Source organism: Helicoverpa zea, chromosome 24 (genome assembly GCF_022581195.2).
Source record: "Helicoverpa zea isolate HzStark_Cry1AcR chromosome 24, ilHelZeax1.1, whole genome shotgun sequence".
Lineage (NCBI taxonomy): Eukaryota > Metazoa > Arthropoda > Insecta > Lepidoptera > Noctuidae > Helicoverpa > Helicoverpa zea.
Window position 1 is genome coordinate 7,304,572 of NC_061475.1, and position 72,089 is coordinate 7,376,660.

At 37.3% G+C, this 72,089-nt stretch overlaps 1 protein-coding gene across 1 annotated transcript; it reads left to right on the top strand.

Moving 5' to 3' along the window:
• Positions 1 to 16,066: 16,066 nt before the first annotated feature.
• On the top strand, positions 16,067 to 43,254 carry LOC124642184 (Down syndrome cell adhesion molecule-like protein Dscam2; the record flags this gene model as incomplete). Its single annotated transcript, XM_047180496.1, has 30 exons — positions 16,067 to 16,165; positions 16,586 to 16,677; positions 20,144 to 20,298; positions 21,226 to 21,316; positions 22,318 to 22,563; positions 22,979 to 23,147; positions 23,441 to 23,576; positions 23,770 to 23,889; positions 27,484 to 27,660; positions 28,679 to 28,823; positions 29,557 to 29,705; positions 30,326 to 30,491; positions 30,921 to 31,060; positions 31,533 to 31,685; positions 31,815 to 31,905; positions 31,981 to 32,063; positions 32,448 to 32,576; positions 33,037 to 33,189; positions 33,565 to 33,694; positions 33,959 to 34,137; positions 35,330 to 35,509; positions 36,380 to 36,571; positions 37,011 to 37,208; positions 37,641 to 37,801; positions 38,193 to 38,370; positions 39,258 to 39,375; positions 39,859 to 40,013; positions 40,407 to 40,532; positions 41,056 to 41,136; positions 41,760 to 43,254. Coding segments are annotated over 30 exons (4,221 nt in total), but the record flags the coding sequence as incomplete, so codon positions are not given.
• Between the last annotated feature and the right edge of the window lie 28,835 nt (positions 43,255 to 72,089).

The following is a 72,089-nucleotide window of genomic DNA, read 5'->3' on the forward strand; positions in this document are numbered from 1 at the left end:
AAAACTCTCAAGTTTCATTGACCCAAATAAGCTAAACGTATTCAAAGTGCAATTTGTTCGTACACTGCTATCAGAAGTTCGGGAACAGTTTGCCCGTATTTCGCTATCGGACATTAATTCCTAATTATCATGGAGAATAAAATCATTACCAGAGATGCCATAACAACATTTTTTTATTGATTTTTATCCCATATTGTAACAACATTTTTTTATTGATTTTTATCCCATATTGTTATAGTCCAAACTGTTAGTGGATTGAGGAGGTCAGATAGGCACTTGCTCCTTGTATAACACTGGTACTCAGATGCATCTGGTTAGACTGGAAGCCAACCCCAGCGTAGTTGGGAAAAGGCTCGGGAGATGATGATTGTTACAGTCCAAACCATATTTTATATTTTACGATAGACAAAACATAGCGCTCTGAAATAATTTTTAAGATCTAATTTTTTTTTATGTAACTAATGTTTTGCAAATAATAAATCATTTTGGAAAATCTGCTAAGAAGTTCGAGGGACTAGGGACGATAGTGTCTCCGCCCTTATACCTTATTCCCTTCATTGGAACCCACCCATTTTTGATAATACCAAAAAAATCCAGATATCTCAAAGAACCCGATCACCTCGTTAGTTAACCCGATTGTTTTAGTGACCTACCGTACGTTATTTGACCTACAAGAAGGCACCTGACCTACCTGCCTTATGGCAACTCCATTATCCCCTTTCTCCTTGTATCGGACATTAATTCGTAATTACACTGGGTTGCAAAAATATGGGGCGGTCATTATTGGTGTTGATTACAATTTTATTGATGGTAGAAATGAAGCAGATATTAAATGGACTAGATTGCTACTGGCTATTTCTAGCTCGACATTCTTTTGTTTGTGTGTTAGTGATTTTTTCTTTGCAAACATAGTTTGTTTACGTCAACATTTAGAAGAAAAGCATGTCTTATTATTTTTAACAGGATAAACAGAGGTATGCCTGCATTTTCCGTAACGAGACTCTACAGAATATTTTAACCAGACTCATGTCGAATAGAAACAGATTTTGATTTGAAAAAAAAAATGTATACCATTTTTATTCAGCGATTACATAAAAAACAGTTTAAAACTACAAACTATTGAACTGCTTTAAATGTAAATTTACCAACGCTAAAGTTCAGAGCAAAAATACACAATATCTATACACAGAAATAACTATAGCAATAATAATACAAGGTGTTGATTTGCATTTGTGCCATAGTTCAGGAGGAGGACATAAAGTACGTAAATAATCGATTGGAATTACAGTAGATGGGAAATAGCTAATATACACTGCTTTTTTTGTCATTGTAATGTCGTAGTATTTCAGAGGTAATCCAATTTTATGAATGAAATTTACGAATGATCGTTGCGTATTCTTTGTGTTTGCGTTTGTGTGAGGGCGCAGCACGGTTTTAAGGCCAGTAACACACACGCCAAGTTTAAATACGGCTAGATGACATAGACGGAATTCGGAAAAAAAATAATTAAAAAAAAATTACGTACCAATTTTTTGGTTGATTTGGGTCGAGAATCACTAGCATAATTACGTCCTTGACTATGGCACGGATGCAAATCAACAGCTTGTATATTAGACACAAGTAGACTAACATTTACCGACCAAGTTACGTTTGGTTAAGTTCGAGGGCGTCCGCTCGGTAGTACGTGCCATCGAACATTATATGTGCATTTGCTTGAAAGAAAATAGGCCACCTATTTTTAGATATTTTTTTTTGTGTTTTTAATAAAAATATTTGTCCAAATAGTAATAAAGCGTGACAGACACAAGCTATTTTTTTAATTTTATGCCTGTTACACAGGCTACTGATAAAATCTCTGATAGCCTATCATCTTATCTTACAGATAAACAAAAAACAGATAAATAAAATTTTTGGCAGATAGCATTAAATATCAGAAAACTAACTGACACTTTTCCGGTAACCTAACTATTTTAAGATGTCGATTTTTTATCACTAATTCTTATTTCTACCACCATGCAGTGTTTCCATGTACCAATTATTTATAGGCACAATATATATTTCAGCGATTTCTCTGGAAGCCTATTTTCATTGTTAATTGTGGTTACATAATTAATTATCAGACTGCTTTTATCTTACTTTTCCCTAAAGGAAAAGCTGGTTTCTTGTTTACATTGAATAAAAGAACTTTAGTAGGAATACAATAATAAATTCTTTGTACAAAGTGTATTGCTGAATGGAGCTTCGTCTTATTTAATTCGCTATTATATAATTATCAAGAGTATAAATAAAAGGAAAAAAAAATCTTAAATAATTTCAATAATTCTTAAAAAAATCAATAAAGGAAATAAATTCTTTTAAACTAATGTGTAAAATTTCATTTTTGGAACCGTTCAAATATGAAATAAAATATGTATATAGATCAAAAAGAAAAAGTAGAAAAAACTTGTACAATACGTGAAATGTCAGCAAGTAAGTACTTGTAGCAAATACAGACTTGTTTTTTTTTTTTCTATTTCGATGTTACATCTTATTGTAACTAATTTCGAATTTACATATTTATCCCACCTACTTCATGTGCAGGGTAGATTTTAATTAATTAACAATCATGTATGTTAGGGTGCGTCCACATCTGGCGAATGCGCCGCGAATGCGCAGCACGCGAGCCGATCGCGAGCTGTCCGCGAGCTGCGCGCGTGCAGTCACTGCAATAGTTCGGTGCGCCTCTTTAGCGCAACTCACGCAAGGCTCGTATAGAGCGCGCGAGCGGCGCGCGATCTGCGCGCAATCAGTTCTCGCCCTTACAGTTCCGTATATTGGCTCAGTACTATCGAAGATGGCAGACGTCGCGCGCCGCCTGCGCGCCGCTCGCGTGCGGCGCTTAGGTCGCGCGCGAGCTGCGCGCGGGCGGCGCAGAAGCGGCGCACGAACAAAAATGCACGCGCGCAGCTCGCGGACAGCTCGCGATCGGCTCGCGTGCTGCGCATTCGCGGCGCATTCGCCAGATGTGGACGCACCCTTACAAAAACTATGCTTGCTTTACTGACAAACATTATTTAAATAATAATACATAATTTTCACTGTGAAATGCTTTGTTCTCTACATCGTTATTTAAAATTATTAACGTATGTATTGTTATGTGGAAAACCAATTTAACAGCAGGTTTCTTTGTTATGATGTCAATACGTCAGTTATTAATATCTGTCTATCTGTTAATTTGCTTACTAAAGATATAATTTTGACATTTTGGAAAAAGAGCTTATAGGTAGAATATATAGGGTGTGTCATTCACAATCACATTAAATCCTATCGCTAATACTTTATGATATTCTATGGCGAATTGTAAAAAAAAATAACCTAATCCGTCAGGGAGTCATTTTTCGTTTTTATAATTTACAACATCATGTGTAAAGTAGAGGTAAAGTTAGGAGTATCGAATATTTTGATCAGTTGACAGCTGTCAGTTTTCAAGGGAGAATTTCAGTTGTTTGTAATGACTGACTTATAGATGGTGTTCTAATTTTCGCACATTTTTATTCTATTTACTTTGTTTGAAAAAAAAAAAAATAATTCTCTTTTTCTTTGTGTTAATCGACATATATTAACCAGTATATTAACGCATTTCATTTAATGTGATTATGAACGACACACCCGATATAGGTGTTTTTATTGCACCAACTTTTTTGCTGGTAAGTCATTAAATGACCATTCTCTTTGTCAAACACACCCATTAGGTTCTTTTCTTGATATTTGCACCTATCTTGTATATATGTCACCGTAAGATTACAAACATCGTTGGATTACAATCTATCTCGAGATTATTTTTCGCTATATTATAATCTATCAATGTAAAGCGGTCAAATTGTCAACTGGCGTAGAACGGAATGCATCTTGCGCCCTGATTGGTAGAACGTAATGTGCCCCCGCCGCTCCCGCCATTTTGTTTGTTTATTTCGTTTGTTGTCGATTGTGTAAACAACTGTGTTTTCGTGATTATAAATTGATTTCCTGTTGAAAATAACTTATATCTTTAGAATTAGTTATATAAAAGTATACGGGAACTCCATGGGAACAGAACGGCTGGTCGTGATTGGTCGATCTTACAAAAAGACTGACCAATCAGGGAGAGCTTTCGGACAGTTGACAATTTGACAATTTCTCATCGATAGATTATAATATAGCGAAAAATAATGCGTTAAATTGCTATCAGATGTTACGGTTCACAATAATTCGACAGTTTACAATCTCTCGAGATAGATTGTAATCTAACGATGTTTGTAATCTTACGGTGACATATACATATATTGCACTTATATTGTACGTTGTATTCCAGTTGTATTTATGTTTCAAATTAATAACCGTAGTCGGTGCACTATCGCAAATAGTGTATCGCTAGTTAAAGTTTGGAAACAGTTCGCTGGCCAGTTTCGAGCTACCAAATATTCAGTTTGTACACTTGCTTTCAAGGAAATTGGGATGGAAATGTAATGCTTGATATTGGCTTTTATTTAAGAACCCAATATAAATAGCAAAAGAGTTTTAATTTTGCGTTTTTACGCATAATTTTTTTTGATTCCTTTGTAATTAACAAGTTAAATTATTGTTTCAAATAAAATTGTACAAAAATTTGGTGTGATAAAAATAAAAGATTGTTAGGTCTCAAAAACATGAATCTTTAAATTAAAATGGAAATTAAATTATTTATACAAAATTTTACACAGCATTTTCGACATACCATTTTGGTAATATCATCATCCTCATTCTCCAAGCCTTTTCCCAATCATGTTGGGGTCGGCTTCCAGTCTAACCGGATTCAGCTGAGTACCAGTGCTTTACAAGAAGCGACTGCCTATCTGACCTCCTCAACCCAGTAACCCGGGCAACCCGATACCCCTTGGTTAGACTGGTGTCAGACTTACTGGCTTCTGACTACCCGTAACGACTGCCAAGGATGTTCACTGACAGCCGGGACCTACAGTTTAACGTGCCATCCGAAACACAGTCAATGGTGTCTAAGATATACTTAGAAAGTACATACAAACTTAGAAAATTTGCATTGGTACTTGCCTGACCTGGGATCGAACCCGCGCCCTCATACTTGAGAGGTTGGTTCTTTACCCACTAGGCCACCACGACTTTCATTTTGGTAATAAATGTAGCAAAATTTAAGATACTTAAACAAAATTATGTAATACAAAGCGATACAGCATATAAAATATCTTGGTAATAATTTACGGGCGATAGAAATTTCAACATTCAACTGTTGTAAATCAACCCTTAAGACCCGAGTAACCAACTCGGAGACAATAAATATTAAAATAATATATTGTAGTTAAGCTATATAAATTGAGAGAACTCTCTTAGTTTTGTGTTTATGTGTGAAATTTTAGGAGTTTTCGTGTATATGACTAAAAAGTTTGTTCGGTTAGCTACTGTTATTTTATAGATTGGAGATCACGTTACAATTGATATGACGTATGTTTATTGTCATCATCTATTTAGTAGCTTACAGCTTAAAAAGTGTTAGCTATTTACACATTTTTAAGCTGGCAAAAAAAAACATTTAAATTACCCATGCAATTAAAATCATGACGAGTACCTACGAATATCATGCAATATCGTTATTTTTACTTCGTACCCTGAAGCTTTAAAAGATTTTATATTCAGATTTTGATGAATCAAAAGTTAATCCAAAAAATATCCTAATTACAAAAACACATCATAAATTAAAAATGTTAAAATAAAAATTTTCAAACTGACCAAATTAACTTGTCCGCCAGTGTAACAAACTTATCCAGTCCGCCTACTTTTGCGGGGTAGATTGTCCGGAAACACTTCACAGTGAGCGAGTTCGCGATTTCCCCCCACTTTCCCTACTTTTTTTTGTTCTTAATTAATTGATTCACACGGGTATAGTCGGTTCTAATTGATGCATGGATCGCTCTGAATCAAATTGGATTTTTGCTATTGAATCATTCGAATTGTCTGGAGTTTGTCTGATTGGGTGATTATTGAAATGGTCGGAGTTGGAAAGTGGCTCTATTGGGACTTAATTTGAGAAAATTTATAGTAAAATACATAAAGGTTTTGCTATTCTTAGATTATTTTAATTTATAAAAATTGACTTGAAAACAATCATTTTTCAGAGGAATTACATGTTAGGTACTAGATTTTGTAAACATATTTGCGTAAGTTATAATTACTAGCCATTTTCCCGCGGTTTCACCCGAGTGCCGTAGAAAATAGTGTCTGTGCCGAATTAAAATATAGCCTATGTTTCTTATGGAAGACTTACCTATCCCCTACATACCTACTTACATATATATCAACAAAAATAACCTCTTTGGTATATTAGGTAATATAGATGAGTCCAAAAAAATCCTTTTTCGAAACGTTAAGCTACTTTCAGGAGCAAAAATTACCTTTTTGTAGAAACTCGCATTACTAAGCCGATATGATATGGATAAGGGTCAATCCCCACTGAAAGAGCAGCAGCCGGCAGCGGCCGTAAATGCAAGTGATTGAGCGCGAGCGCGGCGGGCCGCGTGGCGCCGCGCTGGGCCGCGCCGCGCCGCGCTCTTACATTGTCCGTACTCTTACGGCCGGTGCCGGCCGCTGCTCTTTCAGTGGGAATTGACCCTAAGCGTTTGGTCCTGAAAAGACGTATTTTAGTATCTGCAAAAAAAAGGTTCGATCGTAAATAAATCTTTCATCTGTTACAATGCGTTATCGGATGTGGAACTTCTAAGTAGTGTCCCGAATTCTGGATTAAGTGCATAGTTTATTACGACAGGCCTACTTTATGGGACAGTAACTTTTTCTCATAGTTTCAAATATTTCTACAATCCTACGTTTTAAGAAGTGTTTACTTTGATGACGATAGCTCAATGGGTACTTAGTTTGACTACCTCGTTGGCGCAATGGTCTCAATGCCAAATTGAAAATTGCGGGTTCGATTCTCGGTACGGTCAACATTTGTGGTCAACATTTGGTGTCAACATTTTGTGTCAAGAGAATGTTGTAGACCGGGTGTGTATTTATAAATAAATAATTATGCAGTTTATTGGTTGTGTTAACATCCATAGCACAAGGTAATAAAAAAGCATTCATTCAAAGTAGGCTGAAAAACAGCACTTTTCGAAAATCAAAATTACATGAGACAGAACCACAAAAACGTCCACTTTTCACCACTTTCTATGAAGAAGAAGTGGCACAACAAACTCTATTGTAACACATGTCTGAAAGTATTATAATGACTGCGCCTGATCTCTGTCCGGTCGTGTCGGATTGCCGTCAATTGGGTTATGATAGTGAAGGAATAGGGGGTGCACCGGTGTCTGCACAAATGCTCGTGCACTATAATATGTCCTGCGCAGCTGGCTGATCTCCTTAAATGAGAACAGCCGCCGTGGCCGAAATTGGCCGTGGACGCCATTATTAAGGACTGCGCTTCCAGACAGCGATTTCAAGCATCCGTTGTACATAAGTCGGACAATAGTCAGCTGTGCTGTGTCCCTTATATATTTACACAAACATTAAAATTATATGCATATAGTAACTGTCAAAACCCTCAGACAAACAGGTGTGATGTTCTATGTAAATTTCATAATAAAATTGTATGGACCGACTCAGTCTATGAGATTGTCAGGTACAGTCGGGCACAGTTAGTTGCAAACTCTGCGTGAATGGGGACAATGCATGCGAAACTTTTGTGCGCGACTGTCTGCTAGTGACGGTAAGAGTTATTGCTCAGTGTTGGGTGGGATGTCATTATTTTACATACTGGTGATATTATAAACTATGTGTGTATATATGGGTGTTTGTATAAGAATGACGAAAAAACCTGTTTTACAAAAAAAATAAATTGACTTCAATAATTATACCTAAAACTGCGCCTAAGTCTGACGAGTAATGGCCTATGAAAGCTATTTTGAAACGTCGAGCTAGTTGCACGGTTCAAAAGAGTGTGTCTCATGGAGAAGAACCGGCAAGAAACTCGATAGACACTTTTTTTCTAAAACGTGAGATACTACATACTATTTTTGAAGTGTGTTAATAATATAGGCTACTTTTTATCCCCGTCCGGGACGAGGATCTCTCGGGAGACGGGTGAAACCGCGGGAACTAGTTCGTTTGTAAATTGAATAGTTATAAGTATCGGGTGTACACTTGAGAAAAATGGAAATGGGTCGGTTTTTATAATGATGATATCACTTAAATTGTAAATATAGATTTGTGCTTATTTTGTACTTTTTTGGTCAGTGGGTCGTCTTAGGGGCGGTTACTTAATAGTTTGTAAGTGATACTATTCAATAGATAAAACGAGACTTAAAACTGTAAAATCAACCTTTTATGTGTGTTTTTCAAACAAAAAATTAAACCAGCATTTATTTACTATCCTAGATCAGTAGTAGCATTTGACCTAAAAATGGATTACCTAGCTAGGTACCAAAGTCCAACAAGTAGAACAGAATTTTCACTAACATTCCAGTATTATTCGAACACAAATATCATGAAAACCGACGGTAGGTAGATCCACTCAGTCAAAAAACTGCACAACTTCGGGCTAGAGCGACTTCAAAAACAATTTCATGGAAAAATAAAAAACCCTTTAAAAAATCACGTTTTTTCAGCAACAGAGAAAATAAAAATAAAAAAATCTGCTCAAAAAAACTCCGACTAAAAGCGAATTTGAAAATATTTAATCCCCACTTATTAAGGCACCGAACAATTCGTTTCGAACTTCAGCGAAACGCTACGACGAAACTTTTTTCACAATTTTTTGTTTTACTTACTGTTGCTGCCTTATTGCTATGTACATAGAGTCTAAATTGGCGTAGTTATTAACAAAGTTTAGTATGGATTAGTGGTCCGGAAGCGGGAAACTTTAACGGGAGGAAATAGTGTTGTGGACAGGAGAATCGAATATTTGATTTAGTCGAATAATTTATATCGCCGGCCTGTGATATATTTTGGCATGTTTATGACTTGCGAAATTGTATAAAAGGGAATACAATATTGTAATATTGAATATTAAATATTTTCAAATCTATGGTCACTATTCTAATGTACGACTTCCTACATACATAATGTTGAAGAAACTATCTGTTTTACTTGCGAATGGTAACTTATGACGTTTCTTGACTCTGAGGTTTATGACAAAAAACCTGTTGTACTAAAAACAAATCGATACAATTGTATCGTGGTATTTAAGTATATCTTTATTTTCTTGATTAAAAACTACCCATTTCTTCGACTTATTTTTAAAAGAACTTAATAATTTCAGTACACAACTCACGAGAAGAAAATTATACCAATTTTCCATTAAAACAAGTTTTTACCGTTCCACTTTTCCTTCAAAGTTAAAACTGTTTTACCAAAATCGAACGAACATCGACAAAAAATCAAATAACTCGACTAAAAATTATTCGAGTGATCACATCACTAGCTGGAACCGCAGGCAACGGAAAGTTTGTAGTGCATCGGGAGTTAGTTCACTAGTGGGTACTTTTAAACTAAACCGTTTGGAAATTGCAGGATCCTAGTTTTACCCTTTTTCATTTATTTTTTACTTTAAACTTGGTTACGGCGGTTTATGATGTGGACTTTGCGTTGAAAAGATATCTTGGCTTGGGCTATTTTTATGTGGTAGACAAGATTGAGTATTTTTATTACAAGTCTGACTGATTAAAATAAAATTTATTTTGATCTTCGTATTTAGGTTCTTTTAAACCGACTTCCCAAAAAGGAGGAGGTTCTTAATTCGTCCGGATCTTTCTTTTTTTAGATTGTTTTTTCTCAAGGCCTTTGTGTCATTTGTCTAGCCTTTTCTTAATTATATTGGCGATGGTTTACGGGATTGCTCGGGCAAGTGTGTAGGTATCATTTGCCTAGCCTTTTCCCAACTCTATTGGGGAGTGTTTATAGTATTGCCCGGGTGAGTGTGTTGAGAAGATCAGAGAGGTAGCCGCACCATGCAAAACACTGGTACTTAGATGCATCCGATTACACTGAAAGCAGATCCCTTTGGGAAAAGGCTAGGCAGATGATGATATTTAGTTCAAATAAAGTTTGCTTTTTTAATACCGCAAAAGATTCAACAATTTTAAAACGTTTTTCCTATCACTTGAATAAATTAAAATTCTAGTCGAAAGAGTAACTTATCTATTCAAACTAACTTGCATCGAGGGAGCAATGAAAAGTTTAAAGTTCTGTGCAAGTCGATCCTTTACTATGAATAGCCGTATGGTCTCCCTAGAGCTTAACCGATATGAATTTAAAAATGGTTTTCGAAAAAGGTATATTTTTTCTACTGTTTTAAAAATTGTTATTATTTATTCTCATCAAATAATTTTATCTTTGTTTTGAAATTGTCTACTAATTACGTTAAGCGCCCCATAAGTGACTGAAGTCCCGAGTCCACGGTTCGATCCCTGGGTCGAGATGAAATCGCTTTGTGAGTTTTATAAACTTTCACAAAGCGGTGTTACACACCTGTGCTTGAGTGCTTTTGGGTGCAATACTCCCCAATTTTGGTGTTGTAGTAATTTGTTGAGAGCTGTAAAATCCAGGATTAAAAATATTTTTTTTCGTTTTCAGGTATGGGAGAAATTGAACGAGTAGAACAAAATATACACAAGTCAAAGTAAGTAATTATGTTTCAATATTTTTCTGTTATATTTATGGTGTAGATACTTCAAGAAATACTGATAAAATACTTCGTTTCGCACTAAGTCTAATGACTACTTTCTGACTCTTTTAAATGAATCCTACAAATAAAATCCTGAATTTCGATATATACGATTACTCGCGGTGACCAACACACAATGTGAACACCGTAAAATAACACTTAATCTACTTATCATAAAGTACAAAATTGTCCACCCACTCTAATCAATACTTCAAAAAGCCGATGTACTGCGACAAACCTAGCTAATATAATATTCAAAAACTTTTCCATATTTCCACTACAGATGGAACATGTTGTACTAACATTCATTTCAATGTTCCTGAAACTGTTATTTGCGTTTCATTCAGTTATTACACGAACAAGTAACAAAGTGTACTCATCAAAATTTTGCATCGAGTAACTTAAACACATCAGTGAGAGTTAGAGTACTGTTCGTTGTTGTTCTAGGTTTGGGTAGACGGGATACTTTTTTATTTATGTCGAACATAAGTTACAACAATTTGTTTGTATTTGGCTGCAATGGAATGAAATGAAGACCAGGAGCATTCATGGAACTCATTTTGATTTCATTTCATTTACCAATACTAGTCATCGTGTCTTGCTCGATCTTCAGCAACCCACATCCACTGCTTCCCGGCGACCTTAGCCAGATCGTCCGTACACCTACTGGGAGACCTGGCCACAATTTAAAGTTAACAAATTGGGAACGAAATGAGTCATGCTCGTGAGACTTACAATAATGAACTAAAATGCAACATACTTTTTATTAAGGCTTCATTACTATCTACTTTCCATATACAAAGCTTACCTAAGTAACCAACAATTTTAATCACCAGCAGCATATCCATCGCCACACAGTTGCTTCCAAGTGTCCCGTCTGCACATACCATGTTAGTAGTGCAACTGCTCCACTAAAGTCTACATTACTATGCATTGGCACGGCCAGCCATATCAATATGAACTGAACGCCGTATATTAGAAAGATATTTCTATCGGAATTATATTTTGTTGTTGCAGCTTCTCTATATTTATTTATCTTTGTTGTTTTGTAATATTGTGGTGACTGGGAAAAATATTTTGTTTTGTTTTGTTCTTTGGTATATTAAAAGTGGAGGTTTTATGTGGAGAATTTTGATTTCTTCATGCTTTTTGGTTGATATTAAGAACATCATTAAAGCTATGGATTTTATTTATGACTATTAATTATCTTAAGAGTTATTCAAACTGTCGATATCTGACTAGCCTCAGTGTTAGAGCTTTCTCGAATCAGCCTGATGGCCACTAAAGTGGAATTGTAACTTCGCTGAATAGCATCTGCTGCTGAGTAGCATCCGGGGCACTTTGTGTGTTTCCAGGCTGGTTTTTATTTTGGTAAAAAATTAAGCATTGCCATCCAACGTGGCAATGCTGCCAGCCTCTTGGGTACACTCCCGGTGGGCAGCGATGAGGAGTTTTTTGATGCCATTTTATAATTGTTTTTTTTCCAGGCCTTGTGAAGCTACCAACTTCCAGACTCCGGGCTGTTTCCGACTTTGCCCAGAAGTAAAACAAACCAGGCTGAAAGAAAATGTACTTATATAGTGTTCGAATATCAAATCAAAACCTCCTAAGAATTTTCACCAACCGTTCTTACTCCTACATTAAAAATTACCCCCAAGCACCTTTCAAGTCGTAGAAGATGAGCCAGATACGCGCAATTCTCCACATTTTATTTCTGTTGGATTTAGAGCTGATTTCACCGGCGGTACGTAATCGAATGTCAGTTAAACTTGGTGAACGGTTGACAGTCGATTTATTCCTGTCCCTGCGTTTACTGTGAAAAATACCTGACTGATTAATATGGGGTGACTATGAGGCTTCTTTGGATAGATAGAAGGGAGACTAAAGAAAGGATGGATTGATTGTGTGAATTGAAGTAGCTGAGAATAATGTTACGACGTGTGACTTGTGACGACGTCAGATAGAGTATGGAAGTATAAAACTCTCTTATGTACTCCCCTTATGTACTCCCTTATGTACTCTCTTATGAACTCCCTTATGTACTCTCTTATGAACTCTCTTATGTACTCCTCTTATGTACTCTCTTATGTACTCTCTTATATACTCCTCTTATGTACTCCTCTTATATACTCTCTTATGTACTGCTGTTATGTACTCTCAAATGTACTCTCTTGTGTACTTCCCTTATGTACTCCTGTTTTGAACTCTCTTATGTACTCCCCTTATGTACTCTCTTGTGTACTTCCCTTATGTACTCCTGTTATGAACTCTCTTATGTAGTCCTGTTATGTACTCTCTTATGTACTCCTGTTATAAACTCTCTTATCTACTCTCTTGTGTACTTCCCTTATGTACTCCTGTTATGAACTCCCTTATGTACTCCCCTTATGTATTCTCTTATGTATTCTCTTATGTACTCTCTCATATACTCTCTTATGTACTCCTCTTATGTACTCTCTTATGTACTCTCTTATGGACTCTCTTATGTACTCCTTTTAAGTACTCTTCTTATGCACTTTCTTATGAACTCTCTTATTTGCTCCTCTTATGTACTATCCCTGTATGGGTTCTCTTATGCATTCAGCTTATGAACTCTGTTATGTACTCTCTTATGTACTTCCCTTACGTACTCCTCTTATGTACTTCCCTTATGTACTCTCTTATGTACTCTCTTATGTACTCCCCTTATGTACTCTCTTATGTACTCTCTTATGTACTCTCTTATGTACTCTCTTATGTACTCTCTTATGTACTCCTCATATGTACTCCTCTTATGTACTCAATAAAAGTGAGAAAAGCACCCAAAAATCTTCATGCATATGCCTAGCGACATCAATCCGAGCTGTCTAAAATCTGTCATGTGTCATGTTCTCAAGATGGCAACTTTGCATGTAGACCAAACTAAAATTTTTCGTACTTTTGTACAGGAATTTTGTATGAAAATAAAACCCTTTGTGGCAAGAAACTTAAACACAAGTGACATTATTGTGGGTGTTCAGGATTACGCCTTTGCATAACCTTTTGCAAAAACAATCACAAAGTATTAAAAAGTTTCGATTACATTTTATAAGGTTTAAAAACTTTTACATTAAACCCTTATCTCACCAACTTTACCTAAAAATTCAACCAACTATTTTTAACCCTCAAAACATGGCCTCATCATCCTCCGAGCCTTTTCCCAACTATGTTGGGGTCGGCTTCCAGTCTAACCGGATTCAGCTGAGTACCAGTGCTTTACAAGAAGCGACTGCCTATCTGACCTCCTCAACCCAGTTACCCGGGCAACCCGATACCCCTTGGTTAGACTGGTCAGACTTACTGGCTTCTGACTACCCATAACGACTGCCAAGGATGTTCCATGACAACCGGGAAGTACAGTTTAACGTGCCATCCGAAACAATCATTGGTGTCTAAGATATACTTGGAAAGTACATACAAACTTAGAAAAGTTGCATTGGTATTTACCTGACCTGGAATCGAACCCGCGTCCTAATACTTGAGAGGTTGGTTCTTTGACCACTAGGCCACCACGACTTTACCTACAAACATTTTACCAACTATTTTTAACCCTCAAAAACATGTTCTAAAAACCCAAAATTTTCTCCTACGGCAAACAAAATAAACCTTAACAAAGTACATATAATTACTAACGGACGCAGTTTAACAGCAGTTAAGTTAACTATGCATAAATTAAACTTAGATTAATGAAATTACCGTACATGGTCGGCCGTGCTGTTGCATAATTCGCTCTCAATTTGAATTTATAGTCAGGGGCTCGCAACATATTGTTTTGTTTGTTATTTCTGGGAGCTACTTGATTACTAGGCTTTTGGGTAGTGTGTTAACGTATTTTAGGTCATGTTGTGAAGGACCTACGATGGTAGTTTCTTGACAAAACTGTTTTCAATCCCTGTTGCTCGTAGGTGACACTCGCTCGATGCAGGAAACTTTTTTGGTATTATAGTAATGCTTATTTTCAAGCTAGCATGTAAAACGTACTCATGTAATTTGAGATATGAAAGCTATATTTACGCTATTTGTGACGTCTTGTTGTTATCAAAACAGACTATGACACAGCCTCAATGCACAAATATATTGGTAAAAACCGATCTACTTTATGATTTGTACCTATGTTGGTCTCCACTTATTTATTTACCTACCGACCTACGTGATTTCGTTTTCATATTTTCATTTCCATGAACCCGCAATATTGCTTTTCAAAATAATTTTGTACTTACTTAGTATTTTGTAAAATTCTATTTAAGTAACAATTCTGGCTAATCCTTCTGGAGAGGCTGTTCTATTTTTGTTTAAGTTTAATCTGGCTTTATAACTTGAAGTATTTATTACTTGTTCGGAAAATACATAATTTAGGATTAAAAACTAAAAATAGAAGCAGACATTACGGATTTCGTTCCGTTAGTTCCCAGATTTTCCCAAAATTGTTTTCCCAAAAATATGTGGTAATGCATTGGCGCGCATTTTGTATGTATTATATAGTAAAAATATGATTTTGACATATAGTACAAATAAAAACTTTATTTTACAGATCAAACAAGCATAGGAAAACTAATCTTCGACAAGAACGAATTGATGGTTTTGCAAGCTATCGTAAGTATTACTTATTACATTTACTTATACTCATATTAGGCATTGCAAGGAAATAAAAATGATAGTTCAGATATCAATAAACTGTTCTCGAGAGATAACTTCAACTGCCTGAAGTCAAATTTTTAACACCTTGCGCATTTGCAATAGTTTGTGCAAGTAATAATAGGTTTTTGTAGTGTTTTCTTTGTACATTATTACATACATACATAGAGTAATGTGATCTCACTAATAACTAACTTCAGAGCGCCTTAGTTATTTCACAACAAGAAAAGAGACCGGAGAAATCATGACAATGAAATATTCACTTACTATCTCTCACGAAAATATTACCAAAATCCACACAAAATCCATTGTTTCTCCATCTTTAATAGCGATACGAACTAAAAACTTTTTATTTATTTATTTATTTATTTATTTAATAGTTCATGTACACAGATACACACACAGAATACAGAAAAGAAGAAAGATAGAACATATAGTACATAGGCACAGCTTATTTCAAGAGAAATTTCTTCCAGCTGGCCCGTTATGGGAGAGTTAGAATAAGAAGAGATGCAGATAGTGTGTAAAAAAGAAAGAAGCTATAACTAAAAATAAATACTAACATTAACCTAATTACATATGTAATATATATATAAAATATATATATATATATATAAAAATACACTAAATACTATATGCGTCTATTTTAAGCGAAGAATCAACGGATTTTCAAACAATAGAGCATTCTCCACGAAAAACGGGGCTTAATTAATTTTGTTGTGTATTTCAGAAGTCCAGTTTATAAGACATAAAAGGGACCTAGGGACCGGGAATATTATCCTCACTCAACATTTTAGTGAAAAAGTTGTTACTCCCGGTGAAGAGGTAAGTTTCAATAGCTTTGTTGATAAAATACTATTAGGTTGAAAAGTTATACACATCAATGGTGCGTTCGTTTAATTATTACTTAAACAGTAGCATGTACCTATCCGTATTTTTATATCAATCAGAAATCAGAACCCTCATTCCTAAGGCTTCCTGCACCTGGACGGAGAGTAGAGTTTATGCCTTTTCAACGTCTAAATTATCTATGTAGCAAAGTTCATTTCTATCACTTCAGTAATTTTGGACAGAGCCAATAGACAGACACTGTTACTTATTGTATTGAAGTATAATCCAGTGAGAAGAGAAAATGGTAAAACACTGTCAATTATACTAACATACAAAAAAATATTTCGTCCTAGATAATGGTTGGAAGTAGATTATATAACAATTATTTTGAAATCAATAAATCCATGTTTTCAGATAAGTCTTCAATGTACGGCTACAGCTGACAGACCCCCAAGATTTATTTGGGAGAGGGATGGTGTCGTCATATCGTCTAACACAGATCAGAGGTAATTAACTATAACTTTCTAATACATACTTCATCCGCGTCTCTACTTCCAATACACAGGAATTGTGTAGCTACCCAAAAGTGAAAGAATTTTTCGAACCGGTTCAGTAGCGTCGGAGCCTTTACGGTACAAAGAAACCAAAAGTTTCCACTTTAGTATAATATGGAGTAAAGACATTATAAACTTTTTCCCGCCGTTTCATCAGCAGCGTCGGAAGATAACTCTTCAAACAGCTTCATAACAAGTGGCATATAATATTTATGTTTGCGTATCCGGAAGACCTCTGTAGAGTTACATCAAAATCCGTCTAGTAGCATTGCATCAAAGAGAAATAAACCTCCTTCTTTCCATCTGTAAAATATTAGAAACATACCTAATAATTAGTGTACGTCACTCCATCCACACATTTCTAAACCGACTGGCCAATAGCCATATCTTTGAAACGCCAATCATTCACCGTCTAGTGCGCTGGACGTAGGCATTGCTAAGGAGTGTCCAAGTCAAAAGGGCCCAAATCTCCTTCAATCTAGATGATTAAATCATCACCAAAGGATAACAAACTTACTTTTTTCCATCTTTAAAATATTCAAAAAAAAACATAGTTGTACATAACAAAAAGTTGCTAGGCTACTCAAATTAGTGACGTCACTCCATCCAGACATTTCTCAACCGACTGGCCAATAGCCATACCTTTGAAACGCCAATCATTCACCGTCTAGTGCGCTGGACGTAGGCATTGCTAAGGAATGTCCAAGTCAAAAGGGCTCAAATCTCCTTCAATCTAGATGATTAAATCATCACCAAAGGTTAACAAACTTACTTCTTTCCATCTTTAAAATATTAAAAAAAAAAACATAGTTATACATAACAAAAAGTTGCTAGACTACTCAAATTAGTGACGTCACTCCATCCAGACATTTCTCAACCGACTGGCCAATAGCCATACCTTTGAAACGCCAATCATTCACCGTCTAGTGCGCTGGACGTAGGCATTGCTAAGGAATGTCCAAGTCAAAAGGGCTCAAGTCCCCTTCGATCAAGTGTGTCGAAACCTGTGTTCATCTGGCTGGACATTTCAAGTGTATGGTTCTATGATTGTATATGGATTTCTGAGAGGCAACAACTTGCGGTTGGTCAAAATAAAACAATGTTTTTCTGAGTGGTTATTTATACTAATGTTATGAAAAGGCAGCTCTTATGAGATCGAGGTGCCGAAACGATTAAAAAAAATGTTTTTCCACTAAAAAAGTCAAGCTATTTGTAAGTTTCACAGATATAGAGGTACATAATATATATGTTGCTTTACTATTTTTGCAACAAAACACAAAATTTTTACTGCCCAAATATCGTACAGTGGAATAATTTCGTTTTATCAATGTTTGCGGGGATTTTTTTACACAAAAAGTAGTATTTTGTATCCAAATTATATTTCCCACAATAAAATATATCCGACTTTTGTATCGCCACAAATTGAATCGGCAATTCCCATAAAACTGTGAACGGATAACTTTTTTATTATTTAGTTTATAAAAAGTTCAAAACAATATATTTTGGTCAAACATATTGGCAATATAGAACATTGTAATTGGTATTCACTCTAGTGTAGGTACACAAATAGGGACCAATTTCAATACTGATATCACGGAGGAAGGAAAGATAGCGGAGATGCCAAGGAAGGTAGGTAGGCGCCTTCTTGTAGGTGAAGCAAGTAGGCAAGATCAGTTTACTAGAACTAATGGAACGTTGGGGTTCCTTGTTAAATTAAAACCAATTGGTCATTGATTGGACTTGATGGATTTTTTAGTTCCATGTATGTCGTGTTAGGGCTATAGTTCGGCCATTCAGAGAATGCGTTCCTGACACGTCGCGATTGAACTGACGACGTAACTTTGCAATGGCGTTGCAGTTACGATAAAAATATTTTTGCTGGTTGTTTACCGTTTTAACAATTGAGGAGCATTAAAACAACATTATTATATCAATAATCAATGAATGTAGTTACGTCGTCAGTTCAATCGCGACGTGTCAGGAACGCATTCTCTGAATGGCCGAACTATAGTAACGTTCCTCATCCCCCAAATACTCGCATTTTGACGCTTTACTTTCTTAGGAGATTTTGCGTTATGACATATCCGCTAGTCATTTTGTTCTCCATGACTGATACCCTTTTGTAGATAGTTTTTTGTTTTTGGTTATCTGTAGAAACATATTACAGAGTTTGAAGCGGTTATAAAATTTTACATATTATATTATTTTTTAATTCTATCCTAGAAATATCTAGATAATAGAATAATAATGGTTTCTTGGAAATACGTTTTAATATATGTCGGAGCGAACACATCAAGATGGCACTATCATCCGACATCAGTTAGGGTAATTGAGCAAAGAGATAACTCAAACAGAACTCAAAAGTCAAACGTTTATTCAAATTGGTCAGAACAAAAGACAGCCCCCAAAACGCCCGCCCTTCGCCACTTCCTATGTGTTTTGGCTGGGGAGAAGAAGTGGCGGAACAAACTCCCCAGCAACACATGTCTGTCTGTTAGGTTAGAAGAACCGTTACAATTTAAGTTCACAAGACACTTTTCATTTGGATCTACAACACTAGGCAATAACACTAGGTACACTACACGAAATCGAAAGGCAGTAACGCGACGACTCAACGAATACTGCACGAACACTCAATGAAGACTCGACCAAGACTGAACTAAGACTGCGCTAAGAATGAGCTCCGCGGACGCCACGCTGACCGCCACGACTCTGCCAAGCGCGCCAAAATGTTGTTTCACCGGATACGCCACGAGAGGGCGCGCTTGCGTCTCGTTCAGTGACCGTACTATTAACTATCTCCGACATATAATATTAATAGAAAGATTTTCTAATAACATTCCATAGCTGGAACTATTAATTCTGATACTTTACTGAAAATTAAATTTTGCAATTGAAAAGTGATTCATTCATTGGGATAAATTCAAATGAAACCATTTAACTTTAGAAAAAAAGCTAATCCTGTGATTGTGAATCATGAGACTCATTACAAAGAATTGAGATTTGCTAGAATTCATCTTCATCTCTTTAGCTTGAAAACGTATATCTTCGTATGAAATAGTTAATAAGGGTGGAGTGCACCATTTAACTGCAATAAGCCAAGTCGTGAAATTGTCGTCCATTGGGCGATTTTATAGCTTGTTTTAGTTGGTCATCGTTATAGTTAAATGGTGCAAATAATCCTTACTTAAACTTGTCACTCGTTACGGGTAGTCAGAAGCTAACAAGTCTGACAACCAGTTTTACCAAGAACTACCGGGTTGCCTGGGTAACTGTTTTGAGGAGGTCAGATAGGCAGTCGCTCCTTAAAACACCGGTACTCAGCCGCATCTGGTTAGACTTGAATCCGACCTCAACATAGTTGGGAAAAAGCTTGTGAGAAGATGGTGCAACTCACTGTTACTTTAATATTTTTCAGATACACCCTAGGGCAGATGATGTCGCCATCAGGAGTGGGAGTGGTCACCCAGTTGAACATATCACGTTCAAGAGTGGAAGATGGTGGTTTGTACGCATGTCTGGCCTTCGAAGGAGAATTCAGCACGGGTCATGCTGCTAGAGTTGATGTTTTTGGTGAGTTTGAAGATAATTTAAGTTTAAAGGTCGTAAAAACTTAAGCCTTTTGGATTAGTCCTGGTAGTGCTAAGTTTGAAGGAGTAATGGTTTTTGATTACGTATCCTTTGGGTAAATAAGTTAGCTTAACATTATTTTTGGGCAGTCAAACTTAATAGTAGCAATATATATCCGAGTGCTCCAGGGAGAGTATACTGTCCCCCATCTCCGGCCTACCGGAGTGAAGCATGACGGGGGATAGGTCTCCCGCCTCTTGGCTTGCCTTCATCGGCCGATCAGAGTGGAGTCGCTAGAGTAGGGTTAGCAGCCCGCTCGGAGGGTAGGTGCCTCGTGGTAACTGGCAAGTGGGCCGGTGATGCTGGACCCACAGGGAGCGCGTGATCTGCGTTTAAAGTCCGCCGAGGTATCCTCACCCTTCAGCCGCTCATATACCTGTTGCTCTCTTGTCGCGATTTAGCGACTGATTCCCGGAGGCCCAGTAAGTGAGGTGGCGAGTCTCCACCTGCCATTTTTACGTGTATTTATTACGTTGTTATCGGCAGGTGCCATAGTTCCCGTAGTTTCCCCATTCCTAGTCCATTAGCATCCCATCACAATAGCCCAAGTAGTTTTCATCCATAGTTAGCAATAGTTTAGCACAGAACTGGGGATTGGGTACATTTCTATAGTGTAAACAGGGATAATCGTCGGTTTTGTGTCACCATTTCATTAAAGTCGTCTCAAAAGGGCTTCAGCGTGTTGGCTTCGGCCCCACGTTCGCCTCCCAAAAATCCGGGACTCTGTAGTCACGAGGTCTAGAAGAGACATACATTTGCAATAATACTTCTAAAGAAATTAAAAAAAGGCTTTACTTTATTAAAATTACTATATTGCTTTCCTCAATTAAATATTTGACATTACATAAAAATAATACTATTTTGTTTAAGGTCCTCCTTACATCAGGACGTTACCACCGATAAAGGTGCAAAGTGGAGAACCATTGAAGCTTAGGTGTCCTTACTATGGATATCCTATCAGGTACGTCTTACTCCTATCAACTTACTTAATATGCATCTAAAATTCAATCTAACAATGGTTAAAGTGTAAACCTGGTAAGGTGTCATCATTAATCTCCTGCCCTTATCCCTATTTTAATTGCATTTGGTACAGCGTGTCTTATCCACCTTTCATTTATCTGATAAAAAAAAAATTATGAATTTATTATACGTATATCCAAATCATAGATTTAATATTATTTAGAAACATATTCACAAAAAATCAAACATTTAAATAAATTAATTACACCAACAAATCCAATGCAACGTTTTCAATTACGCAACTGCCAAATAGCTCGGTATTCGCCAACTCTATCATCAATGATCAAATTGTTATTTGCTTTGAGTTTCGCATTAAAAGCTTTATAATATGTACAGTTAAATGCATTTGTTTGATTAGTCCAATGAACAGTATAATCCCCTTTCAAATTGTTGGGCCCATTTGATAATAATTACAATTTCGTATCATTAAAATTTAGATCAACACACTAATTGCGTTGGGTTGGTCTAATGAATTTGTTTTTGTGTTTTGTATTTATATTTACATCATGCACGTTTCCATGTAAACGAAGTATTAAAAACTATCTCAGACCCTTGACAAAGCATCGGTAAGTTCCAAGTTCCAAACGTCGAACTTTAATTGTTTTACTAAGAGGCAACATAAAAAAAACTGCTGCCATCATAACTAAGAGGGCCTGAGTACTTTTTAACTAGTCCATGGTTACCTTGGTATGATGGTACTCTAAGTTGAATTCGTTCAAATACTTTCTAACTTGAACAGAGTAATCGAAGATCGATCGATCAGATGGCCAATTATGTCACAAACCTTATTGTCGACTCTAAGATTGAACTGTCATCATATGTGTGCACTGTGCCCAAATTGTGCCTCATAAAGACAATATGTACGTATGTGGTAGCATGTAACAAATTAGCATAGGTACTCATAAAATCCATCCATTCAGAAAAGAATAATATTCTTTCCAGCAAACTAGAATGGGAACATAAAGGCAAGAAAGTCATAAGTTCTGCTCTCCCCCAACACTCAAGATACAAACGAACATACGCCACAATGTCTAACAACAGTAAGAATACAAGAAGAAAACGTAAAAAACGACAACTCTTCGAATCTGGAGCCGATGGCGTGCTGAATATACCGAGGGTTGTTAAGGAAGAGAATGGAGATACTTATACTTGTATTGTGTTTAGTCCTTCTGGAGAAATGGCGAGGAGGTAAGGAGGATTTAGCTTACATAGAACGCCAGCTTTCATCACTGTGTATGATTTTTTGTGAGACCACTTAAATAAATATTATTCTGACCATATAACAGGACCTTGACATATTCGAAGCCCTCTGCAGTAAGCTTGAATCTAGATGGAAACAGATTCATGATATCTTAATGGTCTTTTCAGTCAGTCTCAACATAATTCTCTAAAAATCACTAAAATCACTCATTTAAGTTCCTGACGAGAATCCTAGGGCAGTAACGCCCTTCGTTTCATTTGGTTTCGACGCATGTTTTTCATAAGCATCAGCAATTTATTAACGGTTGCCAGAAATACTAATATTATGTTTAGTAATTTTAAGTTGCCTTGCCTGTCCTTTCAAATAAAAACAAACAGAGAATAAAATGTACATATTTTACAGGTCATTTGAAATCCAAGTTGTAGAAGCACCAGAGTTAGATGAACTGCGTGTTGGAACAGGTCTGAAAGAAGGCCAGATTGTTCAGATAACTTGCAACATTGTCGGTGGAGATCCACCTATTTATTTCTCATGGTTAAAGGATGGGAAAAAATTGCCTCCTAGTTTGAAAGTGAGTACCATTTTATTACTGAAGTGTTTAATCATCATCATGTCTTTATCACATTTTTATTTGAGGTAGACGCAGCTGTTTTCTTCTTCCATACCCCTTTATCTGCCATCATCTCACTGCTTCGTAACAGTGTTCACAATTAAAACGCCAGAATTTACTTAACATTATTTAAAAATACCTTAAGACTCGATTTATATACTGGTAGCTTATTTATGAAATGTTCTTGTCTTTTATTTTGGGCTGACTGTGCTATACTAACAGTTGAAAATTATGATGTTAATGTATATTTTCAGATAACAGAAAGAAGTTCAGAACTGTTCAGTGTTCTGATAATAAAGCGCGTGTCTTTGGAGCACTGTGGGAAGTACACCTGCATAGCAACCAACCACGTCGGCAAAGTTAACCAAACTGCAGATTTGTATATTAATGGTAAGAAGACTTTTGTGTACATTATTTGTTGCAATTAAAACATATTTAGACGATGTTTTGTGCGGTGTGATGTTGAAAAAATAAAATAGAAAACAGTTTTGTAATATAGTAAAACTGAATTATAAAGCCCATAAATTATTTAAAAAAGATGTAGGTATCGTATCTGATCTGTAACCCGACCTTCCTCCCACAGTGGCACCGAAGTGGATAGAAGAGCCAACAAACACTTCACTGCTATTAGGACAGCGGGGAGTGGTTTACTGCAACGCTAATGGATACCCGGCGCCGCAGATACACTGGATGAAGAGGGATGGTATGTATCCACTTATGTTCGAAATGGATAGAAGAGCCAACAAACACTTCACTACTGTTAGGACAGCGGGGAGTAGTGTACTGCAACGCTAACGGATACCCAGCGCCGCAGATACACTTGATGAAGAGGGATGGTATGTATTTAATTTGTTCGAAATGGATAGAAGAGCCAACAAACACTTCACTACTGTTGGGACAGCGGGGAGTGGTTTACTGCAACGCTAATGGATACCCGGCGCCGCAGATACACTGGATGAAGAGGGATGGTATGTATCCACTTATGTTCGAAATGGATAGAGGAGCCAACAAACACATCACTGCTATTAGGATAGCGGGGGGTGGTGTACTGCAACGCTAACGGATACCCGGCGCCACAGATACACTGGATGAAGAGGGATGGTATGTATTCACTTTGTTCGAAATGGATAGAAGAGCCAACAAACACTTCACTACTGTTGGGACAGCGGGGAGTGGTGTACTGCAACGCTAACGGATACCCCGCGCCGCAGATACACTGGATGAAGAGGGATGGTAGGTATTTACTCTGTTCTAGATGATAGTGAAGAGCAGATATCCAAGAGATGGTGGCCCGGGTAACTGGGTTGAGGAGGTCAGATAGGTAGTTCCTATATGTAAAACGCTGGAACTCAGTTGACATGGTTGTGAAAAGGCTAGGCAGATGAGATGGTTGGCAAGACAATCTGCTGATATGATGATGATGTGATGATCCAAGAGTGATAGAATGTGTAGGGTGGAACTCACTCTAGCTACATAGTTTTGTCCAACACAAATGACGGCCTTCCAATATTTGATTTCTCACCAAATTGGACACCTTTGACCTTTTGAACTTGCCTAACTGTGTTTTTAATTCACCTATGCTGTTAATAATACTATATTGTCGCTATCAATGCCAATGTCCAGTCTGACCTTACATTTGAATCATAATTTTGCGAATGTAAATAGGCTTAAGCAATTTAACAATGTATGTAACTCTTCTGACCGCATTTTGGATCTTGTGCTTTGTAACAATTCAATGTGTAGAGTGAGTCAAAGTGAGGATCCGATTAGTAACATTGACCAGCACCATCCTCCCCTTGATATTGTTATTTCTCTGAATAAGGAAGACAGACTACCATATAACACAACTGATGATAGACCTAATTTCCGGAAAACGAGTTACATACCGATCCGGAAGTACTTGAGTAGTATTGAATGGCATGAGTTATTTGATGCACAGGCGGATGTTAATGAGATGGTAGAGCTGTTTTATGGCGTTATTCGTGAAGGTATAGAGAAATTTATAACGAAGCGAGTCCCAAAAAAAAGTAAATTTCCACCATGGTTCAATCGAAGTCTGATCAAATTACTTAATCGCAAAAATAAGATCAGGAAACGCCACAATATTTACCACAACCCTTTAGATAAAATTGAACTGCAGATTTTAACAAAACGCTGTAATGACCTTGCAAAACTTTGTTACAACAATTATATAAAGCAGTTGCAAGACGAACTCAAAGGTAATCCGAAGTTATTCTGGAGTTATGTTAAAGCTAAAAGAGATGGGTCAAGTTCATATCCTATTTCAATGACAAATGGTTGCGATACATCGTCTGATCCCGCAACCATTTGTGAATACTTTGCATCTTACTTTTCCTCTGTTTATAGCCCTTCTCAAGATAATTGCAATAACGGCTACACAAAATGTTTGAATAATATTGAAATTAATAGCTTATGTCTATCAAACATATCTTTAAATAGTGAAAGTTTACACGAAAAGCTTAAGAAATTAGATATCAATAAGGGCGCTGGACCAGATGGGATACCCCCAATTTTTATCTCTGAGTGTGCTGCTGAGTTGGTCACCCCATTGTTGCTTATTTACAACAAATCCTTAGTCTCAGGTGTCTTTCCATCAGAATGGAAGGTAGCAAAAGTCGTACCCATACATAAAGCTGACGAGGACAATCTGATCTCTAATTACAGACCCATATCAATTCTATCCTGCTTTGCTAAAATTTTTGAGTCTCTAATTTGTCCATTTATTCAAAAGCACCTTAAACTGTACCTAAGCGACGAACAGCATGGGTTTGTAGAGGCAAAATCGACAAGTACAAATCTTTTTTTGTTTACCGAACTGATATCAGAGGCAATGGATTCAGGTCATCAAGCCGACGTCATTTATACGGATTTCAGCAAGGCTTTCGACAGAGTATCGCATGAGATACTGATACATAAGCTGCGAGCGTATGGTATCACTGGAATGTTGCTTTCTTGGTTAAATTCGTATCTTAGAGCCCGATCTTTTTATGTAGTAATTAACGGATTTCAATCCGACAACCGCTATATCTCTTCCGGAGTTCCACAAGGTTCCCATCTGGGCCCGGTATTATTTAATTTTTTCATAAATGACATTCCAAATTGTTTCCTACATTCTAAAGTATTTATGTATGCCGATGATCTGAAATTCGTCAAAATTATTAAATCTAAACATGATGCCACTCTCTTGCAGACTGATCTCAATAGGCTTGTTGAATGGTGTGAAGACAACTCAATGTTGTTAAATCCCAGTAAATGCTACCATGTCAAATTCACTAGAAAGTATGATTTGATAAGACAAGACTATTACATAAATGAAACTAAAATAGCAGAATTAAACACAATAAAAGACCTTGGTGTTACGTTTGATGCTAAATTAACTTTTATCCCACATATGGATTGCATAATAAAAAAGGCTTCGAAAATGCTTGGGTTCGTCTTAAGACATTGCAAACAGTTTCGGTGTCCAAAAACTAAAATTATGCTTTACAACAGTCTCATTCGGAGCGGGCTGGAATATTGCTGCGTGATCTGGCGTCCGCATTATGCTACACACTCGTTACGCCTGGAGAGAATCCAAAAGCGCTTTCTATTTCACCTGGCATTTGCTGGCGGAATAGCAAAAAAAAACGCGTTCATATAACAAGCGGTTAGAACATTTTAAAATGATTTCGCTGGAAAAGCGCCGTCGCCTTATGGACGTACTGTTCGTGGGTAAAGTAATGGCTAACAAAATTGTTTGCCCACAGATACTGAGTAGTTTTAGATTTCGTGTGCCTTCAAGGATTCCGCGTAAACCCATAACACCGCTCTGTCCACCGCTCCGACGAACGGTGCTAGGTGCTAACTCCCCTGTTGCGAGGTTAAGCAAGACCATTAATGACTGTAGCGATCTTATTGACCTACACTTTGACTCTCTGTGCACTCTAAAGTCAAAGACTTTGAAAAGTCTAGAAAAGGATTGATTATGCATACTTTATGTGTTTAAATTATTATCATTTTTTTTTTTTTTTATATATTGTTAAACTCGTACCTAGTTTTAGTATTCTTTTTTTTTATATAATATGTAACTTAGTAGTAGTTCCTATATAATGCATCGTTTTACTTTTTGCATACGTACAACTACCATATGAATGCTGAGTTTACCTGTAACTGGTTGTGCACTACTGTTTATCTGTTTTGATTGTTTTTTATGTCTATGTTAGTGTATTCAATTGTTGGTAAACCAATAAATAAATAAAAAAATAAAAAAAAAATAATTTTCTTACCACATTTTCAGCAACCCTCGGCATCTGGCGACCAGTCCTCGACTTAGCAGGAGGAGGTATTATGAGCTATCCTAACGGTACCCTCATCATTGAAGTGGTATCCCTCTCCGATGAAGGGATGTACGCTTGTAATGTGGAAAACGGGGTTGGTGATGCCTTGAACAAGAATTTGTGGATCAGTGTTAATAGTAAGTTTTATTGATATTTAAGAAACAATACTATGCTAATTATTAATACTATGCTGAAAACCGAATTAAAATGGGTTAGCCACACGTGAGATAATTGCGCAAAAGTATATATTCATAGAGTTCAAATTGAAAACCACATTTTTTGAAGTCGATTAATAATCTGTATCAATTTTAAAGACCTGAAGAGTTTGTTTGATTGGTTGGATAGTTAAATGCGATAATCTCATCTGCGGAACTTCTGATCCGATTTGAAAAATACGGTCAGTGTTTAGTTTTGAGAATGGCTACTGACAGCTAGTTTTCAAAACGTACTTTTAACTGTGTCAAAGATACTACAGCTTAAAGAGCCACGAAATGAGGACAATTTAGTACCAATGCTATCATAAATTACCCATGAAAGAAGAGAGAGGTATACACGTCTCATGTTTCAACTAACCCCTTGAGTGTATGAGTCGATCAATTTGATTGATCATGTCAATATTTTATCGACATGTATTTTTGTCAGCCCTAATAATATCATGAAAGTAGAAATCTGTTTGTTTACCACAGTTTGAAAAATGAGAGGAACAGCTAGTTGAGACAACAAGAGACTTAAGACTCGCAACGTATTTTGCTTATTTCGTATAACTCGCGTTGTGTATGAAAAAGCAATTAAACTTGTTAATCAATTGTAATTAAGTCGCCAACACTAGCTTCCGCCAGTGGTTTCACTGGAATTCCGTAGGAATAACACTCTGCAGAAGGTAAACTCAGGTAACCTAGGTAGGTTATACCTAGTTTTCCTCGATAACATTAAATGAGCTAACACTGGAAGATTTTTTAATCGGTCCTGTAATATTTGGTTAATTAAACAAATATTTAAACCAATTCTACAGCAATAGATTCGATTAATTCGTAACTCCCCCCCCCCCATGCCAAAAACAATACCTAGAATACCCATCAACTTGTCAGTCTACCCGCTTCATCAAATTTTAATACGCAACCGTCACAAACATTTCAACTCCCAAATTATTTCTAGAGCCGGTGCACTTTGAATCTGTCGGCGCTAATCTGACAACCAAGATGGGTCTACCTGTGACCTTGACCTGCAGACCTTTGGGGGACAACCCTATAAGGGTCAAGTGGTCCTTGGATGGGAAACCCGTTGATTTTACGTCCTCCAGGTAATTTATAACTTGTTTGTAGTACCTAAATAGTATCTAAAATTCAAATATGCTTGAAAAAGTATCTACTTACAAAAATCTGTATACTTGATGTTATTTGCTACTGTTAGCGCCATCTACATATTTTCAGCAGAATTAATATCCTTGCTCAGTTATGGAAAAACGAGCGCAACCTTCTAAATGTATGTACTTAACTTTGCGGATCATCCCTTCAGAGTAGTTTGTCAGCAAAATCATAGATGGCGCTTAATATTTAGTTATTCGTATTCAGTGTTCAGTATACTACAGTTTTAAGTTTTGAAGTGGGTAGATGTGTTATATAACTCATATCATTTTGTGTAATTACCTTGTAAATAAACCTATGTTAGTGTCTTTTTTTTAACTGGAACTACGTCTAGTAACGAAAAAATAATCCAAACACTTCTTATGTAATCTATGCGGATTTAGCCCGTTCACCCTGGAAACTATGTTTAGACGTAGAGCCTACTTACTTTAAAAGTACCATACTTGATGACTTGCTGACACTTCAAGTGACGAATGAAGATTTAGCATTGCCACCCAACGGGGCAATGCTGCCAGCCGATTGGGTACACTCCCGGTGGGCCGCTGCCCGCGATGAGGAGGAATTTTTTGATGCGATTTTGTAATTATTATTATTGTTTTAAGTTGTATATTACTTATAAGTTTTATGTAGATAATTGTCCATACTTACTTCCTTATTTTAATATCTCAGGCTCACAATATCAGAAACAATGACCCACAACGGACTAAACAGCGTGATTAACATCAACTACGTGGAGAGCAGAGATGGGGGCACGTACGAGTGTCGCGCCAGCAACCCTTATGGCGTGGCTGCTTATAATGTGCATTTGGATATATTGGGTAAGGTTTATTGCTTGGATTGGTTATGTAGTAGCTATTTTGTAGTGTGTGACATTGGTCCATTTTGGTCAATGACATTGGAACCGGGTGTGGAAATAGCAATAAAAATCGGGATTTAAACGCTATAATAAGTACTCACTACCTATGTAAAGGTCATCATCCTCACCTTTTTCCTCACCTTTTTCCCAACTATGTTGGGGTCGGCTTCCAGTCTAACCGGATGTAGCTGAGCACCAGTGCTTTACGAGGAGCGCCTGCCCTATCTGACCTCCTCAACCCAGTTACTTGGGTAATCCAATATTCCTTGGTAAGACTGGTTGTCAGACTTACTGGCTACACATTTAATAACGCGAGGACTTGTTATTGGCTGTCCGATTACCATTCAAAATTACAATGTGTTTTATCTTCGATAAGTCTTCCATGCTGTATAAATAAACAAATAAATAATGTACTATATTAACGATATATGATTTCAACCTGTGTGAAAATCTCCTCTGAAACCTGAGGAGGGAAAAAAACATAATAAACAATGCAAGAATTTATAACCATTTTTACGACCGGTCTAATTAAATCCTCAACCAAAACTCACAACTCCTCAAATCCTCAATCTCTCATTCCAGAACCACCAACGCCACCTCTAGACTTACAAGTGGACTCAGTCAGCAGCAACTCCGTCAAGCTATCCTGGAGAGACACCATCAGTACTCATGTGCAGTACTATACGATGCAGTATACGACTAATGACTTCATGATGTGGGATACTGCTAAGAGTATTAATATTACTAGGTGAGGACTTTGTTAGATTTCTTTTCGAAATATATTTTTAGGTAACTAGGTATTTCCTGTAATTTATAAGGGCTAAGATTGAAACCTTGACTTTTGAGAAACCTATTTCAATTGGTTGGACGCCATCGCGGTTCTCCGGGAGGTCGGGCTTATTTTCATGTGAAAAAAAAAATGCATGTGACGGAATCTTAAAGTAAAAGTCATTTTATTTTATTTCAAGGAATATAAGAGCTTTTTCGAAACGTCAAGCTAGTTGCACGATTCCAAAGAGTGGGTTTTATGGAGAAGTACCGGCAAGAAACTCCATAACTCCAAAATTCGTTTCAGTTAAATAGCGGTCTTATGAGTGTAGTCAAAGAACCGTTTTGTTACTGTTATTTTCATGTTTGAGAACAAACAAAATTAATAAGTGTTCTTCATATTTTTCAGACAAGAAAACGATGCTCGTCAAAGTATAGAGCTAAGGGATCTGCAACCAGCAATGGATTACAGAGTGAGGATCGCATCTGGCAACCAGGTGGACCTCAGTCCTTACACGCAACCTGTACATTTCAGCACACAACAAGAAGGTAAAATCTTTTTATTTCAAGATTAAGCTTTTGTAGGCTGTATACACTGGTAAACACTGGTACTTAGCTGCATCAGGTGAGACTGTAAGCGCATTCCAACATAGTTGGGAAAGGGCTCGGGAGATGATGATGCTTTTGTAGGCAAGCTGCCACTTTAATCGACTGTGACAGAAAGAGGGTTGTGTAAGTTGAACAAGTGTGTAAGCTATGGATCTAGAGAAGAACATATGCTTAGATTGAATAAGCAATAAGAAGTGGATGAAATTATTTAGAACCAGCGTGGAAAAATGGTTCTGATCTCCTAAACAACAGAAAACCAAGGTCTTGATGAAGACAAGAATTAGAATTGAAGATTATAGTTACATTTCAAAAGTGTGGTCTTTTATTTTTTCTGAGTCACATAACACCAAGATATTTATATACAGATAGATAGATACATACAGGCGTTGATGAATCAAATGTTTTTTTCCAGCGCCATCATCAACACCACTAGGCGTGCAAGTACAACAAACAGACAACCCAGGAGAGCTCGTCATATCCTGGCTTCCACCACCCAGAGAGAGCCACAATGGCCAGCTACAAGGATACCATGTGAAGGCAGTGCCGAGGATTAGTGGGGATCCAGGTAAATTAGACGACTTTTACACATCGATTAACTGAGTTGTTGTTGTAAGTGGTGGTTGCATGCGAGGATTGTATTACAGAAGTTATAATTTTTGCTTAGTCATTCTAATGGATAGTTTTTTTTTTTCAGTTCCCAACGATACCCAAACTAAGATAGTAAAAGTGATGTCAAGGAAAGGAAAACAAGAAACCACGCTCAGTGGACTGCTAAAAAATATGAGGTGAAACATTCACTTATGTTCATAGAATAAAACTCTTTAGAAAGCAGACTCAATAGTTTTTGGTAACATTTTCAGGTACGCTGTGTCAGTAAGTGCTTTCAACTCAGTTGGCAATGGACCATTCTCGTTACCAGTGTACCAAACCACGAGAGAAGGAGGTGAGAATAAAAAATATCTAATACGCTTGGGTGTTATAGTTTCTCTGCTATGTATATATCGCTATGAATGTTTGTGTTACTGTAGCCTATTTATTTAGGTTATAAATATTATTTATTTGTCCAAAACATGAGTTATACGATAGAAACAAATTTTTAAATCACGTTCTTCCCTGTTTTGCCCACAAGAGCCTACAAATTTTTTTAAAGTACTATTATATACGACCATCATCATCATCATCATCCTCCGAGCCTTTTCCCAACTATGTTGGGGTCGGCTTCCAGTCTAACCGGATTCAGCTGATATTATACGATTATATACGATATTCAAAGCGTGAATCAATTTGGTTGCAGTTTTCCTAAATTCCTTTTAATGTTAATTTCCAGCACCAGAAGTAGCCCCGTCAGGAGTGGAGTGTAGAGGAGTGTCATCCTCCTCCCTGCGTGTCGCGTGGCAGCCTGTCACGGCGCAGGGGACCTCACTGCTGGGGTACTCCGTGTATTATAGTACTGAGGGTAAGTGGTATATTTACGTTTTATATTTAATTTGTACTTCATCGTCACAGCTTGGAAATTACCAGTGCCAGACTGCTCCGGCCCCGCCCTGGGGGAATTCATCCTTACTCACCGCGAATAGTTGGTAAGGGCAGTGGGCTATTTAAAGTTACACAAATGCTGCTGCCATTTCTAAGCAAGGCATTTAATATCCCACTTAGTGCTGTGTGGTGGTTAAACTGCCAACGGTCGGTCGTCAATGTCAACCTACAAATCAGTAGTCTTATGTCTTATCTATGACAAAGAAATACTACAAGAGAAGAAATACGAGTTATAACTGCATATTTTATTCACCTTAAAATTATCACTTTTGCGATTGACCTCAAAAAATCACCGCTACCACCTATCAGATTGAAACCTAACAGAAAAATCTTACAGTAAATGGAAAGCTATTTGAGAACTTATTATATTTACGTTTCAGACGGACCCTGGCAGAATATCAGCTCGCCACACACAGAGCTATATCTACAAGCTCTGCTCAAGTACACTAACTACACGGTGAAAGTGACGGGGTTCTCTAACTATGGACAGGGACCTTTCTCGTATCCTATTGTTTGTACTACACTGCAAGATGGTAAGTTGATTGCATAGAACTTTATTATCTTTTTTTTCTGTAGGTACTGCAGTTTCAATTCACCAGCTAAAGGTTTTTGACAATATTATGTTTTAGGTAAATTAGGCAATCTTTTAGTTGGTCCTCCTACCTTTAGCTCCCTTATTAATTTGACAACTTCAGTTATACAATAATTATTATTTAACTATCAAAAAAAACGTAGAAACTTTCACTGTTATTTCTCCTACACATATAGGTGTACAATGTCCAATAAATAAAGTATTATACAATAACCTTATATAAAGTTAAATATTTTTTCCGGTTTTACAATTGTTTTGTTGGTCCTGATATTTTTCCTGTATCGAAAAGTCTAATATTTCATCTTTTTTATTCAAGTGCCCGGTCCACCTTCAGCTATAAAAGTGTTGGTATCATCGCCAACTTCTCTTCTCGTGAGTTGGAAGCGACCGGAACAGGCGAATGGAGATATTTCACATTACACTGTTTATGTAAAACCCGTGTCTAGGTAAGCATAGATATTTGTGTAAACTACCATCTACCAGGATTGGTTATGGAATTAGTACCAGTCGTTGATTGAACTAAACGAAAACTTAACCCAAATAAAGAGTGACGGCTATTCTAGGAAAACCCTGTAACTTAGAAATCGGTTTTCCACTAAAGCTTTGTGTACCATAAGACCTGCACTAGAAGTATGAGTGTGTAAATAAACCTAATAGAATAGACTAATTAAAAGACGAACTTCAACAGAATATCTACTTTCCCCTTTCAGCACGAGTTCTCCTCAAAGCTACAGAGTAGAAGCGACACAAGAGACAAGTCTGCGTCACCTCACGTTTCCTCTCTCAGGCCTGTCTACTGGGCGACAGTATGAAGTGTTCGTGCGAGCTCACACTGCTGTGGGAGAAAGCACTCCGAGTAACAGAGTGCATATTGATTTGAGTTCTAAAGGTTAGTTACCAATTCAATGTTGATAATAATGGTAATTATTCTAGTGATTGTGTGTGTAAACCATCGTTTGTACCTCTATTACTAACACTAGATATAAGTTATTGTACTACTAAAAAAAAAAACAGGATCTAAGTTATCTGAAATAAATGCTTTTATTATTATTATATTGTATGTCTCTACTCGACCACGGGACTACAGAGTCCCGGATTTTTGGAAGGCGAACGTGGGGCCGAAGCCAACACGCTGAAGCCCTTTTGAGACAACTTTAATGAAATGGCGACACAAAACCGACGATTATCCCTGTATACACTATAGAAATGTACCCAAGGACAATCCCCGGTCCTGTGCTAAACTATTGCTAACTGTAGATGAAAACTACTTGGGCTATTGTGATGGGATGCTAATGGACTAGGAATGGGGAAACTACGGGAACTATGGCACCTGCCGATGACAATGTATTAAATACATGTAAAAATGGCAGGTGGAGACTCGCCACCTCACTTACTGGGCCCCCAGGAATCAGTCGCTAAATCGCAATAAGGGGGCAACAGGTACATGAGCGGCTGAAGGGTGAGGATACCTCGGCGGATTTTAAATGCAGATCACGCGCTCCCTGTGGGTCCAGCATCACCGGCCCACTCGCCACTTACCACGAGGCACCTACCCTCCGAGCGGGCTGCTAACCCTGCTCTAGCGACTCCACTCTGACCGGCCGGTGAAGGCAAGCCAAGAGGCCAAGAGGAGACCTATCCCCCGTCATGCTTCACTCCGGCAGGCCGGAGATGGGGGACAGTATACTCTCCCTGGAGCATTCGGATATATAGCCCCGCGGGGTCGCTACTCCCCGTCATCCGCCTCAGATGCCCTGGGTCTTCCCCGCAAAGAGTCTAAATGTCAATCTGGAACTGGTTAATTCTTTTTCAAATCAATTTCAATCTATGTTCTAATAGGGACTTGAGTGGCCATATTTCAAAAGTATTGCTCTAGATTTATTTATGTTACTTCTTCGATTCATAAGATCTATTGTTCTTCATTACCTTCTTAATTTTATTCCTAAGTCAGTTTGGGTAAAAATGCTGTATTTTATAATCCAAGTCAATGCAAATCAGATTTTATGGTTGCACCCCGCCAACATATATTCTAATATTTCCTTTATGTCTCCCAAAGACTGACTATACTTTGTCATTTCCAGTGGTAGCCGGAGTAGCATCATTAGGAGGTCCGATGTCCGTAGGGGTCGGCAGTTCTCTCCTATTAGTATGTCAATGTGTGGGCTCCCCACCACCTCGCACCGTGTGGTACCACAAGCACAACATCATTACACACCATCCGAGGTTCACGAGGAACCATGATGATAGTCTGCTTATTAATAGTGAGTATTTTTCTAACATCTTTTTTCCTAAGTTCGATTTTGCCTCATAATCTTTCAAATACCTTTAGGCTGCCTGTCCACCGGAGCGGAGCTAGGCTTCGGAGTGGAGAAACTGAGAAATATTAACCAATAGGATTGAGGAGCGGAGATTTTGTGCAATCCTATCCTATTGGTTAATATTTCTCAGTTTCTCCACACCACAGCCTAGCTCCGCTCCGGTAGACACGCAGCCTCACACCTTTCACATTTATGAGAAAAACTTCCTAATACGATCCATTTCTGCAAAATTCACATATAAAAACCGATGCATAGAGTATATAAAGACCATAGAATATAAAGACCATCCGCTCGATCATGGGCTAATAACTACAACTAAAAATTTCTTACTATATGCCTTATCACTTTTCTGCAATTTTTAAACCTTATTCCACCATTACATCCATGTGCTTTAGACTATCAAAAGCCTTACTCAAATCCATTATCGTGGGTCAGCGCTGAAAACCAGCGCTGTTGTCTCGTGCCTGCGTGTGCGTGACACAGCATTTATGCTGAGCGCTGCCCCTTTTTCACGCATAAGTGACGCAGCTGCAGCGCTTTTATTTTTGTTTTACTGTTAGTTTTGTCCCTAGATTTATTTGTTTGTATTTGTGTGTGTTTCGTTTTCTGCGTCATTTGTGTGTAAAATAAATGGTTTTTCTTTCTTTCTTTCTTTCTTTCTTTCATTACCAAATCTTCTAACTCGGACAGACGCCAACTGGTAGACCGACCCGAATCTTACCAAACGAACATTAACCTACCACTGTTGTGATAAGGTTAAAAATCTATTGAAGACTGTATCAAAACTAACCAAACTTCTTACACATTCCACAGACATAGACCAATCCCTAAGCGGCAACTACACGTGCTTAGCAAAAAACCTGTACGGTTCTGACTCAGTATCGTACGAAGTGTCGGTACTACCTACTCCGGAGCCGCCGAGTCTACGCGTCACGTCACATAAGAATGCTATACATCTGCAGTGGGAGCTGCCGAGGAAGATTGGGGGGAAGAGTCAGAAAATAAGTGAGTTTTCTTTATTATTGTATCTAGTTTCGTATGCTTTAAAATGTTCAGAAAATAACCATACCAATAGATCAAATAGATGATTTTAAGAAACACCTATTTCCTTTAAATGAATAGAGAATAGACCAGCCTATTCAATATAAGTATCGATACTTTCTGCTACTAAGGTACTAAGGTTTGAGTAATAATGTAAAATCAACCTTTGCTCAGGTTTATTAGCTGTCGTCTTTACGTTTAAGTAAGATATTCCTTCAAAGATCGACGATTCGCCACTCTAAAAAGTGACGCAACAAACTCCCCAGTAAAATTCTCAGTACCTGATAATTCAAAGTCAAAATCAAGGTTTTTTATTTCACATAAACCAACACAGGATCTGCCCAAATCATCAAAACCTACATCGATGATTCCAAGGAATCGTTCTATATAATCTCCATTCCAGGTTACAATCTAACCTGGAAAGAAGCCCACGGCTCCTGGCAAGACGCGTGGTCGAGCAAAGGCACCTCTCTCCAGGGGACCCAGGAGTACACGCTGCAAGGTCTCAAGTGTGGCACTAAGTACTCCTTGAGGATGACTGCGGCGAATAGTGTGGGATCCTCACAGCCTACTTATGTTGATGCTACTACTTTGGGTGGAGGTATGTCGATAATATTAATATTATCATCATTATAATATTAGCCTGTTGTCGTCTATTGCTGAACGTATTCCTTCCCTGATGAGCATCAACGATTGACGGGGATGTTGCTAATAGTGGATGTATTACAATTTTATTTAAGCTTTTTGATAAAATACGTGTTTTAGAGGATATTTTTTTTGCGTATGCTAGATCCTCATTTTTCTGTTTAGGTGACTTACAGTTCTTTTGATTATGTTCAGCTCTTAATGTATGTCATATACTTGGGCTAATCTAGTAAATCACACAGGTGCTCATGACCTGTACCTGCATCAAAATGAAGTGTTAGATAACTGCTCCAAAACGTCTTTACCGTCACATTCTTAATCAGCTTGCATCCTGGCAACAATCAATCCAAATTCAAGTAGTACTTCATAATAACCTTTTATTTTCCAGTGCCAATATCACCAACCAGTACTGAATGGTTCTGGAGCAACGCGACACATATCTACATTCAGCTGAGTGGGTGGGATGACAACGGCTGTGAGATCACGAGGTTCGATGTGGACTATAAAGAGTACGGTGGAAAAACTTGGAGGAAGGCTGAAAATAGAATTGTAAGTATATGAGAATATCTTGTGAAATATACTTAAATACATAGGTATATGCTACTCACTCGCGGATCAAGTTTTATTAAGGATTATTAAAATTGTCCTGAAAGCAAATTTCAAGTTGATTATAATTTACGGATCATTACAGTTATTATGAGTAATTCTTTAGACATTTTCTTGCTACTGGATGGTAAAAACGCAATTGTAGAGTACACTGTCACCTAGAGAATGATGTTAGGTATAAGCTAAAGAAATAAAAATCAAAAACGAGTAAACACCGAATAAAAACATTAATAAATAAGAAAGACAACAGAAATGGCATCTGCTCATCATCCCACAAGACATCTTCCAATGCTCACTTTTTGAAAGACCGATATATTACCGATTTCATTTCCAGCCTGCACTAGACCAGAGCTGGAACCACTACGCGCCCCCCTCCCTCCTGGCGCAGCCCAACTCTTTCGTGCTGGCGGAACTGACCCCGGCACACTGGTACCACATCAGGGTCACTGCGGAGAACGCTGCAGGAGTGTCCACTTCGCTGTATAGTTATGCTACTACTACTGTTCATGGAGGTGAGTGTATGAGTAGAGGATCCAACTCCTTCGTGCTGGCGGAGCTCACCCCGGCACACTGGTACCACATCAGGGTCACTGCGGAGAACGCTGCAGGAGTGTCCACTTCGCTGTATAGTTATGCTACTACTACTGTTCATGGAGGTAAGTGTATGAGTAGAGGATCCAACTCCTTCGTGCTGGCGGAACTGACCCCGGCACATTGGTACCACATCAGGGTCACTGCGGAGAACGCTGCAGGAGTGTCCACTTCGCTGTATAGTTATGCTACTACTACTGTTCATGGAGGTAAGTGTATGAGTAGAGGATCCAACTCCTTCGTGCTGGCGGAACTGACCCCGGCACATTGGTACCACATCAGGGTCACTGCGGAGAACGCTGCAGGAGTGTCCACTTCGCTGTATAGTTATGCTACTACTACTGTTCATGGAGGTAAGTGTATTAGTAGAGGATCCAACTCCTTCGTGCTGGCGGAACTGACCCCGGCACACTGGTACCACATCAGGTTCACTGCGGAGAACGCTGCAGGAGTGTCCACCTCGCTGTATAGTTATGCTACTACTACTGTTCATGGAGGTGAGTAAGGGGGAGGTCGTTTTGGTCAAGATTTTATTAAATATTGCCATATTTAGTTGTCGTAGTTTGTTGACCTAATGATGGGCCAAATATTTTCTTCAAAGAAAACATGAATACTTGATTATGATGCTGTAGAATTGATGGTTTTATTTCACACTTAGACGGTAGTATCCAAAAGACACTAGAAAAAAGAAAAATGTGTCAGCATTGGTATTTGTTAAGGTCTAAACCTGCTTATTTGTACCCGAGGACTTATATTCCAGACCACTAATTAATTATTATGAATTTAATTATATTTATTCTGTTTCCAGAATCAGTGGGACTACCATCAGAGTTCTTTGATTTGAACATGCTAGTTATAATCTGCAGTTCAATACTACTCATGATATGCTCATTGACTTGCGTCTACATACTCGTCAAGAGGCATAAGTAAGTACACCATTTTTTTCTGATAACCCAAAAATATGTAACAAATATGGCATGAAGCTATTTTATTTTGAGAAAATCATCAAATGGCGCCTCCCGCTGTGGGTTCAGTTAGAGACTGTCAGACTTTTACCCCCACACTCAGAGACATTTAATGATTACTTAAGTGACTCCTTGCCTCCCCACTCAGAGACATTTAATGATTACTTAAGTCACTCCTTAGTGACGGATTCTCATAGAAATTCCTCACTAAGGAACGGCTTAAGTAACCATTAAATGTCTCTGAGTGTGTCCATTAATTACTTAAAACCACCTGTATTACCTTTAATGCGCTTTGTTACACCAGGGTCCGCAAATAGTCCTGCAGCCAAGTAATAAAGCTACCTACCAACTTCAGATGAGACATGAGACAAATAAACATATTTATATTTTTTATTATCGTTTCTGCATTCATTACAACATATATATTTCTCTTATCTTTTTCAGCCACCAGCACCTAACAGAGTACAGGAACTCATTAACAGCGGAATGCAAGTCCGAGCGAAGTAACGTCACGGTGCACACACCGCAGAGTGTGCCCACTGACATGAACAATAGGGTGTATAGCACACCTGTGCATCTTACTGCTGACAATAAACATGGTAAACACAATGAACATTACTAAGAATAAAAAAGCTCGGGAGATGACTGTATTTTTTAGAATATTCTATAATGGTAGCACATTGAACACACAAAAGTGTGTCCACTGACATGAACAAACATACAATTTTAATCTCATTGAGGCTGCCCACGTCCTATAGATAATCGGTGACCAATTTTTCGTTGAAGAAAAATCCAACACACTGATGGCAATAGTGCAATGCACACGTCTTATAAAAAGTCGGTCAGAGCGTACTACAAAAATCGTTTGATTTATCTGTTCTACAAAAAGTCTGACGTGGGTGGGGAGCCTGATCTAATTCAATAAATACTTTTTTATCATTTTTTTGGGATCCAAAGGAATTAACAAGAATATGGTTATTTTTTTTTTACAGAATTATACGAGATAAGTCCATACGCGCAGTTCGCGATAGGGTTCCGTACGTTCGGGCACGTAGACAATCAAGAAGTGCCAAACAGAGTTCACCTGCCCGGGAACAGCAAGTCAAGATATGATAGTGGTGTGTATAATTTTATTACTTCTTCCCTCTCTTTTTCTGGCCTTTGAGCTTGTTTCGGTTTTTCTTCTCGGACTACAAGATAGGAAATACCGACTTCATCTCGCTTTTAAAGGAAAATTGTAGTATGTATAGTTTTCAATTTATTTACGAATATATATCATTCATTATTACTATTGCGTAAGCTAAAGATATTTATTTATTTTTATTATCCTAGTAGATCATGAATCAGTTACGTATGTTTGTGAAATATGTTTAAAATATTTATCTGACTCAATGCCACTGATGGTTTTGATGGTGCATATCTGAATTGGATTAACAGTCATTTCCAACACTTTATCAACTGTTAATCACCTCACAAGAGATATAATTTTGAGCCTTATACAAGAAAAACAACAGATAGATACAGAAAACTACTATGCCTAAGTCTTTAGTGGGTGTGGCACGATTGTTGCCCATTTACTATGAAAAAAGATAATAGAATTATTAGCATTTTTCCTAGTACTTTTTAACGTTTCATTTTCAGAAACAAGTTTTCAAATGCGATCCGAGTCTGAGGAAAGTGACTGCGTATCGCGAACAACTACTCTTAAAAGTGCACCAAGAAGTAAGTGAAGCATTATCATTGATCTCTCTAGGCGGCTGGTTGACGCTTCTCGTGACCAGAAGGCTGGCTATTACCTCGGACAAAGAATCAGCATGGCGATCCAACGAGGTAATGCTGCCAGCCTCTTGGGCACGCTCCCAGTTGACAGCGATGGGGACGAATTTTTTGACGCTTTTTAGTTGTTTGTTTTACTAGGATAGTTTTTGATTTTTATTGTAAATATGTATTGTAAATATCTATGTAAATAATTATAAATAAAGTTACAACCATTATTATTTATTTTAGTTTTTATGTACGGTCAACTTCAGGTCAGTGGTAACAGTTTTATAAAAAAATCGTACTTATTACTATTGAGTTAAGGTGCACGACAATTACCACTGATGTGTAGTCTACCGTACCAATAATATATTTAGGTACAGGGATTTATAAATAAAAAAGTAACGTTTACATTTGTGAATTAGAAGAAAAATAAGTGAGCATGCAGAAGTTAAATGGTTATTGAATTTTGCGAGAAATGTATGTGTGGAAGTGTGTTATAAAAAAATGCACTAGTGACGCACCATTAATGTTTTATAAGTAAGTTTCACGTGGGTGTTCCTAAATTTATTTATTTTTTCTTACAGAAGCGTGCCGAATACCACATCATAGGTAGCTGAAGCAGTCAAAACTGGAACATTAGTAAAATAATTTTACAATGGTTGTGTTCATATCAACTTGTTTACTCAATTTTTCACTAACTGCGGATTTCTATAACCTAACTATCCTTGGTTTTGCGATTACAGATTGAAATTTGACGTAATTTATATAAATAAATGAATTGCGTAACCTTCACACACGGTCGGTTAGTCCCTTGGTAAACTATTTATTAGCTTGTGTTATGGGTGCTAATTCAACTGATTAACTACACACAATTTACATTTATACTTCACATATAAACCTATAGTTAAATACATATTATAACACCCAAACCACAGCCAACAAGCATGCCCATCACACAAATGTTGACCGTACCGGGAATCGAACCCGCGACAATAAGTTCGTCAGTCTGGCATGGTGACCATTGCGCCAACGAAGTCGTCGTATGAAGCTAATTAAAAAATTCTATCTCTAATCGCAGTCAAAGCATAGACATGTTTTAGAAATCCACGGTAAAACCTTGTTGTTAAGGTTTGTATCAATATTATTATTTGTATAACTTTTAAAAATACCTAATGGAGTTAATTCTAGTGAATATCAAATGTTGATTTTGTTATATAGCAGTTTATATAAAACTACTTATGTACTATATATTTTTTTTGTATAAAATTTTTTTTATCCTTAATTTTAGAAATTGTCGCCTCGAATTGTAACAACCCTAGTCAAGTTTTAACATTATAAAAATATGTTTTTGTTAATTTAGAGTAAGTTTTTATAAATAAAATAATATTAACAATAGGATCATTTTCATTTGTATTCATTATAATGTATGTGTACATTTATATTGAAACTGTAAAGAAAATAGGGATTTTCTCACTGAAATTAAACTTTTATTTAGATGATGATGATGATGATGATAAAAAAAAAATTATTTAGATGATCTATAAAGACTAAATTCAATATCCACTGCGACTGTAAAATTCGCATGAAAATTGAAAAATAACCTTAAAAGTAACTTTATTCACACCAAACTTTACGATTCATACTAAATGAAAAACTGCCAAATCATCTTCGAATAATTATATCAAATTAATTTTTAACAATACATACCTACATTATGAATTTGTATCTTTGATCAGTAACTATTTAAAACATACTAATGTAGATATACTAGTAATATCTAGTTTCCCAGTTTTCAGATAAAAATATTAAATATCATTAACATTAATTTTCAAAAAAAGATTAAATTTTTACTTTTTATAAGAATTTCATAAAATAAAATTTTCATTTTCATGACTTCGATTTTTTACTGTAATAATTCTATTTAAAATATATATCTTCAAATTTTTTTTTTGTAAAAATGTCTGAATTCCGTGAAACTTAAATGATATTGTAGTAAAAATCTAAAATAAAAATTGAAAAATTAATTATCTTCAAAAAGACTGATTATTTAACGTTTATTTTTTAATATGTAAATCCTCGATTTACTATAGAAATAAAATTTCGAAAATATTAAATGTTAGAATACCATTACTTGCTTTTTTTTGCATTCCCTTCCTACTTTTTAGCAAAGTCCAACTTTTTTTTAACAACTTCATCAAAGCGTGAAAAAATAAGCGAAGCTAGGTATGATGCTTGCGCCTAGACCACGTCCACACACAACCCTATTTGGTTGGGATGGGGAACGGATAGTACTCAATAATAAGGGAAAGCAGATTGGTAAAAAAAAAATCCATAGTACTACGACTATTTGTTACCGAACGATTAATTCCAAAACCTTTTTACCTTGTACTATCCCAAAAAATGCCTCAACAATATTTCTAACAAAGCAAACGTAATCAATGAAGCAGAATATACCAAAAAGAAAGTGAAATTAACTTATTGGAAATAATACCGAAGATCCAAACTAAAGTCTATTAAACTAGCAAAATGCTAGAAAACTTGTAAGGTTAGAGTACCCGCCGGCACATTGCAGATTAAATAGTCGGCCGATAGTTGACCCGATAAATAGGCAAAAAACGTTTTTTAAGTAAATCTTTATTCCAATCTAAGGTTTCTGTCGGTCTCCCAGCGGGGCCCAGTAGGGCCAAGGCCTGCCGGAGCTGCGGGATTGTTCGAAAGAGTTACTGCGGCCCTGATAAAAGGTCTATGATGGAACACGATGGTTTTTAGTCAGTAAAAGTCTGACACTCCCTCACCGTTGCTAACCCACGGTAGGAGGGTTCATTTGATGATTTTCGACGTCGTTAAAAAAAAAAGCAAGAAAAAAGGTTTCTGTCAGTCTGATACCGGCTAAATAACTGATCTTCGTAACGTGCGTACTACCATTCATCTTCATACTGACTTACGAGCCCAAACAAACTATCGGCCGACTAAAAGTCTGCAGTGTAAGGGTGGTGTAAAAGTTTTCGTATAAAATTGGTTCAAACATCCATTTACTTTGAGCGCGCAGTGGAGCGAAAAATTGGTGCGAAACTTCTTGAGAAAGGATATAAAAGTTTATAATGTTTAGGCTTTTGACTCAACTAAGGAAACCGCTTTGGTCAGGGCAACAAAAACAATTGAATTATTGTAAAACTATTAAAGAACTCGATATTCCAAGCATTTTCCAAATGTACCTGTATCCCAATGGAACTATCGCATACCCTGATAAAAAGTAGCCATTTTCCTTTCCGAGGCTTAATCAGTGTCTTCATCATGTCCTGCCTAGTCATTTTCCCAGCTGTGTTGGAGTCTAGCCTCTACACTAACTAAAGGCAGCTAAATACCAGTGTTTTACAAGGAGAATAAGGTCTATCTGACCTCCTCATCCCGGTTAGTCGGGCAAGCCAATACCCCTAGGTAAGACTGGTTGTCAGACAGTATCAAATTGTATATGAATCGGTTCAGTAGTTTTAGGGTGAAGGAGCCACAGACAGACATACAATATTACTTTCACAGTCCCATTGGGTCGGAAGAAAAACTGCAGAAAAACAATTGCTATCGAACATGAGAACACCGGACCAATGGTATCTGATCAAAAACAAAATAAAAAAACTTCTAAAGTCATTCTATTCACGTCTTATCTTCAAAGAGCACCCAATACCCATCATCGCTTTTCCATTCAAATTCAATTCAAACTTGATTGATATAACAGACACGTGAAAAACAAAAAAAAAATCTCTCTACCATTGTAAATTAGGTCATCGATTTAAAGAGGCAGGAGCTATCCAATTTTACGGACGGTATGTTCCGACCTCGCGGGACTAAAATACTCTTTGCTCGTACATGTTTCAATAAAAGTTTCGGATGATATGGCTTTCAACGATAATATAGGCTTAGAATGATATGAAATTGTAAGGATAGGACGTGGATGGAGTATGCGAAAGGTACTTATTAAAAAGTAGTGAATTATGTTACTAAATATTCAAATTAGTTAATTTCAATGAATTGAAATACTGAAACACGGACCACGTTATTATAAAACGTGGTGGTTTTAAGGAGGATAAAGTTGCTTGGGAAAGATTTTCTAAATACAATCTATGAAGAGTGACAGCCATTCTGATTACAAATGGTGAAACTAATTCATGATTGTTATTATTCTTTCGCTGTTTTCACGATTTGCAGTTTGCGTATTATTTTACAAATGTTTTTTACCCAATGATACCCACAATGGTATGAATGGTACTTAATATTTAGAAATGAATACTTATTTTAGCCATATTGGTAGCATGTTCTTATTAAAGTCAAGTTTAGCGAATTACAGCAATGAGTAATTAAAAATAGCAAAGCAACATTACAACAAAACTATCAAAAGCAGACACTAAGTCCAGAAACTATAAAACAAACAACTAAACAAAACAAACAATGTAAAGGTTAAAACAAAATAAGACCACGATTGCCAATTAAACTGTATAAATAAGCAAGCAAAAGCAAATATTTACTAGTAACAACTACTAACAATATAATTCTAGCAAATTATTGTGCCAACAAAGTGATTGTTCTGCACAAAACTACCAACACTTTCGTTGGAACGCGACAACTTGCGAACTCTGATAATACAAGGTGTTGATTTGCATTTGTGCCATAGTTCAGGGGGAGGACATACAATACGTAAATAATCGATTGGAATTACAGTAGATGGGAAATAACTAATATGCACTGCTTTTTTTGTCATTGTAATGTCGTGGTATTTCCGAAGTAATCCAATTTTATGAATGAAATTTATGAGTGATCTTTGCGTATGCTTTATGTTTGCGTTTGTGTGAGGGTGCAGCACGGTTTTAACGCCAGTAACATACGCACTAAGTTTAAATAAGGCTAAATGACATTTATGGAATTCCGAAAAAAAATTAAAGAAAAAAAAAATCGTACCAATTTTTTTATTGATTTGGGTCGAGAATCATTAGCATAATTACCTCCTTGAATATGGCACGGATGCAAATCAACAGCTTGTATAAAGTTGATGGTTGAAATTGTTCGAGCTCCTACTATTGTTGATCATAACTCGATAATAATTGGTGATATTTTACGATTACTTGGTTTGAATGATGATAATTTTTGAGAAGAATCAAATGATAATATTGGGTGTTAGAAACACATAAAGATACACACATATACATACAAATTGTTCAATTTGACTGGCTGAACTATTTTTCTGTTCCATAAAACAGCTTTAAGTATTAATTTCCAGATTAGAAATTATAAAATTGCTGTCATTCATCTAAAAGTATCTATGTGGGTGTAGTAGCAAAAAAGTTCCAAGAACAATTTTATTGTACGTTCAGTCTTATTCTCTACTTTGCATTCTTTTGATAACTAATGAACATGCCTTCTAATGTTTACCTTACTGCCACATTTCTACATCAACATTGCTTTTGTCATTTTCACCATCCCCATTTTCATGTTTCTCATCACCAATCCCACCATTCACATCACCCACCCTTTCATTTCCATCTTCAACCTTCATACCACATTACCACGATCCCAACACCACTATAAAATACCCTCGAAGGCAACTCACCCCAAACTTCCGTAGCCGAAAGTCTCGACGGTCCCGACCCATACCGTGGTACACCGCAACAATCCAGCACAGTTTGTCCGCCAAACAAATAATTAATCTACAGTGGCTGGAGTTTAATTGCTTGTTTGAGTTTGTCTTGTTCGACGTAAACCCACACTAGTGCAAGATTTATATTTAAGTTTGTTAGTGTAAATGCTTTGTTTCATATCGGGTCATTAGTTATCGATTTTTGTGGTCTCGCTTCTGTTTTGTTTTGGCGTTGATTAATCTGCTGTAAGATTAATTATTTTGGTAGATACTATTTTGGAGTATCTATACTTTTTTCTTTTATATGATGCATAGATGTTGGTGATAATAAAGAAAGATCATGACGTCTTTCTTTTTGAAAACATGACTTCTTGAAAATGTCATACATGTTGTGCCGATTCCCAAATCAAAATTTAGATAAGGGCAAGAGGATGATAGTGATTAAATTCAGCTTTGTCTTTGGATTTTTTTCATGTTTTCCACAAACCTATAGCAGGTTTCTAAATATATTTTCCTTCACCATTAATAATAAGCATCCTCCTACCTAATATTCGCAACTGGGAAAAGTCACGTTTGCTTGCGCTAGTTTCGAAGTGAACTAGGAAACTTCTAAATGAGAAGCAGTCCCCTTAAAGTCTGGGTACCACAATGACAGTAATACTGTCTTGGTCGATAATAATATTTACATATGTATGTGAATGCGGTATTTTCAGGATGGCCACGGTATTTTGGCATATTTTTTTGTAACATATGTTTTAGTTTTGTGTAAAATTCGAAGGATTCATGTTTAGGAGTATTAAATTATGGGTAAGTAGTTGAGTTGACATTATTAATAAGTATTTTGTAACACGATTAAGTAAAAAATTAACCAATAATTGTGTACGCGTTTGCTTTATTTATATTACATTGCTTCCGCGTACGTAATGTTTTCAGCTGCGTAAAAGATGCCTATATTGTTATTCCCATGTATAAACCATATTTCTACCAAGTTTTATCCAAAGACGTTCAATCATTTGTGTGTAAAAAAGTGGCAAACATACACTTACACCTTCATAATATTAGTGGAACTGTCGATGGTTTTAGGCTTGTTACAATTAATGGCAAAATTCATACTAATTCAGTAATCATGTTTCAATATGTAGCTTGCTGTAAAAAATCGGATAGTGCTCTTGTATTTACTTCATCATCTCCCGAGCCTTTTTCCAACTATGTTGGGGTCGGCTTCGAGTCTAACCAGATGCACCTAAGTACCAGTGTTTTACAAGGAGCGGCTGCCTATCTGATCTTCTCAATACTCAATACTCAATACTCAATAACTTTATTGCATTCCATAATGTGTACAGGCTGGTGGGTAAAATTAAAAGAAACAATTATGGACCCTGTCGGGCACAGCAAAGTTAGTTTTTAGAGGAGAGGACGAAGAGCGCTTTTTAAACATATTAATATTGAATTAAATGTAGAAAATCTTATTATATTTAGATATTTGAGTAGGTATTATTTCTGTGTAGATTTATTTACATTTTACTTAATATTCTCAACCCAGTTACCCGGGGAACCCAACACCCCTTGGAGAGTGACTGTTCTTGAATATTCTTATCTTCTGCAAATGAAATATATTTTTTTTCTATTTACTTGACTTTATCATCAGGTTCAAGTTGCTCATGTGACACTAGACTTAATACCCTCTGCACCAGAATGCGTTGTTCTGCAAGGAACAGAAGAATGAACAGATGCTTGTGTAAAAGACCCAAGTGTTTGAGGATCAGAAGGAGTACTGAGGTGAAGGTAAGTATTAAACTAAATGCACAATATTTTGAGTCAATACTTTTAGTATTCTAAGTATATCTTAGACACCAGTGGCAGTGTTTCGGGTGGCACGTTAAACTGAAGGTCCCGGCTGTCTTTGAACATCCTTGGCAGTTGTTACGGGTAGTCAGAAGCCAGTAAGACACCAGTCTAACCAAGGGGTATTGGGTTTCCCGGGTAACTGAGTTGAGGGGGTTATTTAGTAAATTTCTTAAATTTTATTAGCTTTTAGTTATAAGTCATCCTGCTATGTACATCCTTGGTAAACCCTCTTAATTGGTACCCAAGATACAGGCTTGCCTAGTTTGGGGCCAATGTTATATTATAAACTGTACTTATTCTTTTTTGGAAATAAAAAATAAACATTTATTATAGGGCAGTCGCTCCTTGTAAAGCACTGGTACTCAGCTACATCTCGTCATGAATTCTCGTTTGTTTCAGAAATGTGAATGTGCAAATCATATGAATGATTCAAATATTTCATCAACACACGACTCTCCACGCGTTAACAACTTATGTCGGTTTACTGTAGACGCTTATTTTAATTAAATAAATATTAATCTACTTAGTAACTCTTTTATTTCACCTTACGATCACTTTTTATTTTCTTGACCTGATCTCCGTCTCTGGTAGTATCGGATTGCCGTCCCATCGGGATATGAGAGTGAAGGAATAGCGAGTGCACTTGTGTCTGCGCAAATGGTTTTAAGTGTGAACTATTTAAAAAAAACATTACTAACTAAAGAGGATACATGGCAGTAAAAAGTAGGTACATCTTACAAGAAAGTCTCTCTAATATTATATAAAATAGCAGGAGCATTTATTTTTGCATTACCCGCGAAGTTCGGAAAGTAATTTAACAAAGTTCCACTTGGTGTTAAAGTTTCGCCAATGTTTGCTCATCAATAGTTTACTCATTTGCAAGGACATGATTAAGGGTGCCGAAGACTTATCAAAACTCACGTAGGGATGGAGAGACGGAATGTTAGGGGCTATTCATAGTTGCCGAAAATAAGGCTAAGTATTAAATGATAGTTGGTTTCGCTTCTTTGTTCTATCTTGGGGTCGGCTTCCAGTCTTACATAGAGCAACTACGTATCTGGCCACCTCATCCCAGTTACCTGGGCAACCAGATACTCCTTGCTAAGAGTGGTCGTCCTACTTTCTGGCTTCTGATAACCCCCATACAACTGTCGCGACGATTGTCAAATATATTTAATTGACAGGCAGGACCCACCAATATAGCGTGTCTTCCAAAACACGGAGGTACTTGCCTTAACAATAGTCTAGTCTCCCATCCACGGACTTAGGCGTTGCTTCACCTTAACTATCGATCCGTGCAGTCCTTACTTATTATACACGACCTCCACAACACCAATTATGATTTAATCATGTCTATATTCGTTTCCAAATATATACTGAAAATAAGACTTTTTTTCGGAAATTGTTCGGCTTCTTTATGAACAAACCTCAACAAGCCGTTAGCGTCGGTTGTGATCCAACTTAGATTAGTTGTTCGTTGCGTCTTCCGCGGTAATTACCGCTGCGACGGCCAAACTACTAGCTACTGAATATTACTACTTAGATATTATGATCGCCTGGTACTTTCCACGGAGTTTGTAATTATTTTGTATAGATTTTTGTGTAATGTTTTTTTGTCTAAAATAATAAAATACAAAAGGTGCTGTCTGTAATTCTTATTCTCAAAAACTACTGAACTACTGATCGTATTTTCTCAAAGCTTCACAGTGTTTACGCTTTAGCATCATGTGCAATATACTTTTGAGAAAGAAGCACGTACATTTGATCCGGGTAAGGGAAATACTCAGTTCCGTTTATAACAAGCGTAATATTCATGCATTCTATCGAACAAACAAACTCTTCAGCTTCATAATACACGTATTAGTATACTTTTGACATTTGATTGACGTCAATACAGTAGAGAAAGGCTAAGCGGACTATGATAATTTCCCGTCAAAAAAGATATCGTTTCTTTCTTGAGTGCTAGACTCTTACCGACTATTAAAACCCATCATGTTTCTTCTTAAGCCTTTTATGTACCAGGGGTGCGGTAATTCTTTCGAACAATCCCAATCTTAATGTAAAAAAGCCGCAGGGGTTTCTACAAAACCGTTGCTCCTGTCGATGGTGAGGCCTCTCGTGCCAGACGGGATCTTTGGTGATCGAGGAGTTTACTGCCCTCCCCGTTTGTCCCGCTCTTAGAAAGTCTCCCTCCTGGACACGATCTCCCGAGAAGAGTCTCGCAGTCTCTAAACAGACTCCGAACACGGGTAGGCCGGAGCAAAGATAATCGATCCAGGTGGGGTTTCGCGGGCGGGGCGGACCTTGGGTGCGAGTGCGGGGCTGCCGTGCAGACGATGTCCCACCTAATCGCATGTCCACTGTGCCCTGAAACCTGCTCGCGGGAGGACTTAATGAGCGCATCCGGCCGTGCTCTCGCTGTGGCGGAATATTGGGCTGACATAGTGTAGTCTCATATGACATGTCATCGACTCGATAGAAGAAGAAGAAGAATGTAAAAAAAGTAATAAGCAATCAAAGACTACAAAATAGAAACCTATAACCGCCAACCGATAACAATTGCACAATAAAATTCTTCCTACTTGACATACAATTCCTAACATTACAAAAACATCTAACACAGCATCACATTAGCATTATTAAGGTAGCCACTCACGACCCAACTCTATATTATACAACACTCTTCACAGAAGTACCTAGTGTTGTGCTTCACAAACAGTTTAAAGTGAAGTATTTAATTTTATGTAGCGACAACCTTTTTGATATATGCAGCTTGCAGTCTAATCTTTTTGATATAACTTACAGTCTTGGAATAGTTTTTATTAAAGATAGTTTGAACAAGAAATAATACTATATTTAAAAACACATTTCCTTGAAATACGTCATACAATCAATACTGCATAGGTACAGTTCTAAAATCACCAAATAATATCATTTATTAAATTCAATCTTACTAACCTGTTTACATCGTATTTTCTCGTACCTACAACCTTTTCATAATAACTAATAACTCCTTGAAGTTTATTGCGTGCCTTTGTACTTGAAGTTTTCTCAAAAGAAAAAGCAATATTTTTCCACGATGCAACCTGGCTTCAAATTTGACGTAATATTCATAAAGTCTTATGACTTATATAATAAAACAAGCGCCCCACGGAGCAATAAACTGTTAGAATGAGTAATTAAATATTATTTGCATGAAGAAAATAATGAAAGAGGTAATTTTACACGTAATTTTGCCTTCTTAAATTATTCCTTGTCTGTTTTATTTGAGGCACAAAGGTTTTAATTATGTTTTAAGTAGATGTGTTATACAACAGCTTCCAAGGTAGACTAGTTGTTTCACCTGCGTCCCGAACCACTTCTTTCAATCGGATAACTAGTATCCTTTATCCTTTTACAGGGTTTAGACTACCTAGGTTTCAAGTTTCATATAAATCAGTTTAGTAGTAGGTATTTGCGCGAAAGCACAACAGACACAACTATTTTCATGCACATTGTAATCGATATCATCAATATGATCAACTCTGCTTAACATTAACCTTTCCCAACAATCCTTATTCAAAAATCGAAAACAAAAACAAATAAACAGCATGTTGAACCGTGTACCCCAACCTTAACGAAACTGAATCTCATATGCGCATCACATGCAGATCTTTTGTGTCCGCACAATGGCCATCAGATGCAAACTTTTTAGCTTGTTTTATATGAAAACAAAACGCCATTGTGTTCTAGCTTTATTTAAAAAAAAATATTTTTTTCGTGTGTTTAAATTATTGTAGTCGCGTGTTTTTGTTGTTTAGTTTTCGGATGTAAATGTGTTTTGATGAATAGCTTGGCCTAGTTAAAGCCGAGAGATCAGTTTACTAGCTTGTCATAACGAATTCTTCCGTGTTTCGGAAAGCACGATAGGTAAACTGTTACAGCTATCATTTGGACATCTTTGACAGTCGTTACGGGTAGTCAGAAGCTGGAAAGTCCGACACCCAGTGTCACCAATGTTGCCCAGGTAACTGGATTGAGGAGGTCAGATAGGCAGTCGCTCCTTGTAAAACGATTTCACTTAGCTGCATCCGTTTAGACTGGGAACCGACGGAAAAGGCTAGGCAGTTGCTGTTTGCAAACAGCAATACTAAACCTTGTTTATCTCGGTCACGTTAACCAAATCACGTTCAGTATCTACGCCATAATAACGCATTATGCATGTTTGTATTATGCGTTATGTCATGAGTTTGAGTTATTTATTGTATAGTCCTACTTTATACAGGTTTTGATGGACATTGTTTGTGACCTACATTAGATTTGGAACTTAACTTTCTCGAGGAGACTTTGTATTATGAACTCTTTTATTGTTCAGTCCATGAATCTAAGATGATGCTGTTTTACCACTTACAAATTTTTGTTAGTTCTGGCAGGCACGATTGGTGGATCCTGGCAATTATTTGACCATCTCTGGTAGTCATTGCTGTCAGAAGCTAGAAAGTATGACAACCAGTCTTATCAAGGAGTATCAGGTTGTCAGACGAGCAGTTGCTCGATGTAAAACACTAGTACTTAGCTGTATGCGGTGAGACTAAAAGTAAACCTGTCGTAATTAGGAAAAGACTAGGCAGACGACGAACATAATAAACAACTTTTCTACACTAAAGAACATTCACATTGCTGCTACATATTCAGTCCATAACACAAGTTTGTCTCGTTCACAAAATTAAAACCTACGACTCTATTTGCAAGTCATTATGAACAAAGCCTGGTATATTACGTGAACCTTCCTGTGGTTCCGTATATGAAATTTTTCATTTATTTGCGTTATTTATTGAAAATGACCATTCCTTTGTATTTGGAAACTTTCGTTGTTTACTATTAAACAACGTACTATAAATCGTATTAAATACATTGTATCCATGTAATATGTATTACCTCTGGAGAGACACATTTTGGCTAGACTGTCATTATAAACGAGTACCTACATACATAGAATTGGCTTTCGTTCGTCTGTGAGTTCTTTCTTTTGTAAAATTTTCATAGACCTACAAGTCTGTATTGTATTAAATAAATAATTAAAATAACTTATATTTTCGGTAGAAATAAAGAAAGTGTAGTTTAAATATAAGGACTGTCAAACAGGTTCAAATGACAGCAAGGACCCACCAACTTATTGTGCTTTCCAAATACGGAGGAACTCGTTTGACATACAAATGGTCACTTATTTATGGAACGACCAAAGCTTTACTTCACCTTACGTAATTTAGCCACGACACGATGTCCTCTTACTTCTTTTCCCTGAGAGATCATCAAATGACCTCACTCCCCGTGGGTGCAGGGAGAGTCAGAATTTTACTTATAAACACCTACTGTGTTTCTTTTGGAGACTTTCTCCAGGAGCACGGTAAGTCTCAAAAACAACCCCGCATCCTCCAACAGGCTTCGACCCTCTAAGTGTCAAGCTCTGTTTGTTGACTCTCTTTGAGGAGCACAAGGAACAACTGCTCTTACTTAATACTCATCGCTCATCAGGAAAAGAAGTCCCTAATGACGTTCACAGAACCCCAAAAAATAACGAAACAAGAACATTACCAATATTACGTGTATAAAGTTGGTTAATATTGCTATTTGTGGTCGAAATGAACACGGAGCGAGATTGCGTGAGCGAATTAAATTTAATATGTGGTGAGAACTCAGTACTAGTATATACGCATGTTGTTTATGTGTGCGTTATGTTTTGTGGACTGGTTGGAGACTGAACATTGTTGATTGGTGAAAGTGGTAGCTATGGGCATTTTTCTTCGAAGAGAATAACGTGTAGTTCTATGTGAATTCTGTACTAATCTATAATTTGTTTGTACACTTTTGGAGCTTTTAGTTCAAAACTACTGAACCGATTTAGTAAATTCTATCGGTGTTTTAAAGCTACACTGTTTCCGAGTAACATGGGCTATATTTTATCCGGGTAAGGGTAGCAGTGCCCGAGGGATACGCTTGGCCCTTTTGAACAGCTAGTGTGAAAGCAATAAGTATAAGGAATCTTTGATTTATTGTGGGAAGGAAAAATTATCAACTAATTACTATCACATATGCATTTTCTGTAGGAAAAGAGGCCTTTAACAATAGGATGTAAACAGGCCGGTTAATAATTTAAACATATGGAAAATATCTTTAACTCAAGTCTACCAAAAAAACTTGCAACAACAAAACTACACAACATTGTACTCCAAAAGATTTCAAACTCGAATCAGGAACAAGCTCAGCGCTATTTCAAGCATTGCTAAGAGAGCTCAAAGTGAATGAAACTACCAACCTACCAGCTACAAATTAAACAAAAACCGACCTTATTACCTACACAATAAGGTCCTACAAAACCGTAGCAACAACTTTGCTACTTATCTTAAAACACTTCCCAATGCAAATAAGCCACAATTTGGATGTATTCAAGAAAAAGTCTTGGAGATTTTTGTGTCAAAAGATAGTTTCAGCTGCTCTAAAGTGGGGTAAGCACAGTTTAAAGTTATACGTAAGTTGGCTCGCAAATTGCTTGCCTAATCTCTGAAATGCAAGTTGTTTTGCATTTGGTTTGGTGAAAATTTGTAGTTGCATTTTTGGAAAGTTAGAATAGTTTGCGAGAGGGTTTTAAGGGACTAGGTAGGGGATATGTGTGAATTGTAGTCGGGTGAAAAAATTGGAGTGTGTTTCTTGGTACATAGCTATGGGAGAGTTGGAGTGGAACTTTGAAAGACAGAGGATTCTCGCTGTAAAAACCTATAGTGGAGGATTGAATTGGATGAATCATAAGTGTTGCAGCGCATTCGCAAATTAAGTCGGACAAAATTGACAGTCCTTAAGCCTAGGCTATCTTTTTACACAGATAACTTCAAGTGGCCTAATGACTGCTTTGAATTGCGATGATGCAATATTTGTAAGCCTCCCTGGCAAAACATAGCACACTCATTACTTCATAAGATTCTTACGTAATGTTTCACCTATGTTTTACATATAATACTCTGATTCTGATTGTGATGGCGCAGCTGAGTATATATCGGGTGTGTCGTTCATAATCACATTAAATGAAATGCGTTAATATACTGGTTAATATATGTCGATTAACACAAAGATAAAATAAAAATACGTAAAAATAAAAAAATGATTTTTTCAAACAAAGTAAATGGAATAAAAATATGCAAAAATTAGAACACCATATAAAAGTCAGTCATTACAAACAACTGAAATTCTCCCTTGAAAACTGACAGCTGTCAACTGATCAAAACATACGATACTCCTAACTTTATCTCTGCTTTACACATGATGTTGTAAATTATAAAAACGAAAAATGACTCCTGTGGTCAAACCACTGAATGGATTAGGTTATTTTTTTTACAATTCGCCATAGAATATCATAAAGTATATGCGATATGATTTAATGTGATTGTGAACGACACACCCGATATAAGCTTCTGCTACATTCACTTCTTGTTTTACGCCATACGTATTAAGCTGAACAACGCAATTCGAAGCTAATATCAGCCCTTCAAAATCCTCATGTGTAGCCAGCCATAAGTTGCATTCAAAAATTTTCGCGGGAATAGCAAATCCCACTATAGTGCTACATCATAGGACTTACAATTGTATTTTGGAACCTCTGTTCTGCAGTATTTGTGGGTTCGGAGTACTGCAATATGCAATACGAAAGCCGATTACATAAGCCTAGTCGTAACTATGATATTGTATGTACCTGTGAATTCCGTTGTGCAGAAATTCGGAACACATTATGTGGGGTTTTGATAGGAACTATAGGAATAATTAATCCTAGTATTGTATTAGGTGCAGGAAATAGGTAATCAAATTATTGTTTTCATCCACTGTAAAGTTATGATGAAGTTAAATGTTTCGACCATAATTTTGGAAATAAACAAACGAAAATAAAATACGTAAGGAAACCACCCGAATTAACCTGTCTTAAAACGCTCCACACGAGTCTTTTTATCAAATTGTACTAGACAACCCCACCGTCGCGAAATAACCTCTCAAAAATATTACATCCAAAGCAAAAATCATCCAATTTCGCAAACAACTTAACAAAATTAGTCCTAAAATAAAATAAAACAAGATTTCGCTTAACATTCTCCCTAAAAACATAAGCGGAGTCAATGTGACGTAACAAAAACAGACTACCATTATAGGGGGCTATTCTGCACACCTGTTCGACGAAGATGGAAACAAGTCGACAGAATTTTAAGCGAAAATGGAAGGGTTAGAGATAGTCGTGAATGAAATACTGATACGTAATAGGGGGAGGTCGGTATTGAATATGTATTAAGGACGTGGCACATTACAGCAGCACCGTAACAGCACGGCTCCACACCAGCATTTAAGTTGTCATTCAATTTAGAGCATTAAATCGTGTATATTATAATATATTTCGTAATGTCAATATGAAAAAGCCAACGGCGAGCAGTCAGCGTGCTTGCCGCTTCCACACAACTTGACTCGCCGCCCGCGTGTTGCAAGCGAGCGGTCCTCATGCGTACAGCGCGCCGACGGCGTGCTAATTGCGCGCCGACTCCGAGCCGGCAGCGAAACAACGTCATTACGTCGTGTTCAATCATAACATCAATCTTAATCGTCTTAAAATAATATTCAGTTTGCGGTCACAGCAAGCTTACACCTCGCGGCCGGTGCGCGGCCGGCGCGCCGACGGCGAGCGGACGGCGCGCCGACGGCGAGCGGACAGCGCGTGGTTGGCGCGCTGGCAGCTAGCCGTAGTCTTAATTCGAGGCGACGCCGTGCTGCAGCCGTGCTGTTGCGGTGCTGCTATAATGTGCCACAAGCTTTAGGCTGTAATTTGTCGAAAATGGGTGCCATTAATGTCTGATTTTGGCTAAGTAAAAGCCACAATGGTTGATCGATTATATAAGGCTTAACAACGCTAGATGGGTCTCGAAACATCTTTGGCAGTCATTACGGGAGTCAGAAGCCAGATAATCTGACAACCAGTCTTGCAAGGGGGTATCAGGTTACCCGGGTAAAGGGTTGAGGAGGTCAGGTAGTTGCTCTATGAAAAAACTAGCGCTGTGCTTCATCTGGTTAAAACTGTAAGCCGAATACTTTGGGAAAAGGCTAGGCAGGTGATTGATTTTATGGTTGGTAGTCGAGACAGGGTCTTAAGTTTTTTCCGTTCAGGTGGCTTATCCACCAGGATTTTCTCAGTAATAAGACGTGGATACTCGTAAAACCGTTTTTACCGCGGTTTTATTGTGGCTAATAAGGACTTGAGGATTTCAGGATTAAGGACTTTCAATGAGATCTCTTTAATTTGAATTTGAGCTAGCTTGCAGACAAAATTTGAGCCGTTTACACTGTCTTCTAAGACACTATATGACCTATTATGGCTAATCTATTCTTAACATTATAAAGCTGAAAAGTGTGTTTGTTTGTCTGTTTACTTGAACGCGCTAATCTCAGGAGCTACTGGTACGATTTAAAAAAATCTTACAGTGTTAGATAGCCCATTTATCGGGAAAGGCTATAAGGTACTTTTTGTCTAGGTTCATGCAAAAAATCCTACGGCACGCGGGAAATGTAGGTAAAGGTTACTTTTTATCTGAGTAGGCCCAAAAATTCCTACGGGATGCGGGTGAAACCGCTGGCAGAAGCTAGTTAACAATACATTGAAACTTACCTACTTCTTAAAATCCATTTCCTCTAAAAGTATTGCATTTACATGTATACTGCTCTTTTTACGGTTATAGCAGAAAACTGCATCCTGCATGCAGTAACAAAAAGAATATTCATATACTTAACTGCAGTATAACCATTTCAAAGAAAATAAAGAGTGCACCATTATATAATATTGTTTTGTATAAATGCAACTGCTTGGCTAAGCAATATTAAACTTCTAACCTATCTTTGCTAAAAGAGGTAGGTAAAAATATCATTTGTCTAGACTTTTCCCTACTATGTTGTTGTCGGCTGTCAGTCTTACCAACATCTAACCTTTTTTTTTTAACGGCGTCAAAAATCATCAAATGACCCCTCCCGCTGTGGGTTAGCAGCGGCGAGGGAGTGTCAGACTCTTACTGACTAAAAACCGTCGTGTTCCGTCGTGGGCCTTTTATGTGCCAGGGCCACGGTATCTCTTTCGAATAACCCGCAGCCCCGGCAGGCCTTGGCCCTACTGGGCCCCGCTGGGGTTGCTGACATCTCTTTGAGGAGCGCGTGGAACAACGCGCGCCGTCGTCACGGAGCTGTGGTCTAAGCAGACAGAGGGACGATGAGCCACCCGAACTCACCGCCCACAGACCCACGCCTACGGTGGCCGAAAGTCATCTCGCGACACCCGGCGCCCGTGATGTCTACCTGGTCCAGCGCGGCGGCCGGGATGAAAGGTGCGAACTCTCTGGCGTTCCGCCTCCTCCTTCTCGAGCATGACCGCTTCGCAGAAGGAGGCGACGGCATCCCATTCCCTCTCGCCCCGGACCATGGCCTGAACCAGGGCCGGATGCGAGAGGTCGCCGCCGCCTAAAGCCTCGACGAGGACCCGGCGGTGCCCTTCCTGCGCAGGGCACTCCTGGACTGTGTGGTCCACCGTGTCCTCGGGGCTATCTGCACAGTGGTGACACCCGGGCGCCTCCTCACGACCAATTCGATGCAGGTACCTCCCGAAACAACCGTGTCCGGTGAGGACCTGCGTCTGGACGGCGCCCTCACGTACCCGTGAGCCGTGACTCCTCCCGAGCCACTCCTCAAAGAGGGGACTTACCGCCACTATGGTGGCTTGCCCTAACATCTATACCTGACCTCTTATCTAAGCAACCCATCTTTGGTAAGTTATCCGGTGACCAATGGCTCAAACTTTCTGGCTTCTGACTACTTGTGCCAAAGATATTCAAATTGCATCTCTGCATTTGATGAGCCCTCCAAAATACGATAAAACTCGTAAAGGAAAAATGGTCACCCAGCCTCAGCCCGACCGCACCGATTGTTGCTTATCTTATGATCAATCGAACCATTCACAAGCTCAAATTTAATTTGACTAGATGTAATAGCTATATAATACCTAGATAATCTTTAGCAACATAATCCAAGCCAGTATATCTAAGCCACTTCCAGTCTCCCTACATTTGGGATTTCAAACGAATGCCCCGAAGAATACCAGTTTATTTCCTGCATCTGCCTTTAGCTTTAAGCTTAAGAGTATTAGTTAATTAGTTCGTTTAATTATGTATTATAAGACGTACCTAATTTTGGAAATAAAGGCATATGTGCCTTGTGTCGTTTTAAGATGATAATGGAGAGATAAGAACAAGTTTTGGGAGGACTGATTTATTATTTACCAGCTTTTCGTATGAGTGTTGAACAGCTATGTATATCCTGATAATAATGTCTTAGTATATTTAACAAAGTACATCTAGGTATACTCATATTATAAAGCTGAAGAGTTGGTTAACGCGCTTACCTTAAAGACTACTGGACCAATTTCAATAAGGATGTCTATGTAAGATAGTTAGATAGCCGGGGCTGAGGGATTGTTCGAAAGAGTTACCGCGGCCCTGGTACATAAAAGGCCTACGATGGACACGATTAATTTCTAGTCAGTAACCGTCTTACCACAAAAACTTTTAAACGTCAGTTTATGCCTTGTCTAAAAAAATGTCAAATTATGACGTTGACATATGGTTCATTTTGCAGCCAAAATTTTATTAGACAAGTGTAAAACAGGGTTTAAAGTTTTTGTAGTAAGGCCCTAAAAGTCTTACACTCACTGCTGCTAACCCACAGCGGGATGACTTTTGCCATCGTTAAAAAAAAAGATACAGACACATTCGATTATCATATTTATTATTATACTAGCTTCTGCCCGCGACTTCGTACGCGGATCCTGTCCCTTATACCAGCGACTACGGGGTTAGCAAAATCAAAGATCTGAATCGTCTGATGTTGAATTTAAAGGGCCCGTTGACGGGAAAACAACGGAATACGCAAAATCATTCGAAACGTTCTATATATTTAACTTTTGTACGTCAACGGCAAAAGCACAGCAGACTAAACAAAACGCTAAGAACTAAAGCGCAATAGGCGTGACCATAGGGATAAAAGTAGTGATTCTGATTAGTCCGCATTTAAGTGGTTTTTCTGAACGGACCCTTAAATAACAAAGTAGTGGTGACCTAGTGTTTAGAGAACCAATCTCTCAAGTATGAGTGTGTGACTGCGATTACAGGTCTGGCAAGTACTTGCTAATGCAACTTTTCTTAGTTCGTATGTACTTTCTTAGAATATTTTGGACACCAATGACCGGTTTTTGGAGGAGCTGTCATTTCTAGTGTGTCCCGGCTGTCAATGAACATCCTTGGCAGTCGTTATGGGCAGTCAGAAGCCAGTAAGTGTGACTAGTTTTACCAAGAGGTATTGGGTTGAGCGGGTAACCGGGTTGTGGAGGTCCGATAGGCAGTCGTTTCTTGTCGTTTCTTGTTGTGTACTCAGTTGCATCGAAGCCGACCTTAACATAGTTGGGGAAAAGGCTCTTGAAGTAATAACAATAATAACAATGAGATTTAACGCAACAAAGTCGGAGAGCTCGTGATGTCACGTCTATGTAAAATTTGTGCTAAGAAGTGACTTAATACAAAATTCAAGCGTTTTGTATCTTCCTTGTTCTTTGTTTGTGAAAGAAAAAAAAACAATACTTGTCCATTATTTTAGGGTTATCTAAAAGACGGACTATTACTTTCTTTGATTCACCATGCTTATTTTGTATAATTTGTATCAGTAAACGTGTCCGACTCGCGAGACAATGAGTAGCATATTCTTTACTTGAGAAGTTCTCTAGACATATGGATGTAGATGCGTAAATATGCCAATGACGGAAGCGCGCTTCGCGATCCGATGAGATTTCCTCGGAGCAAGTAGCAGACTGATGTTCTCGAACAGCATCAAGTCCTTCCAAACGCTCTTCGGTATATCTTTGGGATCTTATGATTCTCTCCCTAAGAACATTGGAAAAGATTCGACCCATGGTAATAGTTTTATTGTGAAGAAGATACCTGATCAATTAAAATCTAGCTGACTGCCCCCTCGCCCCCCGCGGTACTGAGTAGGCTACCCTGTCACGAAGATAAATGAAAAAGAATACAACACTCAAATAGCATTAAAACTCGAACATTCATTCTATAAAGTTTTGTAGTAAAAGAGTAAAATTGACGATGATATACCATCACCATTGAAAGTCTGTCCTAAACTATTACCGCCTTCACTGCTTGGAGGTACTTCCAGCTTATTATATCACTATACAGTGAAATTAGAGATAGCTTTCATTTCCACATCAGTTGTTTCTGATCTTCGATTCTCATAAGTCAACAGAAAATATACATCAGATCGAACAACTTTTGCTAAAACGTCATTTCAAGTGTAGTAGGGCACTTGGAGTTCAACTTGAGATGTTTTAGATCTTCGATTTTTGTAAGTCAACAGAGAGTGCTCATCAGATTGAACAACTTTTGCTAAAACGGTATTCCTATGTATGCTATTGTGTAACTGGGCTCTTGAAGTTCCACATCAGGTGTTCCAGATCTTCAATTTTTATAAGTCAATAGAGAGTGCTTATCAGATAGAACAACTTTTGCTAAAACGTCATACCCGTATATGCTACAGAGTAGCTGGGCTCTTGGGGTTCCACACCAGGTGTTTTAGATCTTCATTTTTTATAAGTCAACAGAGAGTGCTTATCAGATAGAACAACTTTTGCTAAAACGTCATACCCGTATATGCTACAGTGTAGCTGGGCTCTTGGGGTTCCACATCAGGTGTTCCAGATCTTCAAATTTATTCTCTCAACCGAGAATGCTCATCACGTGGAACAATTTTTGCCATGGCACCATTTTTGTATCTCTTATAGTTTTGTTGATCTGTTGCAGTTCTGCACCAGGTCTTCAAGTTTTGAAGATAAATTATAGCCTATATGTTGCCCAGACATTATACCGATACAACAAAGAAAAAATCATTGAAATCCGTCCAGTAGTTCCGAAGATTAGCGTGTACAAACAAACAGACATACAGACATACAGACATACAGACAAACAGACAGATTTTTTTTTTGGATTTGTGCTCGATTACTGTTTCTGAACTCCACTCAATTATAATTTTTTTATTATATTCAATGTACAGACAAAGTTTTTTTACAGATTTATTATATGTATAGATTTATCGAGGAAGTCTGTAGCCCACTTTTTATCTGTGTGCGTGGAGCATATCTCCATTTACACAATCCATCCATAGTTTCTTTAGTCATTCGTATCCTAAAAATGTCATGTAATTACTAATTACTTATTTAATTAGTAAATCTTCAGATAGTTCGGCTTCCGTAATCCTCAGAAGCTTGTTCTTTAATCAAAGCCTCGTACAATCAGAATGAATTATCTCTGTATCCGTAGTACTAACATTTGGTATTCCCTTTGATTCCAATTATGTTCCGTAATCTTCGTGTTTCTTGTCTAATTAACTGGCTTTTCTTTTAAGGGATTATTTGTTAAATTGTGCCAGTTTTTCTTTTGTTGTTCTGTTTTCAAGGCGAAAAATATAGCCGCTTTTGCACAATTTGAGAAATTAAAATTGAGTCAATTTCTAAATTCTCATGATGGTTTGATTTATTCATGTAATATTGTCTTTGCTTTTAAGTACGTCACAGGATAGTATTTATGATACAGGTGGTCACCTATCTATAGATATGGAGTTCTTAACTTGCAGAGCATGTTGTGACAAATAATTACATTTCAAATATAATTGACGTTTGCCTAAAGAAGATCTTTCAAATCAAGACCTAAACGGCATATTTACATAATAACAGCTTCCAAAACTTTATCTGCAAACATTTGGCGAAAATCAAATTCTGTACGAGTGTACATACATATACATATATACAAGAACATAATAATATGAATCTGTCCAAAGTCAAAACTCAAACTGTGTCGGGATCGCAGGTAGAATAAATTATGTTGCGCCGTGGAAACGTGGGGAGTGGAGTTGGTAAGCTAGTGATGCGACATGCTTGTTTGTTCTGCTTGAAGATGAAAGGGAATATTTTTGTTTGGATAGTCTTTTGTTTTTGGGAGTGGTAGGATGGGATGGAAGTAGAAACGTATGTAGATAAAACTGAAAATATTGTTGAAGGTACCGTAATCTGTTTTGGTTTAGAATCGTAACGAGGTCAAAATATAGATACTGGATATTGCCAAAAAATTACTCTTATGTCAGATCTTCTGAAGTTGAACTAATCAAAATGAACTGCTGGATTTGGACTTAAATTATTTCTGATTACAGTTTCTGATTGATACAACAACACCGTAGACACTATGATGTTTTTAAAGAAGATCCCACACTAAAAATATCCCACAGGAAAAGATAAATCTCAAAATAAAAATCCAATAACCACTTACACGAGCCATCACGTTATTCTCAAAAAACCAGACCTCGAATAACACGCCACATCTACCCCCAAATTACCAGCTCCAGTTTTCTAACATCTACCCACCCTGTTTCCATATTGCGGGCTTAATCTGCATGTCGTTACGGCGTGTCTTGACTCATCCATAATTCAGATAATGAGGACAGACTGAATACTGTAGAGACGAATAATTTATTCACCAAGCAAGTTATTTAGATGACATGCTCCTTGACTGAGGTGGTTAGGGGGCATTTTTGAAACCTATTTTTAATTCTTAGGATTATTTGAAGATAAGGGAGGGAAAAAGGAAAAAGTAGAAAAATGGAAGACGATATGACTGAAATTGAAGTTACCATAGACATAGATGTATTTAAAAAGCAAGGTATGGTGTGAGTAAAGAAGAAGTGTGAGCAAGAAGTGGCCGTGTATATGCTGGTGAGGACATAAATAATACTGTAGAGACGAATAACTTATTCTGCAAGCAAGTTATTTAAATGACATGCTCCTTGAGAGAGAGGAAGAAGAGGGGTATAAAAATGTAGTCTAAGATGTATGTAGTCTAAGAAAAGTGTAGTCTAAGTGATTTGAAGATTAGGACTAGGGTCAAAAATAAGGCTTTCGTATCAGAAGTGACGAAAGACGATATAACTGGAATTGAAGTTACTGTAGACTCAGATAAGTTAGAAGTATTGTTATTTGAAGTGGCCATGTTTATGCTAGTGTTGCATGGTAAGGACATACTGAATACTGTAGAGACGAATTAGTTATTTAGCAAGCTAGTTAAGATGTCAGTCTTTTTGTATTTTGCTAAAGGTTAAAGAACGGAGAGTATTTTTGGAAGATGACTTAGTAGTGGAGGTAAAAGAGGAAGGTATTAGGAGAAAGAAAACTTTGGGATGAAGGTTACAGATTTAAAACATGACTGCAAAAGTCAGTACAGCTGTGTGCAATTTATCGTAAATGAGGTATTGAGCGTCATTTCAGCTTAGACGAGCTATTAGATAACATGCATTTTCAAACCCTTCAACTGTCTTAAAATCTTCTTTTTATTACCATTTACCAAGCTATTGATGTCAAGGATATCCCCAAACCAAACCCTTTCAAAGTTCATTGACCCAAAGCTATTAGGTTTCAAATTCGAAACCTTCTAAATAAACATTTCGAGTAAAATCCAACGTACTAATGAGACCAGTTTGTGAGGTATCATTAGAGGAATGTTCTACTTTTTCAATTTATTATTACGTCGTTTTATCTGAAAAATGGCGTTAAAATTTTATTCGGGACAGAAAATGCTTGAAATGGATAATGTTTTTTTGGACTTATTCAGTAGTTTTAGATATTACTATCTGCCTCTAAGCCGACTTAAAAACGATCTCTCCATAATTAATGACATAGTGTGTAATTACTAGGGTAATAATATGTAATAATATTGTCTCTTTTTGTGTCACCAATCTCATTTAAATTTTTAATTATGCCATCCAAACCACTCACACGGTTCCCCTATTCCTTTCAAAACAGCAGGAGACAAATCAAAGGCGTTTGTATTGCGGCGAGGCTGCATACATTATTAAGCAGAGCCCTGATAAACCGACAAATTCGTATAACACCACCAACTAACCACTGCCACTCAGATACAACCTACATGCAATCCGCAACCTTATTGCAAAGGCACAAGATCTAATATTGTAAGAAGTGGTGATAAAAGGGTGCAAACTTAAATCTGCCAACTTCAATTTCCCTAACAATTATTTTGCCGTTACTCAACTATTTAATTGGCTCTTATTACAATCACTTAAGGTACAATTTACATTGTCGGTTGAGTCTTGTAATGACATAATAAAGGAGCCAGGAAGAAAATTCATCAAGTTTGCTTAAAATGTTGATATTTCAAATTCCAAATCTTTAATGGAGCGAATGTTTGCAGTCTTATTAAAACAAAGTTTAAACATTGTTTCTTCCGCTTCATTCGATTTCTAACCGAGTTCTTGAGGATTTTCCATTTGAAGTGGACTAAGACTTGGATCGGATTTCGAGTAGATATTTTAATTTGTTTTGATGTTTCTTGAGAAAACCAAACACCAACGATTGAGCGATTGGAAATGGATTATTTACTTTCCATCGTGTTGCTATGAGATTGATTGCTAGAAGTTTAAGTACTGGAATGGAACTTGTAATAGGTATCGTGCTTATTTTAGCTGAAGATTTAAGAGTTATAAATCAATCACACATTGGTAATCACATGTTGGGATCTTTTATAGTTAGAAGTAATTTTTGCCGCTAAGAAAATGACCTACCAGAGTGAATGGTCTAACATTGATATTTTTCAAATAGACCCAGCATTTTCCGGGATTTGCGCGTTCATTCAAACAATGACTGAATGTACCAAAACACTCTAGAAGCGTTAAAGAAATAATCTATACTTAAAGATTTTTTCAGTATTCCAATGAAACCAGCAATCTCTAGGATAAGAAATTAACCAAAACTTTTTGCTATCTCCCCTCCAAAATTAGCCAGCCTCTTAGAATATCTGTGGACTAAGAAACGTTATTGTATGTACTTAGCGTAAATTCAGGATTTTAGAGATGTAAAATATACAGAATGTCCTACGATCGAAAAACAAAATATAACACAATACATCCTGTAACTGCCTTAAATCTATGTAATACACTACTCATATTCGTCTATTACAGTTGCGGAGCACTTCTAGAGAGTCCGTCTTGACATTTAATGTGATTACATACATAATAGGTAACATGAAATATACATAATCTAAGTATATATATACGAAATACGTTAAAGGTAGTTATCATGCCGGGTTACTCTGCTATACATATTAAAAAATAAAATTACACGCTTGGCCTACTCGTACGAATGACCAAGAGTCTTCAGTACCCAACATGATGACGCCATAAAAAATATACATTCACTACTGTTTAACATTCACTACACATTCACACAAATATAATACACATTCACTTGAGAGAACGAGGGTTTTTGATCAGCATATTATTATCAAAGCACAACTTTGGCTGTTGACGGCGGACTCATTGTATGTTGAGGTTGCACAGTTTCGACCTTAATACTAGGTAAGGCTACAGAACTGGCTACCATTTCTTTTCTTAACCATTTTCTCACGCCTCTAATGAATCTTCGTTTCAGTGCGTACGCAAATACCATGATTAACATTATTATAATAACTATCATCACTATGCCAATAATATTTAACTTATTATGCATATGGGCTACATTAGATACATTTTCGTTTACAATGACGTTCTCTTTCGTTTGATTAGAGCCCATTTTGCTAATTTAGTCCACTATACTGATGTATCGTCTCAACATAAATGAAATTAAAGATCGCGATACCACAATTTGAAACTAATGTCCTAAATAAATCTGCAAAATTGACATTTTAACAATAAAATAATTTATCGGTATTTCAATGGCTTCTTGCTTACTCGACCAGTTCGCGTAGTATAAACTTTACTATCGGGTTCGTCCGTTTGAATTGTTACTTTTTTCGTAACTTTTCGACAAACGGTATCCCTATTACTATTATCAACTACTTTAGATTGCGATTCATCCTCTATTAACATGTACGCTGGTTTCAGACGATCTATAGAAACTTTAACTTGTCGGTCGGGCAACTGAATACAAAATACTTTATTATCTCTACTTATGACGCGATATGGTCCGTCGTAAGGTGGTTGTAACGGTTTCCGTACTGCGTCATTACGGATAAAAATATATTCACAATCATACAAGTCTTTATGCACAAAAATCTTATTTGGTGACTTATTTTTCCTATTAGATGGCTTTAACCCGTCAATTACAGCTTTTAACTTATTTACGAAATTTTCTGAATCGCTACTTTTCAAATCAGTTGTATCATAAAAGTCACCGGGTACTCTAATATTACTGCCATACAACATTTGTGCAGCGGTTACGCCTGTATCTAATTTTATCGTTGTGCGTAACCCCAACATTACAGTTGCCAATTCGTCAACCCAGCATTTATTATTTAAGCGAGCCATTAACGCGGCTTTTAAAGATCTATGCCAACGTTCTACTAAACCATTACATTGAGGATGATACGGAGTTGTACGTGTCTTTATAATTCCCATTAAAATCATTAATTCTTTGAATAAGTTACTTTCGAACTGACGACCCTGGTCACTAGTGAGCTTTATAGGACAACCAAAACGACTAATCCAACCTTCATATAATGTTTTCGCTACGATTTCTGCAGTTATCTCTTTTAGTGGAAATGCCTCTGGCCAACGAGTGAATCTATCGATAATCGTTAAACAATATCTATAACCTTCTGGCGAGGTTGGTAACGGTCCTATAATATCAATATGTATATGCTCAAAACGTTTAGTACTTTTAAAGGACTCTAAATCGGAAACCGTATGTTTTTGAACTCTCGCTCTTTGACATTTTACACATGTTTTAGCCCATTTACCAATATCTCTATTCATTTCAGGCCAAAAATATCTATCTTTTACTAATTTTTTACTTGTCTTAATACCAGGATGACTTAAATTATGAATAGAATCAAAAGCTAAGCGACGAAATTTTTCAGGTAAATATGGTCTTGCACTATTAGTAGACATTTCGCAATAAACATGTTTATCAGTATCGAGTAACGTTACACGTTTCAATATTACTTTACTGTTGTTGTTTGACGCCCTCAATAATTTTGCAAGCTGTTCGTCAACTTCCTGCGCAGTGGCGAGTTCTGCGAAATCTAACGTCGTGGGACATGTTATTGTTTCAACTCTAGATAATGTGTCAGCAACTATATTATTATTTCCACTAATGTGTCGTATGTCAGTACTAAATTCACTAATAAACATAATTTGCCTAGTTCGCCTAGAAGTTTCTCTATTGGTACCTAATTTAGTAAACGCGAAAGTTAATGGTTTATGATCTGTAAAAATTATTAATTCTTGTCCTTCAACTAAATTACGAAAATGTATGATTGCTAAATAAATTGCTAAAAGTTCTCTATCATATGTACTATATTTCTTTTGTGCTTCAGTTAATTTTTTCGAAAAATATCCTAAAGGTTTCCAATTGCCATCAACTTTTTGTTGCAATACTGCACCTACACTTGTGTCTGATGCGTCCGTCATCAATGACAAAGGTGTATGTGCCGATGGGAAATACAATAAGGTAGCATTTTTAAGATCATCTTTACATTTTTCAAAATTTTCCGTAGCTTCAGGTGTCCAATTGATTTTACTTTTATCCTTACGCTTTGAATTCCCTAAATATTTATTTAACGCTGCCTGATGATCAGCTGAATGAGGTATATGAGCTCTATAAAAATTTAACATGCCTAAAAATCTTCTAAGTTCCTCTACAGTATCCGGCTTTGGAAAATCAATAATCGCTTTAACTTTATCTTCTAATGGTTTAATTCCTTCTGTAGAGACTTCAAAACCCAAAAACTCTAATTTATCTTTACCAAAACTACACTTTGAAAAATTAATCGTTATACCAAATTCATTAAAACGTTCAAAAACTTTTCGTAAATGTTCTCTATGCTGCTCTTCATTTTCCGATGCAATGATGACGTCATCTACGTAATTGAAAAGAAAATCTAAGTCTTGTAAAACAGTATGATGCATAAAACGTTGAAAAGTTTGTGCAGCATTTCTTAATCCAAATGGCATACGCACGAATTCGAATAAACCAAACGGTGTTATGACGGCAGTTTTCTCAATGTCATTTTCCGAAACTGGCACACAATAATAGGCTCTATTTATATCTAGCTTTGAGAAAACCTTTTTATTATCTAACATATACGTAAAATCATGAAGACGGGGAACTGGATATCGATCAGGCTTGGTAATCGCATTTAAACGTCTATAATCTCCACAAGGTCTAATATTCCCGTCCTTCTTAGGAACAACATGCAAGGGACTTGCCCAAGCGCTTTTACTCGGCCTACAAATCCCAAGCTCTTGCATAATCTTAAACTCATTTTTAGCTTTTACGTACCTGTCTGGTGGTAACTGCCTGGCTCGTGCGTGCACTGGAGGTCCTGTGGTCTCAATGTGATGACAAACATTATGTTTAGGCGTTTCTTTGTACGAAACTGGTTTAGTTAGTTCTGGAAATTCACATAATAAATCATAATAAGGGCAATTATTTACGATAGTTTTCAAAGTGGGCTCACTAGAATTAGAAAGATTGCCTTTGGTGCTTAAATTAGTTACTTGATCGATTAACCTTCGTCCGTTCAAGTCAATTAACAACTGAAAATTAGCTAAGAAGTCAGCACCTAATATTGGTTGCTGTACGTCCGCTAATGTAAATAACCAACGGAATGCTCGTCTTAGGTTTAAATCTAATTCTAAGTACAATGTACCATACGTGTTAATCTGAGTTCCATTTGCGGCAAAGAGTTTATAACAACACTCACTTGTATTACCTTTCATGTAGGCTACTTTCCGCGGTAACACTGACACGTTTGCACCACTATCCACTAAGAAGTTTAAGCCCGATTTCCTGTCTCTGACACACAGACGGTGATTCCCGAAGGCACGGTCACAGCCTCCCGTCGCAGACTGCACCGACTCTAGTTTTCCGCTGGCTTGTCCTTGTCGTGTTTTTTCTTCCAGTTACATGGATCCACACATTTAGTTGCCTTGCTGCGATACTTATAATGGTAAAAACATAACCAATTTGGATCTTCGAATTTCCTTGTGCGACTTCTTGACCCTGACCTGGATCTGTTGCGTCTAAAGTTATTCCTTCGCCAGTTATTTGAACGGCCTCGTGATCTTGACTCTAAATTTTGTAATCTATCACTCAATTTGTTTATTGCCGAAATAATTTGGTCCTGAGAACCGGATGGGCCTGGTTCCTGTTTGACAGTCGCAACACTGTGTATGGGAGTCGTCGTTTCCATTATTTTATCCGCTATTGATGCTAATTTCTCTAAATCTTTTTCTTCCGTTACAGCTAAAACTCCTCGCACCGAATTTGGTAAATGATTTTGCCACATAACTATGAGTGTTTCGTTATTTACTCGTCCCCTAGCTAGGTCTTGCATTTTTCTTAATTATTATTTATTATTTTTCTTAATTTGACGCGCACTAATATTAAGCCGACACTACGTACACTTGTGTGAGTTGCCCCGGTCGTCCGATTCACTGAATTACAAGTCCAAATTCACTGGTTACAGTTCACACTTTCTCCACACGGGGTCACCAATTTAGATGGTGGGGTGTCGTGTTCAGAGATAAGTAAATAAACCGAATACTAATTAATACACTTTTATTTTCTGACTCCAATTAGGTTACATGGGATTTGGTACGGTCACAATATTTAGTAGCGTGCGTTGGTAGTGCGATATACGGGACAACTGGGGAGGCGAACACAATGCAAGTACAGTATGAACAATATTGATGCGTCAACAATTAGTGTAGGTCCCACTACATGGGTAAAGGACCAACCTCTCAAGTATGAGGGCGCGGGTTCGATCCCAGGTCAGGCAAGTACCAATGCAACTTTTCTAAGTTTGTATGTACTTTCTAAGTATATCTTAGACACCATTGACTGTGTTTCGGATGGCACGTTAAACTGTAGGTCCCGGCTGTCAGTGAACATCCTTGGCAGTCGTTACGGGTAGTCAGAAGCCAGTAAGTCTGACACCAGTCTAACCAAGGGGTATCGGGTTGCCCGGGTTACTGGGTTGAGGAGGTCAGATAGGCAGTCGCTTCTTGTAAAGCACTGGTACTCAGCTGAATCCGGTTAGACTGGAAGCCGACCCCAACATGATTGGGAAAAGGCTCGGAGGATGATGAGACACAATAAGATAAACAATCCGTGTATATCATATATGACTCATGGGTCAGGGAAGTTATTAAAATACAGTCCTCAAAGACGAAACAAAATGTATACCTACTAGCTATGTACCAACGACATTGGAACCAGCAAATTTCCAGCTACTACATAGTCCTACATTCATAAACAGTATAAACAGCATTTACTGGT